This window comes from Hibiscus syriacus, unplaced genomic scaffold, assembly GCF_006381635.1.
Source record: "Hibiscus syriacus cultivar Baekdansim isolate YM2019G1 unplaced genomic scaffold, ASM638163v2 tig00117016_pilon, whole genome shotgun sequence".
In the NCBI taxonomy this organism is placed as follows: domain Eukaryota; kingdom Viridiplantae; phylum Streptophyta; class Magnoliopsida; order Malvales; family Malvaceae; genus Hibiscus; species Hibiscus syriacus.
In genome coordinates, this window is record NW_024063525.1 from 3783713 (window position 1) to 3855801 (window position 72089).

Genomic DNA, 72089 nt, shown 5'->3' on the forward strand with positions numbered 1-72089 from the left:
AGAAGCAATAGACACAAGAAATGCTGTTTACAACCTGCAATGGCCACCTAATGGAGGACGTCTATTGGTGGCAGGCTTTGTTGATCCACTGGAAGTTAAAACTCGGGTTGACGCTCCACCTCAGACTCCAACTGCTCCTGGGACTTATGGGTCTGCTGCACCTCAAGCTCAACCTGCTTCTCAGCCCCAGCCTTCCCCTCGTCAACAGATTTCTAGACCGCAGCTTCCACCACCTTCTGCGCTTCCACTACCACCACCTTCTGCGCTTCCACTACCACCACCTTTGTCTAACCCTCCACCAGTTAGAGAACGGCTCCCACTTCCACCTTCACCTCCTGAGAAAGTAGATCCTCCAATTGTCACTCTGGATGATCTGTTTTGGAAAACCAAAGCAACTCCCAGGATCTACTATTTGCCATTGTCAGATGATCAAGTTGCAGCAAAGCAAGCAGCAGAGGGAAGAAACATGAAGCAGTAGAGATGAGGCTGTAGTTTTCTTATTGGTTGGTTTGTTAGATACTGGTTAGAAAGTGTCACATAATTGCATCTTTGCAGGTCTGCAGGTTTTAATTAATTTGAAATTATTCCAGCAATGCGGAGGAATACTTATCCGGTGATGTGTATCGGTTTTCTGACAGCTACTTTGGGCTTGAGTTTTAAGTTCCATATAGCATTAGAATCTTTCAGACTTAGAGCTCTCTTTTGTAATGGATTGTTTCTCTTTTGTTCGAGTTTAGTTCACCTTCTGAACAATAACCTCTACTTTTATGAACCTGATTTTGTAGAATCTTACTCTGGGTGTCGTTTTGACGGAGAGTCCCCGGTATTATTATCATGTTCTCCATCTCGTTTTATGTATTTGTGTAGTTTCAGTTGGGGTTTTATCATCTACTTTTGTGCAAATGTGCTTCTGAGTTTGTTGATGGAATGACTCGGGATTGACAAAAATCTTCTCTCGCACGACTTTTTCAACTTGATTTGGGGATTTCTTCAAACAAGTTCTTCTAACGTAAAAGTATTATATTTTGAGCTTCAGAGTCAATAATCACTTTTTCAAATATGATTTTTTTATTGAAAATGAATTAAGACTTTTTTTTTTCAAATGTGAGTCAATAAGTCAATAATCACTTTTTTAAATGTGATTTTTTAAAATATGATTTTCTTTTATTAAAAATGAATTATTTGAGAATGATTTTGGTGTTAATAAGAATTAAGTATTTTTATAAACATGCTCAAACGCCTTTAAGTTCATTTTCATACGGCTTATGATTAGTAGTCTCGATTTTAGCAAGTTAAGAAATTGAAATTATTTTCAGAATGTACTCCCTTATAAATAAGTAGGTAAGATCATTTCCAAGGGAACACATTTTAAAATTAAATTTAAATTCTCAACGTCTTAAAATTGAGATTACGATGTTGAATTTAGTTTAAACGTTAAAATATTGAATTTAATTCAGACTAAATTATTTTTAGGGTAAATTACACAAATCATCACTGTACTTTGCTCTATTTTCTATTTCACTCATTGTACTTTAAAACTAGTCAATTTCATCACTGAACATAATATAATTGACAAATTTGGTCACTCAACCGTTTCTCTCATTAATGGCCTTTTCCAGAAACACATTTCCCTTTCGATCCATCGTGTCTGACCAACGGTGGCTTGCACCGCCGCCATCAGTAGTCCCAGTGTCACCTCTCGAGTAAAACCCAACCACCAGTTACTCAAAATCGATCGTCAAAACGTCATAAATTGTGAGAAAGTTGCTTGACGCCGCTGTTGATTTTTTGATTTTCGGTCGATTCCACCGCCGTTGTACCTCATTGCCTAGTTCCGACTGAAACCCATGTGGTATTGTCCCTTCGGCGTCGCTCTATTATTGTGGAAGTGGGATTGAGACGACAATTGTGGGAGCGTGGGAAACGGCTGTTAGTGGGGAAACAACCGAGTGACCAAATTTGTCCATTATATTAAGTTCAGTGATGAAATTGATCAGTTTTAAAGTACAGTGAGTGAAATAGGAAATAGAGCAAAGTACAGTGATGATCCGTGTAATTTACCCTTTCTTTTATAGATCCAAGGAATTTTAAAAATTAAGAATTTGAATTTAATTTTCACATCGCTTAAAATGTACTACTAAATCGATGAAGTGAATTTTATTTAAAAATTAATATTTTTCTTATTTTTTTAAATGTAAACATTGCAGTTCATTTGATTTTATGAATGATATTATTTTTGTTAGAGTTGTGTTGTAGATCAACCCTTGCGGCACATAGCAGTTGAATTCGTTTGTTATTCTAATTCTTTTGCCGCTTTTATGTTGATCAAGAAAGGAAATTCATTTGGAGTACGATTATTCCTATGCCAATTCCTTCTCTGTGTAAATAGAAATTTGAATTTAGGGTTTTGTGTGAATTTTGTAATAGTTGTAACAAATCTTAAACTTCTTCAACATAGTGAAATTTTCTTCTTCTCTGCCTAAGGTTTTTCTTTGAGGTTTTTCACGTAAATCTTGTTATTCTTTATTTTTTTTTTCCTTTTCGATCATTTTGTTTGCCATTAATCATACTGATAATCATGATAAACTCGTATAAGAGCTTCACGTTCAAGATAATAGCATCAATAAAAGTTTTATATTCCGCTGTTCGATCGAAACACTAGGTTCTCATTATGGCAGGTGAAGATTCGAGATGTTATTGTATAATTAGATGTTGAAAACATTTTGATGTTTCGATATAACAAATAAAGTATTATTGAATTTTAAGATTTTATATTCAATTTTAAATTATATATTCGATTAAATTATTCGAATATAAAAAATATTACTCCAAGTTTTCAAATGACAATTTTAATCCTTACTCAAGTGTCAAAATTGTGTTTTAATCTTAAAATATTTTTGAAACAATTTTTACAAAGTATTTCGAACCTTAAACGAGCCAAAAATGATTTTCAAGTAAAGGTGTACCGATACACCCATAGGATGTACCGATACCCCTGAATTTCGAATGTAATAAGGGTACCGATGCCTCTCTGGCTCCGAGAAACATCGAATGTAATTAGTGTAACGATACCCCTTGGGTGTACCGATACACTAGGTCAAATAACGGTTGAAATATTTGAATTTTACACTGAGTGTACCGATACCCTTTGATGGTGTACCGATACACTTACGCTCCCAAGTGATTTTTTAAATGGAAAACACACCATAACGGCTCTATTGACTTTACCAATGATCCCCAACATTCAAAATAATCCAAGGTGTATTTAAACAAGTTCTGAAGCAATTGATCAATAAGAATTGAGAGAGAATCAAAGAGAAAGCATCAAACCTCATGTTTGAGAAATTCAAACCTATTTTCCATTCAATATTCATTTTGCTTTTAAGAACACCATTTGTGCTCAATTGTATTTATTCTTGAGTGTTCTTTCTTTGTTCTAGAATTGTGCAAACAACTTGCCTATTGAGGTTTTTTTGTAAGTTTGCGAAATTTGTAATTTTCTATTTGGGAGAGATTGTTCTCAAGAAATTAGGGTATAATTCTTGAGGGATTTGTAAGGTTACTCTTTGTCCTCAAAAGAAAGACAAATTAGTGAATTTGTGGAAAATCCTTAGTGTGGATAGCTAAGGTAGTGGACGTAGACTTTGGTTGAGAAAGTCGAACCACTCTAAATCGTTGTGCAAATATTTTTCAATTTTTTGCAAAAGCTTATAACTAAATTTCTATTGCCAATTCACCACCTCTTGGCCGATTCATCCGATCGATTAACTCAACAATTGGTATCAGAGCTATACTCATTTGAAGGTTTTACCACCTCTTGAGTTAATTCGGGAAGAGATATATCGATATTCAAGTCATCAATGGCATCTACATCAAACTTCGACTTCGCTCTTGAGTCCTTGCCCATCAACAAGCCTCCTTTCTTCAATGGAGCTAACTATACTTATTGGAAGAATAGGATGAGGTACTTCATTCAAGATAGTAACATGAGAGCATGGAAGATCATGGTGATCTAATACTCTGAACCATCCATAGATCCAAATTTGTTGAGTGAAGAAGAGACGAGAATGTTCCAGCTCAACTTAAAGGCTATCCATATTCTATTTTGTGCTCTTGGACCAGATGAATACGAGAAAATTTCATCTTGTACAACCGCCAAGGAGATATGGGATAAACTACAAGTCACTCATGAAGGCACCAACGAGCTAAAAGAATCCAAAATTAGTCTTCTTACTCATAGCTATGAAAATTTAAGGATGAAATCGGATGAAGACATCAAAGCTATGATGGATAGATTCTCCGTGATTGTCAATGACCTTAAAGCGTTTGGAGAAGTAATCCCCAACGAAAAGCTTGTGAGGAAGATAATTTATTCTCTTCCAAAAGCTTGACAATCAAAGAAGACGATGATTATCGAAGCTAAAAATTTAAAGTCTTTAACTCTCGATGAACTCATCGGTTCTCTCCTCACTCATGAAATGATGATTCAAGATGAGGTAGACCTCGAGAAGAAGGACGAGACAAAGAAGGAGACGGAGAAAAAGAAGAATGTTGGAGTTGGTCTCAAATCCACAAAAGTTGAGAGTGATTCTGATGATGACGACGATGATGAAGAGATGACATTATTTGCCAAATGGTTCAAAAAATTAATGAAGCCCAACTGAGGAAGAAAATTCAAAAGAAATGAAGGCTTCAAAAATGAACCAAAGGAGAAGGACCCAATCATTTGCTACGAATGCAAAAAGCACGGGCATGTCAAATACGATTGCCCGTAATTAATGAAGCCCAACTTGGAGTGATGATGATGAATCATCAAATGAAGAGGAACAAGAAGTAGTAAACTTGTGCTTGATGGCCACCGGGGAAGATTCTCAGGTAACCTCTAACTCATTTGATTTTGAAGATTATTCTTATGATGAGTTATTAGAGGAATATACTGGGTTTAGGGATGGCAAACGGGCGGGTCGGGTGCGGATACCCCCTCCCCCATCCCCATACCCACCTAATATTTTTCAATCACCACCTGCCCACCACCCATGATGGGTACAAATTTTCAAATCCACACCCGCCCACGCGGGTACATTTTCAAATCCATCCCCACACCCACTACCCACTAGCAACATACCCATCTAGACTCGCATGACAGCAAACTAATGGGATGTTGGAGTTGGTTCCCAGACAGTTCGTGATGGGGTAGCAGCGCATGCTTCAATTTGTCAGAGGAGTAACTCTACGAATGTTATGGAGACAGATTGTAGGGAGCATGTAGTCACAGAGCTGGATTGTTGTGTTGCTTTCGATGTTAATGCTCATAGTGCGCCTAATATGGGTTTTGAGGGGCTAAAGAACATGGAAACTGCTGCTTTTGATGTTAATGCTTATAGTACGGCTAATTTGTGTTTGGATGGACAACATGAGCTAAAGAACATGGAAAGTGACGTGGTTAGTGGGATTATGTGTTTAATCAAAGAGCCGAATATTTCCCTAATTAAAATCAGATTAAAGACTAAATATCCTTAATATTTGGATAAATTATATGTTATATATTATACAATATTAAAATTAATAAATTAGTCTCTAAAATTACACCTAAATTCATAATGGTCCAAAATTAAATAGATATTTAGCTAGGTGGGCGGATGCGGGGCGGGTAATGTCTCAAACCCATTACCCGCCCACCACCCACGACGGGTACCACTTTATAAATCCACACCCGCCCACTACCGGCTAAAATTATACCCATCCCCGCTTCAATTGGAGCGGATGCGGTGCGGAATCCACGAAACTGTACCCGTTTGCCATTCCTAACTGGGTTACCTTCGGATTATGAGAAATTATTTTCAAAATACAAGAAAGATATTTCAAAATTAAAAAACAAAAATAATCTCATATCCAAGACCAACAATGATATTGAAAGTAAAATTAATGAATTACAAATCAAAATCAAAGATTTTGAAAAGAAAAATTATGATTTTCATAATTTATTTTCAAGAGTCAACGATGATCATAAAAAAGAAATTGATGATCTTAAAGCTTTTTTCAATAAAGTTGGACCAAAACATTTTGAAAAAGGAGAAAGTTCAAAATCCAACTATATTAGAAAGAATTTTAAATCTTACAATCATAGAGGTCCCCAAAGAACCTCTAATGGAAAAATCGTTAGAAGTATTAGGTTCTTAAAGAACTCATTACTACTAAAGATAAGGATATCCTACACAAATGGATACCCAAGGGGACTAAAATTTTAGGAACTAATGATTATGGACCCAAAAGAATTTGGGTACCAAAAATCAAAAATTAATCTATGTTTGTAGGAAAAGAAGCATGGCTACAAGACACAAAATACAAGTTCAAATTCATAGTTCATTGATAGTGGATTCTCAAGACATATGACCGGAGACAAGAGGCGATTTATAGAGCTTAACAACAAAAATGGAGGAGTGGTAACCCTTGGTGACAACTCAAAAGGTTACATTGAAGGTATAAGTACAATAGGTAATACTTCTTCCATACAAATAGAAAAAGTATTATATGTGAATTATGCGATAAAGGATACAATGTCTTATTTGAAACAAATGGTTGTAAAATTGTTGACATTGCATCTAATCGAATTATGCTTATTGGTCATAGAATAGGAAACATATATATGGTGCATTTAGATTATGCTAATATGACTAACTTGTGCCTAGTTGCTAAGGATGGAGATGACAGTTGGTTATGGCACAGGAGACTAGGTCATACAAGCATGAGTGTTTTACAAAGACTAATTCAAGGAGATTTAGTAAGAGGGTTTCCAAAGCTAAAATTTGACAAAGATAAACTCTATGATGCATGCTCAAAAGGAAAACAAAAGAAAGTTTCCTTTAAATCAATTAATGATGTATCAACTAGTAGAATATTACAATTGATCCATATAGATCTTTTTAGGCCAATTAGGACTACTAGCTTGGGTGGAAAACAATATGCATTTGTCTTGGTAGATGACTATTCTAGATATATTTGGTTTCTATTCTTAAGTACTAAAGATGAAGCATTAGAAAAATTCATCACGCTTTCAAAAGTAATCTAAAACAAAAAATGTTACTCCATTTCTAGTGTTAGGAGTTATCATGGTACTAAATTTGAAAATCTTGGATTTATTGAGTTTTGTAATTCAAATGGGATTATCCATAATTTTTCAGCACCTAGAACCCCTCAACAAAATGGAGTTGTTGAGAGGAAAAATCGAACTTTAGAAGAAATGGCTAGAACCATGCTTTGTGAAAACAATTTGCCAAAACATTTTTGGGCATAAGCCACAAATACCACTTGTTATGTTATAAATCGAGTAATGATTAGGCCTATTTTGAAGAAAACTCCATATGAACTTTTCAAAAATAAAAAGCCTAACATTAGTTATTTTCATCCATTTGGATGTAAATGTTTTGTTTTAAACAACCGTAAAGATAATCTTGGCAAATTTATTGTAAAATTAATGAAGGAATTTTTCTGGGTTATTCCTTAAATTCTAAAGCTTATCGAGTATTTAATAAAAGAACTTTAGTGGTAGAAGAGTTTATACATGTTGTTTTATATGATAATCCCCTTTTGAGGAAGGATTCTTGTGTTGATGATGATGTATGTATTGTAAATGCACATGACGTTGGAGAATCATCATCGAAGGAAGAAGTAAAGCATGAAGAAACTCAAGATGCTCTCGAGAATCCAACCATTGAAGAAAGGGAAGTCTCTTACCCAAGAGAATACAACTATGTCAAGGATGGTGAAATTATAGGTGATCCATCCAAAGGGGTAACTACTCGATCTTCTCTTAGAAATATATGTAATTATGTTGCATTTATCTCATGCATAGAGCCTAAGAATATTCAAGAAGCATTAAATGATGAAAATTAGATTATGGCTATGCAAGAAGAGTTAAATCAATTTGAGAGAAGTAAAGTATGGACATTAGTTGAAAGGCCTAGTAATAAATCTATTGTAGGTACTAAATGGGTGTTTAGGAACAAACTAGATGAGAGTGGTAATATAGTGAGAAACAAAGCTAGACTTGTTGCTCAAGGCTATACTCAAGAAGAGGGCATATACTATGATGAAACATATGCTCTCGTAGCTAGGATGGAAGCAATAAGAATGTTATTAGCATTTGCATGTTTTAATGAATTTAAATTATATCAAGTGGACGTTAAAAGTGCATTTTTAAATGGTTTTATAAAAGAAGTGTATGTGGAAAAACCTCATGGTTTTGAAGATCCAAAATTTCCAAATCATGTTTTTAAGTTGACAAAAGCTTTATATGGTTTAAAACAAGCTCCTAGAGCTTGGTATGAAAGATTGCCAAACTTTGCCAAACTTTTTAATCGAAAAAGGTTTTCAAAAGGGAAAGTTGACACTATATTGTTTTTAAAGAGAAAAGGTAAAGATTTATTAGTAGTTCAAATTTATGTTGATGATATAATATTTGGTTCTACTAATGATGCTCTTTGCCAAGAATTTTCTAAGCTAATGTAGAGTGAATTTAAGATGAGCATGATGGGGGAGCTTTCATTTTTCTTGGGACTCCAAATCAAGCAAAGAAAAGATGGCATCTTCATCAATCAAGCAAAATACATCAAGGATATGCTCAAGAAGTTCAACTTGGAAAATGTCAAACCCCAAGTTGACACTATATTGTTTTTAAAGAGAAAAGGTAAAGATTTATTAGTAGTTCAAATTTATGTTGATGATATAATATTTGGTTCTACTAATGATGCTCTTTGCCAAGAATTTTCTAAGCTAATGTAGAGTGAATTTAAGATGAGCATGATGGGGGAGCTTTCATTTTTCTTGGGACTCCAAATCAAGCAAAGAAAAGATGGCATCTTCATCAATCAAGCAAAATACATCAAGGATATGCTCAAGAAGTTCAACTTGGAAAATGTCAAACCCCAAGCTACTCCAATAAGCCCATCTACAAAGCTTGACAAAGATGAAGGAGGTAAATGTATATATGTTAAACTTTATAGGTTTATGATTGGCTCTTTGCTTTATCTAACCGCAAGTAGACCAGACATTATGTTTAGTGTTTGCTTATGTGCTAGATATCAATCATGCCCTAAGGAATCACATCTAAAAGCCATTAAGAGAATCTTTAGATACCTTAAGAACACTCATAGTTTAGAACTTTGGTATCGTAGAGACTCTAGCTTTAGCTTGCATGCCTTCTCTGATACGGATTATGGAGGATGCAAAATAGATAGGAAAATACCTCCGGTACTTGTCAATTCCTAGGAAATATGTTGATTTCTTGGTTTTCAAAGAAACAAAATAGTGTTGTTATCTACCACTGAAGCGGAATACATTTCAGCGGGTAGTTGTTGCGCACAAGTTTTATGGATGAAACAATAACTTTTTGATTATGGAATTGAAGTTGGTACCATATATATCAAGTATGACAATACTAGTGCTATTTGTCTCACTAAAAATCCCATCTAACACTCTATAACTAAGCACATTGAAATTAGACATCATTTCATTAGAGATCATGTCACAAAAGGAGATATAGTTCTAAAATTTGTTGATACTTTGTATCAAATAGCTGATATTTTTACAAAACATTTAGACAAAGAAAGATTTTGGACACTTAAGAAGAGAATTAGGTTTAACAAACATACCTTGACTTAGTGTTTAAAATAATTTTAGCACTTTTAATTAGAAATGAAAAATGCTTATAAAAATAACATTTTTATTGCATTCTATGCTAATAGTTAGGGGGAGTTTTTGATCTTTAGTGAAAATTAATAATATGTTCAAATAAAATTTAAGAGTAGATTTGATTGATTGAACATAGTTAATTTTCGATTTATGAGTTACCAATACCACTAGAGTTGATTAATTTAGAATTCTAAGTGCTTAAAAACAGATTTTGACATTTCTGTGCAAAGTGTATCGATACCTAGGTATCGATACCTCCTCACTATGTATCTCACTATGTATCGATACACTATGAATGTGTATCGTTACATTCCTTGAATGTGTATCGATACACCCAGAGGTGTACCGGTACACCCGTTGGGTGTTTGACTTTAAATCCCTAAATTATCATTTTTGCCAAACCCCTAAAATAAAAACACCTTACGCCGTTCGTCCCTCTCTCTCACCATACTTTCAAATTTACTCAAAATCAACAATTTAAGTCGGAAATCACTAGTTTTTCAACTCCAAATCTTGCTACGATCATCAAAATTGTGCAAACTACATCATATCTCACTCAATTCAAAATTTCCAAGGTAATTTTTTTTATAAAACCACTATTTTATTGATTTTTGAACATAGGACTAGTTTTAATTTGTTCTAGGTTGAAATAGATATCGGGTATTTGTTAGATTTTGATTTAGAACAAGAATCTACAACAAATTTCATCAAAAACACAAGATTTCTCAATTTTTAAAAAAAAATCGAAAAAATTTGTTTTGTTGTTAAAAATTGTTGTTTTTGATGTTTTAATGAAAACTATACTTATTATGATTTTTCAAACATCGCATTTCAAAATAGTTTTCAAATTTTGCCCATTAGGACATTATGTAGAGAACCTTGAAATATTGCGGACTCATATTGAGTTTTGGGGTTGATATAATTACATACATGTGTTTTCAAATTGCAAGCATTCCTTAATCCCATTCCAATTTAACAATCATGTCTAAATGCCCTAGGTCTTCGTCTAGTCGGTCAAACCAACCACCAAACGACCTCTTATTCCATCTCCTAATCCTAATCCTAATCCAAACCCAAACGAACCGAAAATGACCATCCTAAATTCCTGTTTTAACGAACCCGACTGTCGAAAAAATCTCTACCATAGGTTTGTTAACCTATTCGAGTCCTATAACATCCAGGAATAACGTATCCCTTCTATTCAAGCTATGATTGATATGAATTTTGAATATCTTCCTACCCTCCGATCTTGGAAATTTGATAAACTTTTTCAGCTTAAACGTGTCGTTTATCACCAACTCGTCTGTATTTTCTTTTTTAATGCGGTGTGTCTAAAATGAGTCTCAAACTGCCACTGTCAGTATTTGGTCTTATCTTTTAGGCCAATACATTCATATTGACTCCGACTCAATCGCTAGGACATTTGGTTTAGATAACGTCGGTTTAGGTAATGAGAAAGAAATTGTGGTTTCTTTATTTAATTATCTCTTGGTGGTTTAGACCTTCCAGAGGTAGGTACTCCACCCTTAGAGCTTTAGATTTATGGTGGATACATTGTATCCAACATAATAAGAAAATTAATTTGCCACAAATTATTTTTGCTGAACTAGTTAAAACCGTAAACAATGTCCCGTATAAACACGTAGAAACCTTAGTTTACGGTTGTATTTTTAGTAATTTCTTTATCAAATCCAATCTTAGGGTCTGCCTTGATGTAGCCTCCCTCTTAAGAGCCTAATAAATCTCAAAACTTTGCAAACATCGGGCTGGTCCGGGGATAAAGATCAATGGGTTAGATCAACCCAGAAAACATCGGGTGCTAGTTCTTCACGAGATGCACTGGCACCGGCTGATGATGATCCAGAGCTTGAAGATCTTTTTTGGGATTTCGATGATCCCGTTAACTTATATGAGGACGAGCTGGACCAGCAAGAGAGTCAGATGCCTCCATATTTTCAATCATTTATGGAGACATTTGACATGAGGTTTGCATCCATAGAGTCCCACTTAACCGCTATAGGGGCTCAACAATTGGAAAACCAACGGGAGATGCGAGCTAATCATAAAGCAATGAACGAAAGACTCAATGTCCTCACACTAGAAATGACTGCTCTTCGAGCACATTTTCCTCCTCCCGATCCACCGATGGATGATTAAACCTAATCTTGCTTAGTTTTCATAGGTTGAATTTGAACTTATTGTTAAAACATTTTGATGTTTTTGGATGATTAAACTTGGATGTTTGTGGATGTTTGGATTTTTTTGTTTTTTGTTTGAATGATTATTAGTTATTTGAACTTAAATTGATTTTTCAATAGTTTTTGCATCATTTACATATTAGATATGACTAATTACCATTACACATTATTTATGAATATTGATTATGGACTAATGACTAACAATTCTCTTGATTGTGATCTTAGCAGCAATAGCTATATCTATATAAATCAATTGGCTATTTTTCTTAAAAACTTATTTAAAAATGATTTTTCATAGAGTCTATTTGATTTAACAAAAATGGGGAAAATACAGTAAGGGGGAGTAATTTTTCAAAATTGATTTCAAAAATGATTTTTAACAAAAAAATATTTTGTTATATAAAAAAGGGGAGATTGTTGAAAATATTTTGATGTTTCGATATATTAAATAAAGTATTATTGAATTTTAAGATTTTATATTCAATTTTAAATTATATATTCGATTAAATTATTTGAATATAAAAAATATTACTCCAAGTTTTCAAATGACAATATTAATCCTTACTTAAGTGTAAAATTGTGTTTTAATCTTAAAATAGTTTTGAAACAATTTTTACAAAGTATTTCGAACCTTAATCGAGCTAAAAATGATTTTCAAGTAAGGGTGTACCGATACACCCATAGGATGTACCGATACCCCTGAATTTCGAATGTAATAAGGGTACCAATACACAACCGAGTGTACCGATACCCCTCTGGCTCCGAGAAACATCGAATGTAATTAGTGTACCGATATCCCTTGGGTGTACCGATACACTAGGTCAAATAACGATCGAAATATTTGAATTTTACACTGAGTGCACCGATACCCTTTGATGGTGTACCGATACACTTACGCTCCTAAGTGATTTTTTTAAAATGGAAAACACACCATAACGACTCTATTGACTTCACCAATGATCCCCAACGTTCAGAATCAATCCAAGGTGTATTTAAACAAGTTCTGAAGCCATTGATCAACAAGAATTGAGAGAGAATCAACGAGAAAGCATCAAACCTCAAGTTTGAGAAATTCAAGCCTATTTTCCATTCAATATTCATTTTGCTTTCAAGAACACCATTTGTGCTCAATTGTATTTATTCTTGAGTGTTCTTTCTTTGTTCTAGAATTGTGCAAAAATCTTGCCTTGTGAGGTTTTTCTGTAAGTTTGCGAAATTTGTAATTTTCTCTTTGGGAGAGAGTGTTCTCAAGAAATTGGGGTATAATTCTTGAGGGATTTGTAAGGTTACTCTTTGTCCTCAAAAGAAAGACAAATTAGTGAATTTGTGAAAAATCCTTAGTGTGGATAGCTAAGGTAGTGAACGTAGACTTTGATTGAGAAAGTCGAACCACTCTAAATCGCTGTACAAATATTTTCAATTTTCTGCAAAAGCTTCCACCAAAATTTTTATTGCCAATTCACACCCTCTTGGCCGATTCATCTGATCGATTAACTTAACATTAGATCTACATGATGCAATATAAGATTTGATAAGAAGATGACAACACAATGGACGAATGGGAAAAAAATTTAACGATCATAAAGACCTTTCTCAAATTCGTTTACAGTTATCAAATCAAATTTTCTAAGATGTGTTGAAGGAGTAGACAACTACTTCATTATGGGTAAAGTTAGAGTAACTATGCATACAGAAATCGTTGATCAACAAGTTGCACTTAAAGTAGCATATTTATTCTCTCAAGTTAACGAAAAGTTCATCTCTTGAAGAGCAGCTGACCGCATTAAAACAATTGTATCTGATCTTAAGGCTTTATTAAGATCAAGAGGACTTAGGGTCGATCCTCCTATGTTCACCGCCTCCTTCCTAGTCATCTTTCAAAGACATAATTATGTACAGTCATAAAACACTCACTCTTGAAAAAATTGTACAATGGCTTGCACTCATTTGATAATATAAAACATCTTATATCTAGTTTCGAGCCCCATAGAGGGTTATATGGTCCATGGATTGACTAGCTCATATCGTAGAAGAAAAACAAGCATTCTTCTGATAAAGGAATGAGCATATCAAATTTTTCAACCGAGTTAAAACTTATAACTTTTATAAAAAGAAAGATCATATTAAAGCATAGTGTTATAAGTTACAAAATAAGATAAAGAGAGAGGTTGGAGATCAGTCTGCATATAGATTTGACATTACAGATGTTACAGAAGATGTTGAGTGTTAACTCCTGGTATCTTCTGACGACAATGCAAAAAAAAGTGAGGAGTAGATCATTGACTCTAAGAACCTATCACATTTGTCCTAAATGTGAATGGTTTGTGACTTATAAAGTTGTTTCAATAGGTATTGTACTAATGAGTAATAATGCATCTTGCAAGATTTCATGAATTTATAGTGTCAAAGTCAAGATACATTATGAAATTGTCAAAATCCTGAGTGATGTTCAACATATTCTAGATTTAAAGCGTAATTTGATATTGCTAAGTACACTTGACTCAAAAGGGTATAAGTACTCCGTTGAAGGTGGAGTGTTTAAGGTTAGCAAGGGTTTGCTTGTTATAATAAAGGTGAAAAAGAAACAATGGAGTATTGTATGTTATCCAAGGGTCTATGGTTATTGTTGATGCTACTATTGCATCATTTGCACTATTAGAGGAAGATATAAATAAGCTATAACATTTGTGCCTAAAGCATAAGAGTGAACTTGGCATGACAGAGTTGAGAAGAAGAGGTCTCTTAGATGGTCAAGGAATTTACAAACTAGCATTCTGCAAACACTACGCGTTTGACACAGATGATAGTCCGCTTTACCAAATGAATTCAAAACATAAAGTGTACTCTAGATTACGTTCATTTTGATCTATGGGGACCGTTGAGAGTATTATCTCATGATGACACAAACAATATGATGGCAATCATTGATAACTATTCCAGAAAGATTTGGTCATTCTTTCTGAAGTAGAAGAGTAATGTAATGACCACATTTAAGAACTAGAAGATAATGATTGAGAAATAAACTAGAAGAAAAGTTAAATGGCTTTGTAATGATAATGATTTATAGTTTTATTCTAATGAATTTAATAATCTATGCAAGAAAGAAAGAATTATGATACATTTGATGGGCTGTCATGACCTACAACAAAACGATGTTGCTGATAGGATGAATAGAATGATAATGTAGTGGGTTCACTACAGGCTCTCTAATTTTGTTATACTAAAGTCATTTTGGGTTGAAATGAATTCACTAGCTTGTTTTTTTATTAACATGTCTCCATCAATGGCCATTGACAAAAAGACTTTGCAAGAGGTATGATTTAGTAAGCTTGCGAACTATTCTTATTTAAAATATTTGGTTTTCATGCATATGCTCATATAAAAAATGACAAATTAGAGTCTAATACACAAAATATATTCATATGATATAAATAAAGAGTAAAAGGTTAAAAATTTGGTGCCCCAAAACTAGAAAGCTAGTTATTAGTAGAGATGTGATATTTGATAAATCTGTTATGTTGCAAGGTTCACCCCTCAGTGAAACTACCAAGAATTTTTAGAAACCAAAGTTCACACAAAAGAAGATGAAGTTTCAATATGAAATAGGGTTTGCATCTGACACATCTATAAAGAATATAACATTTATGTAATAATCTGATCCATAATCGTCTATTGTTAAAAATAGACCCAATAGAAAAATCAGACATTTACAGAGGTACGTGGAGTGTGATCTAGTCACGCTCTAAGTGTTGTGGAAGACATTGGTGCGAACTAAGAACCATCATACTCTTTAAAGGCAGTTAGTTGTGAAGACTCAATCAAATAGATGATCATAATGGAAGAGAAAATAGAGTCGTTGCACAAGAATGACACTTGAAAATTAAAGAAATTTACCAGTGGAAAATGAGCTATTCATTGTAAGTAGGTGTAATGTCCCAAAGTCTGGGTCAGCAGTTTGGGTCGATAATCAGGTTAGTTATCCAAATTTTTGATAAAAATGATATTGGGAATTTTATTCAATAAATATTTTCTAAAATGGTCAAAATAATTTTTAAAATATTGAAAATGATTTTTGGGAATTTTAGAAATGATATTTATTGGGAGACTAAATTGAATAATGTGAAAGTTTTAATTTTAATGACTAATTGTAAAGAATCAAAATATCAAAAATATATGAAGCTATTTTACCAAGTTGGAAAATCACTCCATTTCCCTCTATGTTCATCTATGACATTTCTTTTCTTCTTCCCTTAATTTTCGTTTTCAATAAAAAGGCTATATTTAGGGCATTTTCACTTTAGTTATTGATTATCTAAAAGATCATATAGGATCATATAGACGTATTTAGGAGCATATACTTACATATGGTGGATATTTTTTATGTGGCATTTTATTTTGAAAATGGTGATGTGTTATGAGGAAGGTGCTTTTTTTATGATGTGCAGGATTTGGAAACAAGGATGTGCGAGGAGAATTTTCATGACAAATTGGAAATGTTGAGCATAATGCGAATGTCGTGACAATTCAGATGGCATTTATGGGTAGAAAAGTCAAAAAGAAGATATTTTTATTCAGAGCCAGCTATCATTATCTATATGTGTTCTCTACTGCCACCACATAAAAAGGGCCCACTGCCAACTCTGCACCACCTCTCACGTGAAAGGAATGAACTTTAGGGTATAATTGGAATTTTGACACAAAACCCTAGGTATATTCCCCACTATAAATATAATATAAGGTTATTATATTTGGGAGACTTAATGTTTGAAATATTTATGCTGAAACTTTTGAGAGGAGAGGCAACTGGAAGAAAGAGTTTTCCCCTATTTTTCTTTCCCTTCATCTTTTTCGTGGTGTTCCTCCATTAACAAGCTCGAGGGAGTGGCGAGCTAGGCATTCGAGAAGAGCTAGCGAGCTAAGGTAGTTCGTAGTGGCCGAGGAGAGTCCCGATAGTACACATCGAAGGCTTTTCCACCACCCCTTTGCTGTTCTTTCTCACTTATCATATTTGGGTTTTAAGGAACGAATGGATTTTATGATATATTTCATGGATTATTCGAACCCCACCATGAACTAGTTTTATTTAGTGGGAGTTCACTATGGATGTTTAAGTTTTTTCTTTAATGGATGGTTGTTTCTTGTTTATATTTTTTTTGCTTATGATGCTTAATCCCTTTAGGTTGTAGGAGCTATGAGAGTAGCCATTCCTTAGGAGAATACTTAGTGTTCGAGAGAAACTAAGTAGCTCATCTTTAGTGTTCGAGAGAAACTAAGTAGCTCATCTTTAGTGTTCGAGAGAAACTAAGGAGGATCAACATAAGCTGTGGGTTTTAGATAGTAACTAGACCTAACCACCCTTAGACATAAGGTTAGGATTTCAATAGAATAAAAGGAGTAGTGCTCAAAGGAGAGGTTAAATATTAGTGCTGATTCTGAGTGGTATTTTCGTGACATATTCTATTGATCTAAACCAATAGAATCCCTACACCTGCTAACGTCGAGAGGTATTTCCATGGCAGTCTCAACCTGTCGAGTCCCTTGACTAGAGATAGCATAGGACACTTTTAGTAAACTCTGTCGGGCAAGTAAGACATAGAACTAAGACCATCCTAAGAAGATAGACTTAAGCTTCCTAAGTGACTTCTATCATTCATTCCCGTAATAGCTTGTTGTGTGACGATTGTCAAGTCATTTTATTCAAAGTCCAATGTTTACATTTTGTTTTGCCTTTACATTATGAATTGATTTCATTATACACAATTCTGTTTTGCCACAACATCTCCATTTGCTACCACATTTCACTATCATTCCATCACAACATACATTTGACAATTCCTCATCATTCTTATTAGTACATACCATTATACTAACTATACTTAGATTAAATAGTTATTTGCTTTGATTAAACTTATAAATTTCCTTCAATACATGTGGATATGATACTCACTCATCACTTTATTACTTGTTCAATTGTGTATACTTACACATATTTCACGTCCATATTTAGTACTCGCAAATCACAGACAATTTTTTGTTTCTATTGCCAGGAATTGGCAAATGGAAGTTAATTAGTTTTGTCATAGCATTTTTATTTTACTTATTCATTTTTTATAGTTTTACTTATTATTTTCCTTGTCTTTTTCAGGTTTTTCTTGGTGTATGACCAGAAGACACTTTGATGAACCATTAAAACCAACAGAACCTAAGATTGAGAGGCTTTTGAGGCAAAGAAGACGTGTTCAACGTGCTCAAGCAAACATGTATCAAATAGGGAATCAAAGTATTGGTCGAGAGAAAGATCATAATGTCGAGGCAATTCCAAATGCTAGGAAAGAAGCCAAGCTTCATGCTATTCGAAATCACTTAAATCCTATTTTGGACAACTTAAATTCGGGAATTATGACACTCGAGATTCAGGCAGCCCATTTTGAACTTAAACTAGTCATGTTTAATATGCTAAATTCTATAGGGAAGTTTGAGGGCATGCAAAGAAAGATGCTAGGAAGCATATTCGTAACTTCTTGGAGGTGTGTGATTATTTCTGACAACAAGGAGTGTACGAAGATGTACTAAAGTTAAAGTTTTTTGCATATTCTCTGCGTGACTGAGTGAGGGCTTGGCTGAGTGGTGTTCTAGCTGTCTCGATGGAGTCTTGGACTGATATGTGCAAAAGTTTTTTTCTACGGTATAATCTGTCGAACATGAAAGTCCAACTGAAGAATGACATTTCTTCATTTCGTCAAGCTGATAATGAATCAATATATGAATGTTGGGATCGGTATAAAGGATTGCTTCACAAATGCTCTAATCATGGTTTTCAAGATTGGACTCAAGTGGTAATGTTATATAATAGAGTAAATGTACCCACGAGTACGATGCTAGATGCCTCGGCAAATGGGATATTGCTCGATAAATCACCTACAAATGCATTTAACATTATGGATAGGATTACCAATAATGATTATTAATTACCATTTACAAGGCTTAGAACTGGACGAAAAGCGTATGGGGCATTTGATTTGGATACTAAGGATTCTGTGTCCGCCCAACTCCCTGCCATGGCAATCACCATGAGAGCAAGTGTCTGACCAATCAGGAGTCCAATAACTATGTAGGAAACTACAATCGAGGTAACAACAACCCCTTTTCTAACACCTACAATCCTGGATGACGTCAACATAGAAACTCCTCGTAGGGAAATCAATGAACCAACAATGCAAGTGAACCCACTAGGCAACAGAACTTCAATGACTCCTAAGGTTTTTAAACGAATATGCCATGGCATAATTCTAACAATGGAGCACCATCTTCATCTAACATAAGCTCTTTGGATGACACAATTCAAGATTTTATAAAAACCATGAAAACCATGTTGTACGACCCTAGTACTTCCATAAAAAAACAAATGAGCCTTATTACACAATCAATGATCTTTGCTTCAAAGCCACAGCTCATCTCTGAGGGCTTTGGAGGGTCATGTTGGTCAAATTGTCACGACATTACAAGAACATCAACCAGGTTGTCTGTCGAGTGAAACTGAAGTCACTAAAGCTCAGGGTAAGGAGTAATGTAGTGCACTCACTCTACGGAGTGGAATCCAAATCAATGTACAATACAAGTTTGGGGGAAGAAAGATGACGATTTAACCCCAGTAACCATGCAAACTGAGTATGAAATGCCATAAGAGACACAAACGGAAGAGGATAAGGATGAGGGTTCATCAATTGAAGAAACTGAGGGAGTAAACAAAAATGCCATGGAAAATGTTGTTCTCATCCCTTTATTAGAACAAGTCACACCCCCACCACCCTTACCACAATGACTAAAGAAGCATAATGATGACATTCAATTCAAGAAGTTTGTCGACATTCTGGGCCAACTCTACATCAATGTTCCTTTTATTGAAGCTATAGAACAAATGCCGACATATGCTAAATTTCTCAAAGAGATTGTTACCAAGAAAAGAAAAGTTGAGAAGTACCAGACCATTGCCACGAAAAAAACATACTTATCCGAGTTAAGCAAGATGCTGCCAAAGTGAAAAGGTCCAGGCAACTTTTTTATTCCATGTTCGATAGGAGAAAATTATGTTGGGAATGCACTATGTGACCTTGGCTCAAGCGTGAATTTAATGCCTAGTCAATCTACGTGAAGCTTGGAATAGGAAATGCAAGACCCACCTCCATTATTTTACAACTAGCTGATCATTCTCATGTTCGCCATTAGGGGTGAGTCGAAGATGTCATTGTGAGGGTGGAAAAATTTGTGTTCCCAGTAGATTTCCCTATACTTGATTGCAAGGCTGATGCCACGATACCCATAATCTTGGGAAGACCCTTCCTAACTTCTGGGCGTATTCTTATCGACTGTGAAAAAGACGAGCTCACGATGCGAGTTGCCGACCAATGTGTGTCCGTGAATGTTTTTTGTACTCTCAAGTACATGGTTGAGTCTGAAGAATGTCAGAGCATTTTGGAAGTATATTTATTTATAGCATGAGAAGCTGATCAATCTTGCCATAACAATTTCATTCAGTTGGAAAATTATGAGAGGCTTGTTGAAGAAGAAAGAGTCGAGGAGCCTAAGGACTTTTCTTTAGGGGAACACAGGCTAGCTATCTCATAGCTAGCCCAGGTGCACGCTTTGAACCTATTGAATTTGATGAGTTTGTTCCTCCTAAGCCCTTATTACAGCATGCACCTACCCTAGAGCTAAAGAATTTACCACATCATCTTAAATATACTTACCTAGGTAGTAATGAAACTTTACCTGTTATTATGTCCTCTGCCCTTAATCTTAACTAAGAATGTAGTTTGTTAAGTGTTTTGTCACAACACAAAAATGCGATAGGAAGGATTGTGGCGGATCTGAAGGGGATAAGTCCCACTATTTGTATGCACAAGATTCTGCTGGAAGAATGCCATGGAAAATCCATATAGCCACAAAGAAGACTAAACCCAATCATGAAAAAGGTGGTAATGAAAGAAATCCTCAGATGGCTTGATGTTATTGTGATTTACCCCATATCTAATAGTTTATGGGTGAGTCTCATCCAATGCATGCCCAAGAAAGGAGGTATGATCATAGTGACTAGTGAAAACAATGAACAATAGCCAACACGCACTGTCACTGGATGTCGGATATGCATGGACTACCGCAAAGTAAACAAGACTACCAAGAAGGACCACTTTTCTTTTCCCTTCATCGATCAAATGCTTGATCGATTAGCAAGCAAGGTATTTTATTGCTTCTTGGACGGATATTCTGGGTACAATCAACTTGCCATCGTACTAGAGGACTAGGAGAAGACTACATTCATGTGTCCTTATGGCACTTATATTTTCCGAATGATGCCTTTTGGACTATGTAATGCCCTGATAACTTTTCAACGCTGCATGTAAGCTATCTTCTCTGACATGGTTGAAGATTTTCTAGAAATCTTTATGTATGATTTCTCTGTTGCTGGAGATGACTTTGAGAAATGCCTCATAAATTTGGCAAATGTACTCAAGCGATGTGAGGAGGCCGACCTCATGCTAAATTGGGAAAAGTGTCACTTCATGGTGACCGAAGGCATTGTGCTAGGCCATAAGATCTCTCATAAGGGCATTAAAGTGGACAAAGCCAAAATCGAGGTGATTGAGAAACTACCCCCACCAATATCTATCAAGGGCATTAGGAGTTTCCTTGGACATGTTGGGTTTTATAGAAGATTAATTAAAGACTTCTCCACGATATCGAAGCCCTTATGCACCATGCTTCAACAAAATTATCCCTTTGTGTTTGATAAAAATTACAATGAAGCATTCAATAAGCTGAAACAAAGACTTATCTCTGCACCCATTGTGGTTCTCCTTAATTGGATGTCATTATTTGAGCTAATGTGTGATGCGATCGATTTTACCGTGGGAGCTGTGCTTAGGCAACTCTGAGGTAAAATTTTCCATGTTATATATTATGCTAGTCATACCTTGAATGAAGCACAAATTAATTATACTACCACTGAGAAATAATTACTTGTCGTGGTATTTGTATTTGACAAGTTTAGGTCATACTTGATAGGCACCAAAGTTATTGTTCACATCAATCACTCAGCTATAAAGTATTTATTGAACAAGAAAGATGCTAAGCCTAGACTCATTAAGTGGATGTTACTATTGTAAGAATTTAACTTAGAGGTGATATATAGAAAATATATTGAGAACCAGGTTACATATCATTTATCTAGGCTAGAAAATAATTCTGAATGCCATGACATTTTAGATATTCAAGAAGTATTCCCTGATGAGAAAATTGTATATATCACGGTGATTTCGTGGTACGTTGATATAGTCAATTTTCTTGTTAGTGGAATTTTGCCTTATGAATTGAACAGCCAGGGTAGGAGGAAGTTCTAGCATAATGCTAAATTCTACTTTTGGTATGAGCCATATTTATTCAAACAATGCACCGATCATATAATTTGATGTTGCGTCCCTGAGGAGGATCAAAGAGACATTCTACACCATTGCCACACAACCCCCTATGGAGGCCATTTTGGAGGTGTGAGGACTGCTTCTAAGGTCATCCAATCAGGCTTTTATTGGCATCCACTATTCAAATATGCATGATTTTTTCAAAGAGTGTGATAGATGCCAGCGCACTGAGAACATTTTCAGGCGACATGAAATGTCATTCCAAAATTTTCTAGAGATCGAGCTCTTTGATGTGTGGGGCATTGATTTCATGTGACCATTCTGATGTTCTTTTGGAAACTTATATATATTGCTTGCGATGGACTACGTATCTAAGTGGGTTGAAGCAATTGCAACACCAAGGAATGTCTCTAAGATCGTCCTCAAGTTTCTTTACAAGAATATCTTCACGTGATTTGGAGCACCCAGAGCCATCATCAGTGACGAATGAACTCATTTTGATAACAAGCTAATGGCCAAGGCATTGTAAAGATATGGAGTGCGACGTAAAATTGCCATGACATATCACCCACAAACCAATGGGTAAGCTGAAGTGTCCAACCGTGAAATTAAACAAATCTTGGAGAATGTGATGAATCCTAGGAGGAATGATTGGTCCCCTAAGCATGATGAAGCACTCTTTGCTTATCGAACGACATTCAAAATGCCCTTGGGCATGTCACATTTCAATATGGTGTATAGAAAAATGTGTCACCTACCGGTGGAGTTAGAGCATAAGGCATATTGGGCCATCAAGAAGCTTAATTTTGATGCACAACTTGCCGGGGAGAAAAGATTACTAGACCTGAATGAAGTAGAAAAGTTTAGAACACAAGCATATGAAAATGCCAAGTTTTACAAGGAAAAACCAAAAATTGGCATGATCAAATGCTTTTACCAAGGCATTTTCATATTGGCCAATAAGTGTTCCTTTACAACTCGAGGCTGAAGCTCTTTCCCAGCAAACTAAAGTCATATTGGTCTGGATCCTTGAAGTGCACCATGTCTACCCTCATGATGTCATTGACATCAATAATATAGCACGGGACCACCTTCAATGTAAATGGTCAGCGTTTAAAAGTTTACAATGGAGCCCCGCCTCTGCAAGCCAAATTGACACTCTTCTTACAAGATGTATGAGTCTTCCTAAGAAGCATTTTGAAGATGTCATGAGAGTTTGGATTTACTTTTGTGAATAAATAACACGTGCAATTTATTTTTTCAATTATCTTTTAGTTATATGATTTATTTTTTATGGACCCACGCAGATCGCATGTGAGGAAAGTACGATTAAGGGCAGAGGAGTGGGCAGCAACAAGACAAAAATAGGATGGAAATTTCACTTTTGACTTTTTAATGCCGCAACAATTCCTTTTGTGTAGGAGTCGACACCGTTTGAAGAAAGAGTTTGAGAATAGATTTTATGATTTATTTCATGGATTATTCGAACCCCATCATGAACTAGCTTTATTTGGTGGGAGTTCACTATGAATGTTTAAGATTTTTCTTTAATGGGTGGTTATTTATTCTTTATGTTTTTATTTGTTTTTCTTATGATCCTTAATGCCTTAAGGTTGTAGAAGAATACTTAGTGTTCGAGAGAAACTAAGTAGCCCATCTTTAGTGTTTGAGAGAAACTAAAGAGGATCAACATAAGCAATGGGTTTTAGATTGTAACTAGACCTAATCCACCCTTAGGCATAAGGCTAGGATTTTAATCGACTAAAAGGGGTAGTGCTTGATCGAGAGGTTAAATGTTAGTGTTGACACTCGTGACATATTCTGTTGATCTGAACCAATAGAACCCCTACACCCTCTAACATCGAGAGGTATTGCCATAACATTCTCAACCTGTCGAGTCCCCTTGACTAGAGATGGCATAGGGCACTTTTAGTAAACTCTTTCAGGCAAGTAAGACATAGAAGTAAGACCATCCTAAGGATATAAACTTAATCTTCCTATGTGACTCCTATCATTCATTCCCGTAATAGCTTGTTGCGTAAGGATTGTCAAGTCATTTTATTCAAAGTCTAGTGTTTACATTTTGTTTTTCCTTTACATTCTGAATTGATTTCATTATACACAATTCTGTCTTGCCACAACATCTCCATTTGCTACCATATTTCACTATCATTCCATCACAACATACATTTGACATTGCCTCAGCATTCTCATTACTATATACCATCATACTAACTATACTTAGATAAAATAGTTATTCGCTTTGATTGAACTTATAAATTTCCTCCAATCCATGTGGATACGATACTCACTCATCATTGTATTACTTGTTCGATTATGTATACTTGCACATATTTTGCGTCTATATTTAGTACTCACAAATCACGAACATTCATTCTTTTCTTTGCTTAAATTCTCTTTCAAAACCCTTGATTCATTATTTTGCTCATTTCAACTAAATACCATTGAAACCTTTGCCAAATTCTCTTCAATTCTCTTCCATAGTCGATTGTTTCTTCATTAATATTATCATAATTTCCTTTACTAATTTTAATCTATCCTTCATTGATTCCTCCATTCTTGATCATCCTAGCCATCACCTTTTATGGCCACCATTGGTGAAGTTGGTCTTTTTCAACTTTATTTTTTTATTTTCTTCTAACTCCAGTAAGGTAATTCCTAAACCTTGGTTTATTTTAATTCTTCTATGATTAAAGATCCATAAAAAGATGACCTTGATAAATCATGGTTTTTAATTATGAGTTCTCTCAATTAAAGTGATTTTTGGAGTTACTTAATGACCTTCTTTTTTTTGAAAGCTTTTCAAGGATTTCTTGGGTTGATTATGTTTTTTAGAAAATGATTATTATCATACTAAAATATATTTTTAATCGGAATTGGTTTGGATATCGTTTTTTTAAAACAAGCTTGATTTCAATATTTTTTTGAAATTTCGGTGATTGAATTAGTTATTGTTGTTTTTTGGTTTTTATATGTGTTTATTGAGATCATTCTTGATCAACTTTAGGTTAAGGAAGCAAGTGCCAAAAAGTTATACGTGTTAGATTGTTTGTGTGGTAAGAATTTCAGTTCTTAGTTCGATTTCGACTCTATTTTGGTAGCATAATTTTCTGCTCTATTTTGGATGGTTTGGTGGCATGTTAATATGTTTTCTAAGGTTATATTTGAGTCAATGATGAAGTGAAATTAATGCATCAAATATCAAGAACGAGGAGATAATAGTTTGGAGTCATTTTTATGCTTGGATCACCATTGAGGTGAGTGGCTTTCTATTCTTGGATGATTAATGTCATCAATATTAAGTGAAGGTTTAGTTGAGGGTAATGCCTTAGATTAAGACCTTATGGTAAGTATGTTATTGATTTCAATTGAATGTGCATATGTTATCGATATATGAGTTGTGAATTGTTATGCTACATTTAATGTGTAAATATTTTGGAAAACCTATCTTGAGTATGAATATGTATATATATGATGTGGGATAAGTGGAAATACTTTGCTATCCATGGATAAGTGAGCAAATTGCTATCTAATTTAGGTTGATCATGACAACCAACATGATATGTATTATAAAGTATTAAAATGAAACATATATGTAAAATTATGCATCTTGTGTCAGGTACTCTTGGTGAATTTAAATTAATTGAAAATTGTTCTAAACATGGCCTTTGGATATGAAAGTCATACCTAGGAAAGAGTACTCCATGTTTTCTTATGAGTGTGTAATAGGGAATTCAAGTGGTAAGGTTGGAGCGTTTACTTTAGCTCAAAGAAGATTAAGTGGTAAGGTTGGCTCATTGAGCATAGCTTGGAACATTGTAGCTTTGGACCTAAGTGAGTTCATGAATAAAAGGGAGATATATTATGTCCTTTTGTCATTGAGTGAGTTGTATTATGAACAAAGGACATTGATCTAAAATTAGAAAAAAAAAAATGTGTGTTGTGTGTGTGACTCGCTACAAAGGAAATTGTGCATGATTGTACGTGATTTGTAGCAGTGAATATATTGTATTGTATTATGTTTAAAATCTGATGTTTGTATGCCTTTAGAGCATATTATATGTGCATCATGGCATGAAATATTGGTATGATCATCGAGGTAAAAACATGTAAGGTTTGCATAACATTTTAGGAGTGTGCTCCTTTTCCCTTGATACGTGAATTACTTAGGAATATTTACTCATTTACTAAGCTTCTAGCTCACACCCGTCGTTAACAATTTATACAGGATTGATTTCTGGTTGGAGCAAGGAGTGAGGATCTGGTGGTGATCAAATAACACTTGATTTTACTTTAAATGTATGTGGACTTATTTTGTCATCCGATGTAATATGGGATCCTATAATTAGGGTTAGACTGAATATTATGTTGATGAGTATGTTTAGAGTTCATAATGAGATTTTGGATACTTTGAATCATTGAATAAATGCACGAGGTTGTTCTTTAGTGTTGTGTACAACTGTTCAAAATACCTTGGTTTTCTTAAATGCTCAATTATTTATGAGTGCCTGAAATGAGTGTTTGGTATGTTTAGACAAGTGGTAATATGATTACATAATATGTTGGACCTATAAGTTGCATGAAATAACCTGTAATGCAAAATATGACTAGGATATTTCCTTAAAAGTTGACTTTTTATGCAATAATTGACTTTGGATACAATATTCTTGTATGCTATGTTAAATGATGTTGTGAAGCATGCTACATATGTAATATGACATCTTCTAACTAGTTCAAGTATTTTCAAGCATGTTCATAGAACTTAGGATCAATTGTATTATGATTTGATGGATTGTTCTTTCATGTTCATATGACTTTTATGCATATTCCAGAAAAATGATTGATCGTTAACCAAAAGGATTTACCCCTTCTAAAAAGGGATCGATCTCATGGCCTAAGGATCGATCTAATTCTTTCTGGTTGCAAATGATCGATCCCCAATGAAAAATAATCGATCGCTTTATTATTTTCTCAATGAAAAATGGTAAAATTTGCTTCTTTAAAGGCTCTAAGTGTTCCTAACTCTTATTTTGACCCTAAAATGTATATATGAGTGCAAAATGGTCCTTGGAATGAATCATTAATAAACAATTGGTCTTAAATCATAATTTTGATGAAACTTGTTCTTTCACTCTTTAATGTATTGAATTACATAATTGGGATTTTAATTTCATGTTTACTATTTGTATGTAGATGAAAGATTTGGGTCTTGTGAAGAAGATACTCAGAATAGGGATCAGAAAAGGAAAAAAAGTAAGTGAATTGTACCTAAGTAAAATGGGTTCATTAAAAAAGCTATTTGCAACTATAATATATAGAGTGTGAAGCTTGTGCGCACTCTCCTAACACCTTACTTCATACTTTCAGAAGATTTTCACTAAAATCAGATGATGAGGTAAAGTACATGTCACGTGTTCTATATTCTAGTGTAGTGGAATCTATAATGTAAATTATGGTTTATTCATGTCTGAACTTAACGTACGCATTTAGTTTAATAAGTAGATATATGATGAATCCTAGTAAATAACATTGGAAAGTTTTCCAATAATTTTCATGTATCTTTGTGGTACTAGTGACATTTGCTTACAGTTTGGGCGAACTAAAGATAAAGTCGTAGGAAGGTAGATTTTGATGTTGCAGGAGATATTGATAAGTGGAGATCACTTACAAGGTAGTCTTTGCGGTCAGAGAATGTGCCATTAGTTGGAAAGCTACTCTACAAATTAAGGTCACCTTGTCAACTACTGAAGTGGAGTACATGACAATCACTAAATCTTGTAAGAAGGAAATCTGGTTTAAGGGAATATTTGGTGAACTTAGTGAAGACCTTTAAATCAGTATAATATTTTGTGACAGTCAGAATGATATATTCTTAACGAAAGATCAATTATTTCATAAGCATATGAAACATATTGATATTCGCTATGACTTTGTGTGTGATGTAATTGCTCGAGTTGACATTCTTGTGAGCAAAGTTAGCACTCATGATAATCCTACGGACATGATAACCAAACCTGATGTAGGTTTAGGCACGCTTTAATGGACTCTGAAATGGCATCAACTTGATTGTAGGATCTAGGAAGTAAACAAGCACATGCAGCAAGTGAATGGCTTCAAATAGAATGGTTAATGTAACACCCTCAACCCGTATCCGACCCGGATACGAATATGAGATGTCACATTGACTTTTCAAAACATTTATTAAAACAAATATAGTTGAATTTAAAGATATATTTGAAATAACATGGTTGAACCTTTGATCAGAAGTAAATAAACATAATTTAACTCATTTTGAAATTTAAAACTCAATAACTTACATAAATATAGTAATGTATATTCACAAAAAGGATCAGAGCATATGTAATTTAAAACTTTAATTACATACCAACACATTTAGTACAACAAAATGACATACATTGTAAATCACTTATGATATAAGCTTCTTGTGGAGATATGCTGAATTTCCTGATCCTAACTCTGATCTTCCTGCTTCTTTGTACCTACGTGTGAAATACTCACACACTAAGTCATTGACTTAATGAGGCATATAATGTATAAATGAACATAATACATGCAATCACAATATTAACTTTTATAAACATCATAATTACAGAAACTAACATACACTTGAACAAGCAATACATGTAATGTCATGCACTATTCTTTTAGATTATTTCTTTTTATAGCCTATGGTACATTTCTGAGAACTTAAGGTATGTGAGTACATTGAGGTTGTGCACAAATGCTGTCACCACAGCTCATATAAATTGCACTGAAGTGCCACATAGAAATGTCCTAAAGGACCACATAGTATTGTCTTGAATGACCGGATAGAAATGTCCCAAATGACCGCGTAGAAATGTCTCGAAGGGCCACGTAGAATTATCCCGAAGGACCGCGTAGAACCCTCGACTCTTGGCATGCCAATTATACCCTCAGCTCTCATATCACATACTCTGGGCTTTACCATTTATATATTTCACATAACTTGTATCACATAGACATTTAATCACATAGATCACTTTCACATAACTTATATCATATTTTCATGTAATCATATAACTCAATGATGCATAACTTGTCTCACAATTTCACGTAATCACATAGGATGATATGTAACACATAAATCAGTTAGAACAATGTATATAACACATAACATATACTCATAGTCATGTACACATAGAAATCATATTAACAACGTATTAGTATTCATCGTGAAATCAAAACATTGGAAATAGACTCATCGCAAGTCTAATTTCAATATAATCATATACTATAGTAATATGCACTCACCTTAGCCTCATTAGTCAAAGCAACACACTTAAAACTCTTGATTGATCTTATTCTCAGAATTGTCCTCAACTTGCCTTCGATCGATATCTACACAATAATACAATTGGTATAAATATCAAAATTCATATCACTATAATACATTCTTACTAACATAAGCTAAACAAAGCAATTGAATTCACAATTTCCATATGAATAGTATTGGTACCCAAGGTACAGTACTAATACTTCCTTACTGTGGTATCGATACTATACTTCATTATCGATACCCTTTTTACATACTGGAATTTGGCTCTAAAAATGGTACTGATACTTAAACATTGGTATCGATACCCATGGTATCGATGTTACTACTTCGGTATCGATACTCTATGAAGGATTTATCAATGTTTGCCTTATGGTATTGATATTGTTCATCCAATATCGATACCTACACTTAAATATCACATTTTTTTTGTTTTGGAGTATTGACACTGTTCATCCAGTACCGATACCCCATACCCAGAATTTACTCCTAACAACCCGAAAATTTACTAACACTTTGCTAAATTCTTCACTTTACTCTCCTTTTAAACCATTAAACTCAACTATACTCACCCAAACCAACTTATTTCACTTTAGTACTCCTAAACATCCAAATTCTCAATAGCATACATGAAATCAAAAACCATACCAACTTTTTAACTTTGTTATAAATCCTTTCTAACCTCTTGAATCTCTTATTCTAACTAATGACAAGTAAAATTTCATTTCAAAATTCATTTACTAACTCTTTCTCAACAATTCACTCAAAGAACTCTTATTCTTAATCATTCATAAATTCTTCATCTTATAGTTTTAAGCAACCTTAAGTTTTCCTTAAGCTTTCCTAATACTTCAAGATTCAAAACCAACTTAAAAATGAAATGAAACATTAACTTGAGACCAACTCACCTTAACAATGGAGTCACGGGAAGAGAAGGAGATAACTAAACCAGAGTAATCGACCGACCGAACTGCCACTTACCGCCGTCTCACGTGCCACCTTACGTCGTTGCTTGCGCGTGGGGTTTCTTCCCCTACCTTGGAAACCTTCTAGAACCGGTCCAGGAGGACCAAACCAGTCCGACCAGGTCTAAATCGGGTTTGGTCGACTCGATCAAGTCAACTCGAACCGAACTGGTCCAGTCAAACTGGTCTGAACCGTGTCAACTCGTCCGAGTAAACCCGTTGACTTTGACCAAAAAGTTAAATTTTCTAAAAAGTCATATATCATGTTTTTCGACGTCTTGAGTCCGAATTTGAAGTTTGTTTTGCCACATTTGAACCCGGTAAGCTATTTTTTCAGCATTTTACCTTCTGATTCGATCTATTTTTCGCAATTAAGTTTTGTTTTTGATGTACTTCATTTTATATGTATCTGAGATATTTTTGGACGTTGGATTCAAGTTTGAGAGTGATCGAATGAAGTCTAAATGTTTTGAGCATTGTAGCTCAAAAAATGAGATAATACATTACTACCTTATGTGTGCTTAATGGAACATGTTGGTATTGGTAAATGCATGGTTGAATATATATAGTTACTTGTGTGTAGTTAAAATTTCTAAACTCGATCTGAATGTGAAATAAAGTAAATTAAATTGAATAAGGCTCAGACTACATACATAAACACAAGAAGACTGATAAGAAATTATTTCAATTTCGGTGATTATCCGGAAAAGGAAATAACCTCAGAATCTCTAAATTTTATTTGTCCTTGTTAAAAGCTTTAATATCAAAATTATTTGGTTATGAAATTACAAAATTTCCCCATGAGGTAAAAATGGCCTAGACTGACCCTGATAGTGAAAGTACCCTCAGAATTCATAATTAATTCAATAAATTACATATTTACCTGTTAAATTCCTGATCTACTCAGATAATCAATGATAATCAGATCCTAACATTCGACAAGGTACAAGACCTATAACTTTTGATTTATTAGTAAACACCTAAAGACTAAAACATTGGAAGTACTATTCATGTTTGAATTATTCAAAAAATTGAATTAAATGGAAAGATTGGACGAAAAGTAAGGACTGGAATACCCTTAAATTGTAAAATAACCAAAATACCCCTGGAGTGTAAATAACCTAAGATACCCCCAAGTTATGGAATGACTGAATACACGTTCATCTCCTCGATGTTTGTTTGATGATAATTCTGAAAGTGCTCAGCTTAGCTCAACTCAACTCTATGGCGCAATTAGTACTAAGAAGTTAATATTTGTGAGACTACTCTACCCGCAAACTCGGTGAGTACTGCATTATTGGGATCTGATTAGTTCGACTGGATTTGGAGGTTGGATAAGACACTTGAAATTTGAAATATTTTAAATCATTGTCTGCCTTTATTAAACTGAATTATCAAAATTTCTCAAGAATTTAAATGATTATAATGTCCTTACGTGTGTATGATTTACAGAATCACCACGGGAATATATGAATCTTAAATAATTCTGATGTGTAGTTTATGACACAACCTAGGGTTATATCTGAATATTATACATTACTAATGTATCACTTTCCTAATGATTGATCAGTCTGTTAGTAATCCAACTTATTAAAAAGGGATCTCATTTATCAAGTTCGACCAGTTGAAGAAGTTTCATGTTTACCTCGCTGGATAATTACCATGTACCTTCGAGAAATGACTGAATCCTCTAGTGTGTTCCCTATGTGTTATATGATTGTTTTATCTGTTTTAAAATGTGTTTTACTGAGATTTCTGAGTTACTGAAGTTTTAGTCGTGCCTTTCTGATTCATGATCTCTGGAATATTGTTTCTACTGAATTAATATATCTTAACTCTGATTTCTTTGCTACCATAATATATTGCCTAAAAACAAATTTCTTCAGGGGTACTCTGGGATCTGGTATGAAGTCTCTGCAAGTTAAACTCTGATCAAGCTGATAATTCCTTATATAGGTTCAACTCTGATCAAGCTGGTAATTCCTTATACAAGTTCAAAACTGATCGGTTGGTAATTCCTTATATAGGTTTACTACCGATCAACTGGTAACTCCTTATGGATCTAAGGTGACCCTTGGGTAGGCTCCTAGGCCCAATGGGCCTATTGGTAATACCTTATATACCCTAAAGTACTCCCTTAGGGTGACACATCTACTATGTGCTTTGGGCAAGTCCTTATGGACATGAGGGTACATCCTTCAGGTGGGCACCTACGCTTTGTCTAGGGTAAGACCTTATGGAACTAAGGTACTCCCTTAGATTGACACCTATGCCCAATGGGCCTAGGTTAATTCCTTATGGATACAGTTATGTGGAACTGCATATTGGTGTTCGGTTGGAGGGTTTTACTGTAGTCTTGAAAATATGTTTTAAGTTGTTAATGTTTTAAAAAGATATGTACCCTTTCACTGGTTTTGGTTGGAACACACTAGACATTCTATTTCGATCTCCTGAACCTGGTCCTCTCAACTTTTCCTTTGCACTATAAGCTTCATGTCTTTTACTCGAAAAAATATTAGTGGAACCTCAGCTCATCACGAACATCTGTAGACGTCTGAATCAATAAGGAAAAATTTATGTTTTTCCATTTATATGTATGTACTTCAGCATCACTTGGTAGTTCTGTATTACTGAGCTTCCTAAAGCTCTCTCTTTTACTCACCATTTCAAGTTAAAAGAATTGATCCAGCCAGCTATTGACATCTGTGCTGGGAGTTATTTTGGCTTGAGTTAAAGAGTATGGTACAAGTGTAATTAGGGGGCATGTAAGTCACATTTGATTTTTATACTGGGTATGAAATTTGTATGATTTTAATTATGTTTGTAATATAGAGATGGTTTTCTAAACTTGTATTTATTTATAAATTGTTTTATGATTTTACACATTTTAACAAAAATTTTAATTTTTTTCCAGATTTTTATTGTGGGTCGCTCCAATGGCCCTAATGTGACACCTCGGATCGAATCAGTCACCCGCGTCGGTCTAAGGGTGTTACATTGAATGCTTGATTCTGTAAGGTTTGGTAAAGTCGGAAATGTTTGGCAATGTTGGACATCGTATTCCCTTCGGCTTTACCACTAACTGTTGTTTAATGTAGAAATGTTGGTTGTTGCTGCCTGTTGGCTGTTGCTGCCTGTTGGCTGTTGCTACCTGTTGGCTGTTGCTACCTGCTGCCTGTTGTCGGTTCATGCCTTGTAATTTATTTTTTGGTCTAACTTAAATAAATTGTTGTAACTTGTCATTTTTTCTATATTGTTACTCATGTTAAATTATGTTGGTGGCTTTAAAGCTGAAAACTAAAAAGTTGCCCGTAATTTAACAATGTTGGCAACATGTAGATATTTTGATGCAAAATCTTGAAGAAGAAATTTCTGGTAGCAAAGTTAGGCTTTTAGTCTTATAAAACTTTTGTTATAAGATCTGAGAGCTTAAAAAATAATTTGTTTTTGTTCATTTTATTGTGATTTTATAGTATTCAACTGTAATAAATCAAATGTTATTCAAATTTTAGATCAAATGTTATTTACATTATCAATATCAATTAAATTTGTCTTTTATATTATGTTTTATATATGTTATAATTGTTAGATAAATTTTCTTTACATAAATTAAATTATATAATTTACATTTAAAATAATTTTATTAATCATGTTCAATGCCAATAAATTATTCTAACTTGTAATCATTATAATTAATTTAATTAATAATGTTAAATACATAAATTACTTAATAAAATAAAATTAATGATTATATTGAAGATTTATAACATAAGAATCATAATATAAGAATCATAATTAATATAATAATTCTATTCATTAATTTAATTATCATAATTAATATTTTATTATAATATTTAGAAAATAATCATATTAATTAATGTGATTTATTATAAACTCAAAATCTCACAATTTTATTAAAATCTTATAATTTCATCATTGATAATATATAAGTCAGTTAAATGTAAAGTCAGGTAAATATCAGATCAGGTCAATAACAAGTCGGATCATTTACATGTCAGGTTGAAAACAGGTCGGGTAATACCAGTTATTTACCAGGTCAATCTCGGGTTGGTGTTGATATCGATCGGATGCAATTCAGGTTCGGGTATCATATTTTAAGTTCAATTCAGGTTTAGTTTGTTCCCAGGTAGGGTGTAGGTCAGGTTCAGATCCACAATTTCTAGGTCCAACTCGGTTTCAGGTCAACACTGGTTCCGACTCGAGTCGGTTTCAGATCGTCACACTACATGTGAAAAACAATTTTGACTCGAGTTGATTTCAGTTAGTTTTACATGTCGAGCCAGCTTTTTACACCCTTAATATCGTAGAAAAATGATTACACTTTTATGAATATTTAGTTTCATTGTTTTATTAAGAAAAAACCTTAAATGCGACTAAGAGAATAAAAATCGAATGTGGGTCTGAATTATGATGTGAAGCTTGATTTTTAATTAATAAATTAGAAAATAAAGAATAATATATTATGTTATCGTTAGATTGAGATTGGGGAAGACTAAGAGTTAAAAAAATTTGATAAATTGAAAAATAAGATTTGTAAAAAAAAAGACAAATATGATTAGATTTAATTCAAAATTAAATGAATTAACAAGAGAGATGAAGGAAGAGATGAGAATTTGAGAATTTTATGAAATGGAAAAAAAATAGAGGCATTAATTATAAAGTTAGAAATCGAGATTGAAAAAAATAGGGGCCTCAATTATAAATGTATAATTGAGATTGAAAAAGCTTAGGGGCCTCAATTATAAAAGTAAAAATTGAGATTGAAAACACTTAGGGACCTCAATTATAAAGGTAGAAAGTGAGATTGAAAAAACTTAAGGGTCTCAATTATAAAGTTTAAAAAGTGAGATTGAAAAATTAGGAGTCTCAATTATAAGAATAGAAATTGTGATTGAAAAAACTTAGGGCATCAATTGTAAAGATAGAAAAGGTAGAAAGTGAATTTGAAAAAACTTAAGGGCATCAATTATAAAGTTTAAAAGTGGTATTAAAAAAATTAGGGGCATCAATTATAAAGGTAAAAAGTGATACTGAAAAACTTAAGGGTCTCAATTATAAAGTTAAAAAGTGAGATTAAAAAAAATAGAGGCCTCAACTATAAAGGTAAAAAAACGGATTGAAAAAATTAGAGACTTCAATTATAAAAATAAAAAGTGAGATTGAATAAAATTAAGACCTCAATTATAAAGATTAAAAATAAGATTTTAAAAAAATTTAGAGGCCTAATTATAAAGATGAAAAAATGTCTTATAAAATATGAACCTAATGTTTTAAGCATAAATGTGACAAATGGTTAATCTTAATCTCTTCAAACCGGCTATATCTATTCAACCATTGCTTCACTTAAAAATATAATAAAAGGGAAGTGTATGTCCATAAGATTGCGGGAAATGATCACGTGTGACATCCTTAATATAAGACTAAAAAAAAGACACTATTGATTTTGTTATTATTTAAATAACAAAATCAGTAAAAAATTACTAGAAATATTATTATTTCTACTGATTTTGTTATTATTGGACACTTTAGTTATTGTTAGGCACTTTACCGGAAATGTAAAAAAAAATTGATGTTTTAGATAATTTTTTATCGGTTTTATTATTTAAATAATAACAAAACCGGTATCGCTTTTTTTTACTTAAAAATATAATAAAAGGGAAGTGTATGTCCATAAGATTTTCGAAAATGATAACTTACGACAGTCTTAATATACGGCTAAAAAAAATGCTGTCGATTTTGTTATTATTTAAACAACAAAACCGATAAAAAAAATCACCGGAAACATTATTATTTCAACCGATTTTATTAATAAAACCGGTAAAATGCTACCAATTTTATTATTGTTGGACACTTTACCAGAAATGTTAAAAAACATTGATGTTTTAGGTAATTTTTTTTACCGATTTTATTATTTAAATAATAATAAAATCTGTAACATATTTTTTTAACTGTATATTAAGGACGTCGCATTATAAAACTTCCCTAAAATTGCTCTCTCCACAATAAATTAGACTGCAAAAGTCTCGAGTTTATTGTCTAATTCGGAAATGTTTTATTTTATTTTTTGCTTAAATGTCCCATTACCCCTTTAATTATATCATTTGTATCAAGTTGTCCTTTAAATTATTTTTCAGGACATTTTATCCCTTTAATTATAAATTGTTACTATATTTATCCGAAATCGTTAACACCGTTAAAAAAAAATATTCGAACCAATCATAGCACGCCATGTCACATCTTAATTATTATTATTTTTATCTAAATAAATAAAAATCAAATAATAAAACAAAATAAGTAAACTACTGAAATTGTCCGTCTTTTCTATCTCCAGCATCTACCCCACCCTCCTTCAGCTCCAGAAAAACACCGGCCACAGTCATCACCCGCGGCAGCCGCTTGTGTTCATTAGGTTGACCAAGGAAATTACCAAACACTAGATCTAAGAGATTGGTATATGATCTTGATATCATCTTTAACCCTCCTTTTAAGTTATCATCCACAACAAGAATCAATCACAAAGATCTTAAAAACTAAAGAACATTTTCAACAAAAAACATCATCTTTAAACGAGAATCACAGAAAACAAAATAAATCCATGAATAAATTCTATCCAAAATATAGAGCAACCCAACTGAATATTATATTAGAAATCAATCAAAACAAATCTAAAAGGGCAATAGCTTTCTGGAGTCAAATCAATTCAAATTAATGGGAGCAAGTATTCAAATTTAAAATAATAAAATATGAAACTTTGAAACTAACCTCTCTCTTCAAAGCACAAGTTTATGCCTTTAATGAGAACCTTTGGATCCAAAAATGAAAATTTTGAGGGGAAAGTCTGAAACTTTGAAATTGGGTTGGAATTTGGCAAGGGAAATTGAGATTAGGGTTTATAAAATCCGGGGAAATTTCCTTGGTCAACCTAATGAACACAAGCGGTTGCCGCAGGTGATGACTGTGGCCGGTGTTATTTCGGATCTGAAAGAGGGTGGGGGGAAGGAGGAGGATGTTGATGGTGAAGATAGAGAAGAGGGGTAATTTCGGTAGTTTACTTATTTTGTTTTATTATTTAATTTTTATTTATTTAGATAAAGAAAATAAAAATTAAAAAGTAACGTGGTGTGTTCTGATTGATTCGAATATATATTTTTTTAACCGTGTTAATAATTTAGGATAAACAAAATAACGATATATATTTGATGGGGGCAAAACATCTCGAAAATTACTTAGAGAAAACTCGGTACAAATGATTTTGTTGAGGCAATTGAGCATTTAAGCCTTTATTTTTCTCAATAATATATTGAAATTCAAAATGTGGCTGAGTGGAGGCTGCGATAGGTCAAACATTAAAGTTGGGATAAATAATATAATCAATGAATTGTCCAACTCTTTGCTCTATAGAATGAACCATCTAAAATTGTGTTTTAGTCGTAATTAGAATTACGGAATTGATTTTTTTTTGAATTTTTATATTTGTTTATCGTAATTGGAATTACGGATTGGTTTTTTCATGCTTGTTTCAAGTAATTTGTTTTTTGGAAAATGTTTTCCCGTGTTTGTTTCACGTAATTCGTTTTTTGGAAAATATTTTCCCGTGTTTATTTCACGTAATTGTTTTTCCGGAATGTAATTCATTTTCCTACTAACAAAATTTCCTTTGTGTTTTCTGTAAAATGACTTACGGATTCATTTTCCGTAAGTCATTTTCCGAACTTTTCACTTCAAAAAATAAATACTCAAAATAATTTTATTTTATGAATTTAATATTAATAAAATATTTTAATATCATTTTCATCAAAAATATTATTTATTTATTAATATTTATAATAATATAACATAATATTTTAATATTATATAAAATAATCAATTATATTATAATAATATAATATAAGATATTATATTTTTATTTTAATAATATATAATAAAAAAATTTATATATTTAATAATGAATAATATTATTTATATATTTAAATAATATTTTAATAAAGATATTTAAAATATACTAATTAATATTTTTAAAATATAATATAACACTATTACTTTAATAAATAATTAATATAATTTATAATATTTTATTTCACTAAAATATACAAAAAGTATTATTTTTATTAATAAAATTATAAAAATAATATTTAATAATAAATAAATTGTTTTAATATTTTAAAATAACAATATTAAGTTTTATGATAAATAATATTATTTATTATATTTAATATTTGTAATAAATAATTTTTAAAAAAACTCTTCAACTAGTGGAAAAAAAGTTTAAATAACATCTTCCAAATATCATAAAACGTTTTCCAGATGTTTTTCAGAAAAATGTAATTCATTTTACGAAAAATATTTTCCAGAAATGTAATTCATTTTCCAGAATTCAAATTCCAGTAATTCATTTTCCAGTTCCAGTAATTCAAATTCCAATAATTCAAATTCCAGTAATTCATTTTCAAAAAATCAATTACAGCCAAACAAACAGACCATAATTTCACCTCAACCGGTATTATTCGCTGCAGAAGATGTCGCACATATGTGAATCCTTATGTCACTTTTACAGACGCTGGAAGAAAGTGGCGCTGCAATATCTGTGCTTTACTAAATAACGGTAAACTCACCTAACCTAGGAAGCAAAGATATTTCTCCATGGTTGAAACTTGAAAGTGAAATTAGTAATGTGTACAAATACATTCTTTTATATGTTATAAGCATTCTCTTCTCTCTTTGGAATGTCCAATTCTATTGAAGGGCAAAGCAAAGAGCTCTTGCTTCACTTATGCAGACTTGCTTTAATAGTAGATGTCAATTTTCTACAGCCTTGCTTGTTTCGGGAATCTACCTCTACGTTTAGTTTGAACTATCTCAATTCATTGTTAAAGTGCAATGCTTTTTTTTATTATTGTTGGATGTGAATGGAATTCAATATAGCATGCCAATTGCCAACTAGCCATTTTCTTTCCTTATCAGCTATTAGTGCACAATATCAGATCTTCTATATAAAACGCTGGCTTGTTTTATCTAGTGTTTGAGTATCATATATTTATTTCCGTTTGGTAGTGGTAGATTGACCGGCTGTGGTTTCATACATGCCTGTAAATATAAGGCATGAGATTAATTTGCCTTGTTATTGCATCGGATGTGAAATGGTGAAACTGTTGAAAAATTAGAATCCAAAAATCGTACAAATCCAAACCGAATCAAACCGCACTTAATTGGATCGGATCGAATTTTTTTTAAAAACATCCAAACCGCAAACATTTATACTTTCGGATCGGATGAATTTTTAGCCGAAAACCGATCCAATGCGAACATAGCCTTTTTGGGTACTCGAATATCCACAAAAAACCGCGGGTATAGCACGCGAAACAAACTTATCATTCGTTTTGGGTCTAGTGGCACAACATAAACACCCAAAAACATGAAGATGGGAAAAATTCAGAGGTTTATTATATAAAATTTCAAAATGAGACTTCCAGTTTAAAACCGAGGAAGGTAACCTTTTAATAATGTAACAAACAGTGAGAACGCACTCCCCCTAAAATTTTATAGGTACCTTAGAATGGAAAGGTAACGCTCTAGCAACCTCCAAGATATGCCTATGTTTTCTTTCAGCTATCATATTCTTCTGGGGAGTTTTAACACGAGCTTTTGTGGATAACCCCAAGAGAAGAAAAAACAAACACTCAGTATTAAAAAATTTGGTACCAGTATCACTACGAACAATTTTAACCAAGACAGAAAACTGATTTTGAACAAGCTAAAAAATGTTTCAAGACAGAGACAATATCACTTTTATGCTTCAGCAGGTACACCCAAACTTATTCTGGTACAATCATCAACGATAGTAAAGAAAAGATCAACAACCATTATAAGTAGAAATTCGATAAGGGCCCCATAAATCAATGTGAATGATTTAGAATAGAATATCAGACCTAGAAACACTCCTTAGAAACGGTAGTCGAGTTTGCTTAGCCAAAGGGCACACAATACACTTACGCACACAATCTTGATTAAAATTGTAAGACTTTAAAAACTCCACTTTATTCATCTTAGAAAAGGTAGAATGCCCAAGGGGAGCATGCCAAATACAAGTAGGGTTAATAACATCCGGAAAAGAGCAACCAAAAGCAACACCGGAATCAATGGAACAAGAAGAAACAGAACCAGTGCAAGAAGTTAAAGACAAAGCATTGCGAGACAAACCATGATAAATATCAAACCCAAGGATATACAACCCATTCGCTTCCCTACCAATCCCTTTCATCCTTTCAGTGGATAGATCCTGAAAAAGACAAAAATCAAGATAAATTATACAAAGCAGTGTAGTTGTTTGTGGTAAATTTGGAAACTGAAAGCACGTTATGATGAAAATTATGAACAAAAAGGACATCATGAAGAACTTGATTCACATCAAGACGAAAAGAACCATGGTGTGTAACAGGGACAGTTCTACCATTGGGCAAGTGTACCGAACGAAAAGCAGCACATGAAACAGGAGACTCGGGCTCTGGAAATCAGATAAAATATGGCCCGTAGCTCATGTGTCAACAATCCAAGAAAGCAAAGAATCAGTAGCAGATAAACGACGATCAACAATACCCGCAAAATTCACATCTGTTTCTGTCTAATGAGTCTTGTTCAATAGAAGAAGAATCTACTCATACTACTCCCGAATGAAAGTAGAAGCAGCTGGAGCAGTAGCAACAACTGGACTAGCCACACCTTCCACACCAATAGCAGCGTCATCACTAGAAGTAATAACAGCAACATTCACACCCTTCTTTTTGATGAACATATAACCGGGAGGAAAATCATTAAGCCTATAACACTGGTCCTTCTTGTGCCCCTTAACCTATCAATAATCACACGTTCCAGAAAAACGACGTCGACCACTGCTACCAGTCGTGTTAGAAAAGAACATAGTGGATTCAGAAACCAAATTAAAGATGATCGACAAATGCGATCGTTGAAACTCTTCATAAACGAGCACCGAATAAGCTTTCTTAATCGAGGGAAGGGGCTGCATGAGCAATATTTGACTCCGAACCGCAACATAGCTCTCATTTAATCCCATCAAGAATTGAAATAACTTTTGTTGAACCAAATGCCTGGAATTCTGTTGTGAAACCTCACACTCACAGACAGTGAAAAGGGTGAGGGCTTCATACTCATCCCAAAGAAAACACAGGCGAGTGAAGTAACCGAATACAGTAAACTCACCTTGACAGAGAGTAGCAATTTCCCGGTGCAAGAAGAAGATTCGAGACCCATCTACCTTGTCAAAACGATCCTTGAGATCTCTCCAAACCACCGTCACACTCAACGCAAACACAATCCCAACCGATAATTCTTTGCTGACCGAATTCAAGATCCAAGAGAGCACCACCGTATTGTAGCGATCCCATTGTGGATGCAACGCCGCCGCATAATCATTCCTCTGACAGGAACCATCCACAAACCCTAGCTTAATTTTTGCAAGCAGGGTAATCATCAACGAGCGACTCCAAACGCAATAGTTCTCCAGGCCAACCAACAGTTGAGAAACTAGCATCATTCCCGGCATATCAGACGGATGAAGGTAGAGTGGGTAAGTAATCTCAATGGCTTTAGAGTCGACGAGATCGTCAAAGAAGAAAAAGGGAAAAACCAATCAAAGAAGTACAAAGCGGGGAACGCGAACCAATAAAACAAAACGGATGCCAAAGCCTAAAAAAACAAAGTGGACCAATAAAGTAGCCCAAAAAAGAAAGCCTAGCTAACTGATACCATGTTAAAACTAAGCAAACAAGGAATATCTAGAATAATGTTTCTTATTAGATTAATTCATATGTATAGAACTTATATATGTATATATATATATTCACAACTAACCTACAGTTACAACAGTAAACAACTGCCTAACCTCCTAGTTAACAACCTACTAACCTCCCAACACTTTCCTTCAAAGTACTATTCTTTTCGATATAGTTGGCGTTGAAGACGAGGGTATTGTGTTGGAGCCTAAGTTTCCAGCAGTCAATAGGAAATATCAAAACCGCCTCATCGTTGTACATCTCCAAAGAACATGATCATTGTCTTCATCGCGAATTTTGCAGAACATATATCAACCATCTTCACTTAATGGTGTATTCTATGTTCATTATTAGTAACTTTCCATGAAAGAAAGACCCGAATTCTTTGATGGACTTGCATGCGCCATATATTCTTCCACTCGACTGTGAGATTAACACTATTAGAAGATGTGATATGGGCGTAAGCTGATTTGGTTGACAAAGCTCTATTGTTTTCCAACTTCCATCATATTCCATCTTCGCCTAATGTCATCCGAGGGGGTGGAATCGCAGCAATTTTCAAGGTTACTTCATTTGGCAGAACTTTATTTAAAGCTTCCCAATTCCAATCATGTGCGTTTGAGCATCAGCTTGCCACTGAGGAATGGTCAGATACGTTGAGTGCTTCCTCCTCGTGCATAGAAGGGACTTCATTATCAAGCCAAGAATCGTGCCGGTATAGTGACCATCATATTTCATTCGACCGATTGACTAGGTTTCTAATCTTTGCTCCTTCGTATTCTCTTATAGGTTCTAGACTCACTAAGAGCACTACTCGTCCTTCCCCTCGAGTCTCATTTCCCCTCCCCTCTATGTAAGATTAGTATTAGATTTAAAATTTGTGAAAAAATATTAAATAAACAAATAAGTGAACTATCTAGATAAAATATGATCTTAAAAAATATATATGATAAATATGAGCCTAAATTATCTAAAATACATAATAGAGTTATAAACTGAATTTAATTATAAATAAATAATAAAATATTAAATTTCAAACAATTTTTTAAATGTGTTATCTACTTATATTAGATAAAACAAACGTAGTATAAATTACTACATTCGATTAATATGTTTCAAGGTTTGTATGCTCCAAATCTAATGTCCATTCTTGGCAATTAAACTACACACTAGCGTATGCCCTAACAAAATGCAGTTAATTAGTAATTTATACTTAATCTGAATGTTTTTTAAATTATTTAGATTAATATTTATGTTTATTAGAAACAGGTTTACATCTATAATAGTTAAAGATAATTTTTCAGATCAAACATTGATGTTTAACTGGAATTAAAGAAACGCAATGATTTACCGGTAAATTATACTTGTGATTACTAAAGTTTGAGTTTTATTATTTTAGTCATTAAAATTTTAAAAATTTTATATTAATATTTTTATTGATAAATTATAGTATATGAGTTTTAGTCCTAGCTTTCATTCTTTTTCTTGTGTTGTCACTTGTTTCTTTTTTCTTCTTCATCTTTGTGATCAGCGGCGACACCAGTCTTAATATTAATCATCGATCGTTGAAATTCATTATTTTTTATTTTATTTTATTGTATCTTTATTTTTCTTATTTTTTAAAAAAATTAATAACTCTACATTTATGACACATTTTCTATCTTTTAACATGTTTTCAATCATTTGGCCATTATTTTTGTTTATCATTTTTTTCAAGGTTGGATTTGACACTACCACGACTGATTATGATGGTTGAAGGTCTTTCAATAGTTTGATATCCTTTTATAGTTCTTTTCTCAATACAGTTAAACCATGAAATTTTATATCTTTTACTGATAATATGTATTTGCCTCTTAAAATTTATAAATTTATTTCTTGACATAAAATGTAAAGTATCAATGGACAATCTTCTTAATTTTCCCAAACCTTTGTCTTCCTAGCATTTGTCTCAGGCAACTCCTGACGTTAGTTTGATTAAGTAGTAAACAGAACGAAATTGAGCAAATAAATAACAAGTACAGACGCTATTTTGGTTAAGTAATTGAAGTATTATCAGAACATAAGAAATCAAGACCCAAACACCTGAGAAAAGCTAGTTTAGCAAGCCTGAAATAGTAGCATGGATGATGTAAACTCTCCTCATCTTCTTCCTTCTTCTTCAAACATCCCTCCATTTCCACACTCTCTTCTCCTCCCCCATTTACTATCCTTGTGCTTGTTGCGCCTCTCTCTCCCTTTAGGCTCTGCTTTTCTCCAACCTGAAATCACCCACCACTATTAAAGCCCACACTTACTTTCCCATTATTCGTTAATAATTCTAGTAATATTTTTTTAATATTAAAATATTACCTATAATATTTTATTTTTCAGAAGTGACACCCATTTAGTCACATAATACAAAGGACGCTTATATTAAAGAGTCTTCCTCAAAGAAAAATCTTTACTTATGTATTGAATCGTCTAAAATATGAACATAATTTATATTTTGCATATAATATATCGCATAAATAAAGGAGCTTTCTTAAGTAAAAGAATCTTTAAAAGGGTGTTGCCATGTTCACTTGTCTTCTTCTTGTGTGGCAGAAAAATGTCATTCTGAGAAATAATTTCTTTTTGGATGTTATCTTGATAAATAAAGATTAAAAAATTATTATTTTAATAATTTAACCTCATTACGTAAAGTGAAAATGTATTTTGGAACACATTTTCTCCACTCGGTTAAGGACATTTTTGAATTTTTGGATTGGCAAATAGAAATTACAAAGCAAGTTTGAATTAAGTTAGGACCACAAGATGTTGAAAAAGGATACCGCAGACACCAACCACAACAGTTTAAAACATTATAATGTTAATCGGAGATTATACTAAATTAATACTAACAAACAAGAAAACTAATATTCAATGAAAATAAATGAATTCCAAATCATACTAGGAAAAAGGAATTGCTTCTTAGAAATTCTCAACCTCGTTGTTTAGTTAACAAAAAAAGGGCCGTTTTGACCCTAAAATCACCCTAAAAATAAAATATTATCGATCAATCATCATTTCTCAAGTATTTCCTGATCTAACCACTCTTTTAAAAGATAGAGAAGATTTTCCCTTAAAAGCGCATCATTTTAGGAGAGTTTTATCATGGTTTTGAATTCCATGAAAGACGAATCCATGGGGCGCACCTTCTCCATTTTTATTATTTTATTAATTAATTTTAATATTCAATAATTTTTTATTATTTAATTATAAGTTTGTTTAGTTTATATTTATTATTTATAATTAAAAAATGGCATGTGGAATGTTATGATTATATGTTAATCATATTTCGAGTTATTTTGTTAATATTATAAAAATATGATATTATATTCTTTTTAAATTTTTAAATATTAGAAAATCGATTATATATTATTTAAATTGTTATAGAAGAACATACGCTTTTGAATTTTAATTTTTTATTTAATTATTTTTATATAATTAAATAAAAATAATAAAAATTATTAAATAAAAAATTAATTAATAAAAAAAATAGAGAAGACGTATCTTTAAAGATACGCCTTTTAGAGAATCTAAAATCGGATAAAGCTTAGGATGCGCTTTCAAGAAAAAATCTAGTAATTTTATTCTCTTTTCTGTTAAGACGTTTTTAATCAAACGTGCCTCTCTCTCTTCTCCTTAAATGTTAGATTAAAAACTATTTAAGAAAAGATGATTGATGAAGAATATTTTATTTTTAAGGTGATTTTTTTTTATAAAAAAGTCTAAAAAGGGCCCAATACTGTTTTCCAAATTCCATTCTGTACTATACAATAATATAAAAGTTAAAAAAGGGAAAAAGAATGATCCAAACTTGAAAAAAATTAGCAAGAAACTCCACTTTATGCATCGTTTTCAAACTCTACCCGATTCTTCTTGGAATTAACTCAAAACAACAGAATGGGTGAGACCCATTTGAATAACGAAATGAGTAAGGAAGAAAGAAGTGGATACCTGGCAAGCAAGTGCTGTAGTTTGGGGTATTATGCCCAACTGGAAATCAGGGAAAGATGAAGACGACGAAGAGACTTGGGGGGGAGATCCAAAACAAAGAGAGTGAAGCCATAAAGAAGAATGATGAGAAGTAGAAGGACAAGTATTTGGATCCATATCAGCCATCCAATTCTGTAGCTTTCAATTGTTACTTCATCCCCAAAATCAATCATCTTCTTCTTCTTCTTCTTCTTCTTCTTCTTCTTCTTCTAATGCAACAACTATTCACAAAATTGATATTTCTCGAGGGGAGAAAACAACAGGGAAGGGATGGGGAAAACAAGTCTTTGAAGGGAGTCAGGGGTGGGTTGAAATTTGATTTGTAATATAAAAATTTAATATTTTATTATGTGAGTCAAAACTTACTAATAAAGAGAAGAATTTCAGAATTTAAATAGAAATTTGGAAAAGGAAATATATATTATTCTGGTGTAATATCCAAAGAAAGAAAAGAAATATATTTCCGGTGCAGAGGAACACGAGCGCGAGGACAGGCCACGGCGGCGACACTAAACTCACGTGTAGATTAGGGTGAATATTCAGTATAATTTAATAAATTCTAAAACATAAACACTAAATACTAAAAATTAAACTTTAAACACTAAATCTTAAACCCTAACTTGTAAATTCTAAAATTTAAATTATAAACTCTAAATATAAAACTAAAATTGAGCAACGAAATTGGAAAAATTAAAAAACTTATCCAAACCGAATCATTTGATTCGTTCAATTTGAGTTTTTTCAATTTGTGATTTAATTTAAAAATATAATTATACAATTCAATTCGATTTCGATTTTTTCATAGGAGAACCATTTGTTCAAAAGGAAATAATTATTTGTTAGGATTTTGAGGCTCTATCGACAATTGAAAATTTAGTTAAGAAGGGTGAATTGACTTTTTGAAATTTTGGGAAATGAGGAGAAAGTATAGGAAAAGTAAGACATAATGATTTATAGTGATTCGACTTCTAAATCAAGTCTACATCCACTACATTAGCTCCACACTAAAGATTTTCTAACAAATTTACTAATTTGTTCTTTCTTTTTCTATGATCAAGAGTAACCTTTACAAAATTTCCTAGTTTTCAATAGCTAAACTATAACCACTTCCTTTTTACAAAAAGGACAAAGAAGTAAACAAGAATACCTCATAAAGGTAGGTGTTTACACAACTAAGCTCACAAAAACACTCTATGTACAAGAGAAGAAAAAATAAAGAATGAAAAGCTTTTCTCTTGATCTTGATTGCTTGGATAGGTGTTGTAACCTTCTTCAAGTGTCATAAACTTATTTTTATATGTTAGAATGAATTTGTATCCATTTCTAACCGTTAGGGATGTTTTGGAGTCGTTGGTAATTAATTTTCTACAAAATAAAATTGACTAGAACTTGGAGTATCGGTACTCGGGCAAGGAGTATCGATACTGCCTTTGTAATTTTTAAATAAACTAGTCGTTATCGAACATTGGGCTAACTAGCATTAGTAATAGGGTTTCATGGTATAAATTCTATTATGTAAAGTAATACCAGTTCTCCTTGAGTATCAATACCAATTTTGCTTACTGAAATTTGAACACTTTAGAAAACAGTAGGTAGCATCGATACTACTCTTACCTTTGACATTAATACTACAAGAACATTATCGGTACTGTTCATGAAGTATCGATATTGTAAGGACAATATCGGTACTATTTACCCAGAAAATCTATTTTGTGTTCAAATTCAAGTTTTATGGACTTTGAATTATTTTTGAAAACTTTAAATAAGTTCAATCAAGTAATACAAACATTTTGACCTAAAAAGTGTTATATCAAAATTGGTTTAACAATCTCCCCTTTTTATAACATAACATTTGACAAATGGTTTTTAGTAAAAAAACTTTCTCTTACTAAAACATTTAATGAAAGAGAGAAATATTTTAAAATATATTTAAGCTCTCCTTTTTCATTTGTTGTGTAACAACCTGGAAAATTTAGAATAATATTAAATTGAAATTGGAGGTTAATTGTGAAAATTGGTAAATTTTGTTGGGACTAAATTGAAATATTTTAAAACTTGGAGCTTGTTTTAGAGTTAAAGGAAATTCAGGGACCAAGCCCTAAATTTATCCTAAAAGTGTCGGCAGCTTTGGTGATTTAAGCGTGTTTCTGGTTTCAAATCAGAAACCACAAATGTTAAATTGCTTAAGTTTTTCTCCTCCCGTACCCTTACTTCCAAGCCCGATTCCGACGCCGTTCGACGTCCAATCGTAAAATTGAAACCACCGTTGTGTTCATCATCAAGCGAGGAACAAACCCTTCAAATTAATTGAAGTGAAACGCTGCCAAACGTCGGGAATTTTCAGTCAAAGCATCGTCGTTTTTTTAGCTCTATAGCCGGGAAAAACTTAAATTCACCGCCGATCGTTGTTCCGTTTACGACACCTCCTGCATCATCGTGTTCCTTGTGTCGTTGCGAGCCCGCCGGTGTCAACCTTGTTCGCCGTCGACGGCGGCGCGTGAGGAGGTGGAGCAGTCAAAGATTCGGCCGAGTTGAAATACGAGCTCTCCGCCGTTCAAAAATTTGAACCGATCGTTGTAAGTATCTCGAAATCGCTCAAAATAATTTTTAGAAATTTTTCCGGGAATTTTCCGACACCGTGGCACTGTTCATGCGCCGCACGCGCCGCCGCAGGGAGAGTGAGCTGCTGGAAAACCGGTTTGACCAGTTTTGAACCGGTTTGACCGGTTCGAACCGGTTTGACCGGTCTGAACCGGTTTGACCGGTCTGAACCGGGTTGACCCGACCCGACCGTTGACCGCGACCGTTGACCGTTGACTTTCTTTGACTAAAACTTAAAATGGCTTTGACCGACCCTTAAACGACCGTAAATCTTTTCCGAGTATACCTATCTTGATAGTTTTCGACGTGCCAAATCCATTTCCGCAGTTCGTTTCGCTAAATTCAAACCTGAAGGTCTCCAAATCAACGATCAAAGTGGTTGACTTTGACTTTGACCAAGAATCTGAATTTCCGAAAAGTCATACTTTATATTTTTCGACGTCCTGATTCCGTTTCCGCAATCCGTTTGGCCAAATTCAGACTCGAAATACCCCAAATTGATAGTCAAACTCGAAAAATGCTTATATACTTAAGAAGACTAGTTTTGAACAATTAAATAGGATTTGAGACTGATAAATATTATTTTTTGAAGGTACAAGAGACTCTCCGGATCGTTCGACAGCTCGACCCAGCTCTTCTAGATCAGTTAAACCACGTGTGCCAGTATTCACCCGTTCGAAAATTGTAGCAGAGCGTGGTGAAACCAACAATCAGTAAATTTGCTATTTGAACCTATTGTCGAGGTGTGTTCCCTACTTATTATTGAATTGTTTTATTGGTTTTAATATGTGGTACACCGAATTCATTGGCTATTGTTTTATGGATGCACCAATTTAATGTGACAATTTATGGAATATGGCTGCTATCTAATTTTTGTTTTGAAATGGTATATGATTACCATGTTTTTGGATTTATGGAATTTATGTCACGGTGCAATTGAATTTTGGAATTGAAATACGATGGAATAGCTCTGATCAAGCTAATTGGGCCTAATGTGACTCTTGAGGGCCCCAAGATGTTTCATTAGGTCGGCTTTCCTTTGCTGTGTGCTTAGGGTAAGCTATATGGACTTATTGACTTGGGCTTAAGGATACAAGCTTCATAGCCTATCCTTAAGTCGGCTTTCTTTTTACTATGTGCATAAAGTAAGCTATATGGAAAATACTTTTGGGAACTACTGATGGTGTACCAGAAAAAGGGTTTAAACTATGATTTTCAAAAAGTTAAACTCTTTTACGAATTTGTGAGATTACTGGACTATGATTTGTACCTATGGTGATTTTATGGAAATGTTGGGACACACTGAGCCTAGCTCACCTTTTGAAAATGTTTTCCCCTTTCAGATACTGTTGGTTAGATACCTTGGTTCGAGCACTTGGAGGATCAACATATCTCTTGAAGTAAATCAAATTGTAATGTTTTTATCTGGCAAGTTGACTTTATTTTGGTGACATGGACCTTATTTTAAAATATCGGATTTTATAATGATAACTCTTTTACTAATACTGCTCGGTTTATTGTGATATTGAATTTGAAGACGTGTTTTAAATTAAATTATTATTTATTGGTACTATATTTACGAGTTGGATTTTGATAGTATAATTTGTTTATAATTTTATGTTATTTATAATGTGATTTTATATTGATGGAATAACGGTTTCGAAAAATGTCTTTAATAATCATAATGTGATCCACTAGACTTAGTCGAAACGCATAGGCCGGGTCTAGGGGGTTACATTTATTGGTATCAGAGCTTTTGGTTTTTAACCCTCGGACTGTGTATGAGTCCACATTGAAAATATGGTTTTGAAATATTTTACAAAACGGGTTACTAAGGCCATGTCACAAAATTATTAAGATTTTTAACTGTGTTCGAAACTTCAAGTGCTGATCTAACCTTAAGTTTCATCTTCTGGAGTAAACTTGAGATCAATCGAAATTAGTGCTAGACGTGGTCGTCAAACTAGCCGTGGACGAGATCGAGTGGCTAGATTTACAGACCCGATCGATGGGATACGAGTAGATTCCCCACCTCCGTTAGGTGATCCTGCTCCTACGACCCCAATGAATATGCCTTCTGCCACAGGTATTGGCATGACTACATCGATCATAGTAGCGACTAATATTGAGTCATCAGCACAGTCCGGGAAGAGGACTCGTACTTTGGCCCCTCGGAGAAGCAATACACGTTTTAGGCCTGCAGCATCCTCACCGTTAATTGGCAGTCGAGACGGTTTCTCGTCGTATTATCATGGACTTCTTTGTGAGTATTGTGGTAAACAACACACAGGAGAGTGTCGTAAGAAGATGGGTCTTTGATATCAGTGTGGATCTAGTGGTCATTATCGGAGGGATTGTCCTCAGCTAACTTTGTTTGAGTATACCACTACTCAGACTCTTGTGCGTTCTCAGATTACAGTACAGACCCCAATTAGAGATCGTAGTCAAGGAAAGACTCGAGAATCAGCGTCCAGGACAGAAAGTAGAGCCCGACCTCATCAAAATAAAGGGCCAACAGCTTCTGAGGCTAGACAGCCAACTTTGGGTTATGCCACTAGATGTCGGGAGAACATAGATAAACCGGAGGTTATTGAATGTACATTTACTAGTTATTCTATCCCATACTTTGCATTATCGTACAATGGCTCCACTCACTCCTATGTATCGAGCTCGGTATCACGAAACCTTCAGATTTCAATTGAGAACACTGAAAATACTATTACAGTTACGAGTCCAGTAGGACAAGCGGTATTAGTAAATAAAGTATTTCGGCATTGTCCTCTTGAGGTACATGGAGAAATTCTTTAGAGGAGTTCGATATAATTCTTGGGATGGATTGGTTGACTAAACACAAAGTAAATCTAGATTGCGAGCACAAGAGAGCTACTTTGAAAACTTTTGATGGCCGGACCGTTGTGTTAATTGGTGAACGTCACGGCTATCTCTCCAATATAGTTTCAGCGATGGAAATTGATCGTATGATCCGGAAGGGATATGAGACCTTCATTGCTTGTATTTTGAACACCAAGGGTGCATTGTCCACGATCGAGGAGATTCGTACAGTTAGCGAGTTTCCTGATGTTTTTCCGGAGGAGTTGCCTGGGTTACCACCTGATAGAGAGGTAGAGTTTGAGATTGAGACTTATCCGAGATCGTCACCTATTTCTATGGCACCTTATCGTATGGCTCCAAGGGAACTTAAAGAGTTGAAAGTCCAATTGCAAGAATTATTCGATCGAGGATTTATCCGACATAGTACTTCACCATGGGGAGCCCCAGTTCTGTTCGTGAAAAAGAAGGATGGGTCGCTAAGATTATGTATTGACTATCGGAAATTGAACAAGATGACGGTCAAGAATAAATACCCACTACCCAGGATTGATGATTTATTTGATCAATTGCGAGGAGCTACTGTATTCTCTAAGATTGTTCTTCGTTCGGGGTATTATCAATTGAAAGTTAAAGGATCAGATATTGCAAAAATGGCTATTCGCACTAGATATGGTCATTATGAATTCTTAGTGATGCCTTTTGGTTTGACGAACGCTCCTGCAGCTTTCATGGATTTGATGAATCGGGTGTTCCGACCATATTTGGATCAATTTGTGGTGGTCTTCATTGACGATATTCTGATCTATTCTCGTACTGAGGCAGAGCATGACGAGAATTTGAAGATCGTTCTGCGGACTTTGAGAGAGCATCGTCTATATGCCAAACTAAGCAAGTGTGAATTTTGGCTTCAAGACGTTTCTGGGGCATATTATTTCTGCGCGAGGTGTTCAGGTCGATCCCAGCAAGATAGAGGCTATTATGAATTGGAAACGACCTAAGAACGTATCTGAGATTCGTAGTTTCTTGGGCTTGGCTGGTTATTATCGACGTTTTGTTGAGGGCTTCTCGATCATTGCTTCTCCTTTGACAAGGTTGTTAAGGAAGAATGTGCCGTTTGACTGGGGCGAGGCACAACAGGAGAGCTTTGAGAAATTAAAGGCGGTTTTGACTCAAGCACCGGTGTTGATTCAACCAGAGTCCGAGAAGGATTTTACAGTGTATAGTGATGCTTCACACTCAGGACTTGGCTGTGTTTTAATGTAGGAAGGTAAAGTGGTGGCTTATGCATCCCGTCAGCTGCGACCTCATGAGTGTAATTATCCTACTCACGATTTGGAGTTAGCAGCAGTGATTTTTGCCTTGAAGATTTGGAGACACTATCTTTATGGAGAGAAGTGTTATATTTTCACGGATCATAAGAGCTTAAAGTATCTCCTGACCCAGAAGGAGCTTAATTTGAGACAACGGCGCTGGCTAGAGCTTCTGAAGGATTATGATTGTGTGATTGATTATCACCCTGGTAAAGCTAACATTGTAGCGGATGCTTCGAGTCGAAAGACGGTATCGGAGTTGAGATCTTTAATGGCCAGGATGAATTTATATGATGATGGCACTTTGTTAGCAGAATTGCAAGTTAAGCCGACCTTGGTTGATGAGATCAAGGCTAAGCAGCCCTTTGATAGCTCCTTGCTTCCCATCTTTGAGCAAGTAGAGCAGGGGACAAGCTCAGATTACGCCCTTGACCGGGATGAAGTTCTATGCTTCAAAGGTCGGTATTGTGTTCCTGATGATGCTGAGTTGAGACAGACTATCCTTACTGAGGCTCATAGTAGTCCATATGCTATGCACCCCGGTGGAGATAAGATATATCGGAATTTGAGAGAGAGGTATCATTGGATCGGCATGAAGAAGGACATCTCAAATTTTGTAGCGAAGTGTTTGACTTGTCAACAAGTTAAGGCAGAACATCAACATCCATCAGGTTTGTTACAGCCTATTAAGATTCCTGAATGGAAATGGAAGCGTATTACTATGGATTTTGTTACTAGCTTGCCTATGACTCCTTCGAAAAAAAGATTCAGTTTGGGTGATTGTTGACAGACTTACAAAGTCAGCTCACTTCATTCTTGTGCGAGTAAATTATACTTTGGACAAGCTGGCAAGATTGTATATTTCAGAGATTGTTAGATTGCATGGTGTTCCATTGTCTATTATTTCTGATCGAGATCCGAGATTTACTTCGAGATTTTGGAAGGCGCTACATACGGCTTTGGGAACAAGATTGGATTATAGCACATCCTTTCACCCACAAACTGATGGTCAATCTGAGAGAGTGATTCAGATACTTGAGGATATGTTGCGGGGTTGTGTAATCGATTTTCATGGTAGCTGGGAGAAATTTTTGCCTTTGGCTGAATTTGCTTACAATAACAGTTATCAGACCAGCATTCGTATGGCCCCCTATGAAGCACTCTATGGGCGTAAATGTCGCACTCCGATCTGTTGGACTGAGTTGCGTGATAGGAAAACGTTGGGACTTGAGTTAGTGCGAGAGACGGAGGACACAGTCAGATTGATACGTGACCGTTTGAAAGAGGCATTTGATAGGCAGAAGTCTTATGCAGATCAGAGAAGGAAAGATATACAATTTGAGGTTGGAGATCAGGTCTTTTTGAAAGTTTCACCCTGGAAGAAAGTATTGAGATTTGGGCGTAAGGGTAAATTGAGTCCAAGATTTATTGGACCATTTCGTATCTTGAAGAGGGTAGGACCTGTTGCATATCAGCTTGAGTTGCCTTCTGAGCTAAGTCGTATTCATGATGTCTTTCATGTATCAATGTTGAGGAGATACTATCCAGATCCAAGTCACATTATTCAGGTTGAAGAAGTAGAGCTGAGACCTGATTTGTCATATGAAGAGGAGCCCATTCAGATCTTAGAAAGAGATGAGCGAGTTCTTTGGAATAGGCGTATTCCAATGGTCAAAGTTCAATGGAGACTCAATTTCCTCATCTATTTTCATAAGGTAAATTTCGAGGACGAAATTTCTTGTAGAGGGGGAGAATTGTAACAATCCGGAAAAATTTAGAATAATATTAAATTGAAATTGGAGGTTAATTGTGAAAATTGGTAAATTTTGTTGGGACTAAATTGAAATATTTTAAAACTTGGAGCTTATTTTAAAGTTAAAGGAAATTCAGGGACCAAGCCCTAAATTTATCCTAAAAGTGTCGGCAGCTTTGGTGATTTAAGTGTGTTTCTGGTTTCAAATCAGAAACCACAAATGTTAAATTGCTTAAGTTTTTCTCCTCCCGTACCCTTACTTCCAAGCCCGATTCCAACGCCGTTCGACGTCCAATCGTAAAATTGAAACCACCGTTGTGTTCATCATCAAGCGAGGAACAAACCCTTCAAATTAATTGAAGTGAAACGCTGCCAAACGTCGGGAATTTTCAGTCAAAGCATCGTCGTTTTTTTTAGCTCTATCGCCGGGAAAAACTTAAATTCACCGCCGATCGTTGTTCCGTTTACGACACCTCCTGCATCATCGTGTTCCTTGTGTCGTTGCGAGTCCGCCGGTGTCAACCTTGTTCGCCATCGACGGCGGCGATTGAGGAGGTGGAGCAGTCAAAGATTCGGCCGAGTTGAAATACGAGCTCTCCGCCGTTCAAAAATTTGAACCGATCGTTGTAAGTATCTCGAAATCGCTCAAAATAATTTTTAGAAATTTTTCCGGGAATTTTCCGACACCGTGGCACTGTTCACGCGCCGCACGCGCCGCCGCAGGGAGAGTGAGCTGCTGGAAAACCGGTTTGACCAGTTTTGAACCGGTTTGACCGGTTCGAACCGGTTTGACCGGTCTGAACCGGTTTGACCGGTCTGAACCGACCCGACCGTTGACCGCGACCGTTGACCGTTGACTTTCTTTGACTAAAACTTAAAATGGCTTTGACCGACCCTTAAACGACCGTAAATCTTTTCCGAGTATACCTATCTTGATAGTTTTCGACGTGCCAAATCCATTTCCGCAGTTCGTTTCGCTAAATTCAAACCTGAAGGTCTCCAAATCGACGGTCAAAGTGGTTGACTTTGACTTTGACCAAGAATCTGAATTTTCGAAAAGTCATACTTTATATTTTTCGACGTCCTGATTCCGTTTCCGTAATCCGTTTGGCCAAATTCAGACTCGAAATACCCCAAATTGATAGTCAAACTCGAAAAATGCTTATATACTTAAGAAGACTAGCTTTGAACAATTAAATAGGATTTGAGACTGATAAATATTATTTTTTGAATGTACAAGAGACTCTCCGGATCGTTCGACAGCTCGACCCAGCTCTTCTAGATCAGTTAAACCACGTGTGCCAGTATTCACCCGTTCGAAAATTGTAGCAGAGCGTGGTGAAACCAGCAATCAGTAAATTTGCTATTTGAACCTATTGTCGAGGTGTGTTCCCTACTTATTATTGAACTGTTTTATTGGTTTTAATATGTGGTACACCGAATTCATTGGCTATTGTTTTATGGATGCACCAATTTAATGTGACAATTTATGGAATATGGCTGCTATCTAATTTTTGTTTTGAAATGGTATGATTACCATGTTTTTGGATTTATGGAATTTATGTCACGGTGCAATTGAATTTTGGAATTGAAATACGATGGAATAGCTCTGATCAAGCTAACTGGGCCTAATGTGACTCTTGAGGGCCCCAAGATGTTTCATTAGGTCGGCTTTCCTTTGCTGTGTGCTTAGGGTAAGCTATATGGACTTATTGACTTGGGCTTAAGGATACAAGCTTCATAGCCTATCCTTAAGTCGGCTTTCTTTTTGCTATGTGCATAAAGTAAGCTATATGGAAAATACTTTTGGGAACTACTGATGGTGTACCAGAAAAAGGGTTTAAACTATGATTTTCAAAAAGTTAAACTCTTTTACGAATTTGTGAGATTACTGGACTATGATTTGTACCTATGGTGATTTTATGGAAATGTTGGGACACACTGAGCCTAGCTCACCTTTTGAAAATGTTTTCCCCTTTCAGATATTGTTGGTTAGATACCTTGGTTCGAGCACTTGGAGGATCAACATATCTCTTGAAGTAAATCAAATTGTAATGTTTTTATCTGGCAAGTTGACTTTATTTTGGTGACATGGACCTTATTTTAAAATATCGGATTTTATAATGATAACTCTTTTGCTAATACTGCTCGGTTTATTGTGATATTGAATTTGAAGACGTGTTTTAAATTAAATTATTATTTATTGGTACTATATTTACGAGTTGGATTTTGATAGTATAATTTGTTTATAATTTCATGTTATTTATAATGTGATTTTATATTGATGGAATAACGGTTTCGAAAAATGTCTTTAATAATCATAATGTGATCCACTAGACTTAGTCGAAACGCATAGGCCGGGTCTAGGGGGTTACATGTTGAAATTGAATTTTTTCAAACATATACTTCTCCCTTTTTGTTATATAAAAAATAATTTAAAATTTTATGTTCAAAATAACAACGGAGAGTAAGTTGAAATTAAAACCATTTTAAAAAATAAAGTTCCCCTTCAACAAAAGCATTCCAAAAAAATTGACACAAAAACTTTAACACTTAATGATTATTGAATTTCAAAATAGATGAACAAACATGCTAGTAACACATGAAATTCAATAAACCTATGTCTATCACTTTAGTAATAATTAGAAATAAGTCATTAAAACTCACATGCATAAAGCACTACAAAAATGTTATCTATTTGAAAATTGAAATCAATTGTTAGAGAGAAATCATTTAAATGAAAATACATGCATAAACATTCAAATTAAGGTCAAGGTTAAAAAAAAATCATTTAAAAACATAACCAAAAATCAGTATAATGAACTAAAACCAAAAAATGAACTTTTAAAAAAATGTTCATCATAACATATTTTTAGCATACATGAGTAACACATAACAAATAATTATTTATGTTCAATACTCATGCATGCATAAAAATCAATAGGCAACCAATATATAAAATCAAAAAGTTATAAGTTTAGAGGTTATTCATACTTTTTATTGTGTGACTAGAGCATTTAAGATTTTTTACCTTTATCATCATTGCTCAAACACACACCTATAAGAGGCATTCATTTGGATTTTAGTACCCAACTTGCTTTGGGTCTTTGAGGTTAGTGTCAATGTCTCTAGTTCCCTTAGGAACTCATACTTGTTAAACTTTAAAAATGTTATCTTTTCTTTATAAGACAAGTATGTATACCATGACCATGAAAATGGAAATGCGAGTATTTTGCCATTTTTTTTAAAAAGATGAATTATTTTTAGAACTATTTTCTTTTTTCTTTTCTTTTGTTAAGCATTCTAGCTTAACTTTCAAACTATTGTTTTTCTAAATTTTCATTTTTGATTTTTAAAAGTTTTTAAAAATCCAATTTTTGCTATCAAAACCACATCATTTTCATTTTTAAATTTAAAAATCAATTTCTTATATTTGGATTTCATGGTCTCAAATTTCAAATACAATTTATCATAGGCTTCTTGTAACTTTTTAAATGAATATGAATTTAAATCATAAGAGTTAGAAGTTACCCTTGAATCTTCTTCGATTGCTATGAAACATAGGTTGGCTACTTATTCTCCATAATTGGAGTTGTCTTCGTCACTTCAAGCAGCACAAATGCCTTTTTTTTGCTTGATCCATTATTCTTTAGGAGGGGACATTCATTCTCTACATGCCTCGTTCTTTGGCATTCAAAGTACATTAGGGGACTTTTCTTCTTGCTTGATTCACGCTTTACTACTTGTGAATATTTTAAAGAGCTTGGTCATCTCTTCATCTTCATCCACCTCTTCACTTGAGTCTTAATTACTCTTATTAATAGACTTGAAGACGATTTCTACCTCATCCTTCTTGTTTTTCTCTATTTCTTCTTTGTTCTTCTTTTGGAGTCTCATCTCATGAGTGTGTAGAGAACCAATGAGCTCATCAAGAGTGAGCCACTTCAAATCCTTGGCTTCTTTGATGGCAGTAACCTTTCATTTCCAAGACATTAGTAAGTGTCGAGACGATATTTCTCCCTGGCGAAAATAAGTGTCGTTGCTTTCTAAATCTCGTCTCGAAAAAGTAAGTGTTTTTCTTCTGGTATAAGATAAAACACAATTTGTGGAGTCGCCACCAATATTTAATAAGGGTGTGATTGGGCACCTAAAAATATATTTTCCATTTTAATAAAATTAATTAAAAAGACAAACTTGGGGTCTGCATTACCAAAATTTGAGTTCGGGAGTCGGTTATGTGTGGGAAAGGATTAGCACCCCCACAACGCCCTAAATCAGTACCTAGTCGATTAATTAATTGTCTTTGCAATAAAATTTACAAGTTCGAGTCTGATTTAATTTATGATCCCCTAAAATAATATTTTTTTGAAATTTTGTATGAAAGATAATAATATTTAATTATTTCTTATCGAGAAGAACCGATCTATCATACCTTGAAGCAATCGATTCTTCTACAATTGAAATAAGAAATATTAAATTTCATTCTAAATTTCAAAATAATAATACCCAAAATAATTTTTAGGGAGAAATAATAATATTTAATTATTTCTGATCGAACCTTATTAAAAACCTTTGAAAACACATGCAAAAGTCAAACAATTGATTAATATTTATTTCCCAATATTTAATGAGAATAGGGATATTCAATTAATTAAATATCTCAAGATGAGACCATAGATTCGATCTAACTATCTTTTCTCGATGAATTTAATTAGAAGAATATGATCTTTTCCTCAATCCCGAATTTTAAAAATATTCAATTTAATGGTGTTACTTGATGGGATATAACTTTCATTTAAAATTATCGAAAGTAACTTTCTTATACGTTAAGACAGTCACTTTATGACAATATTAAAATGCTCGAATATTACCCTTAATCAATTTGTTTTGAATCGAGTCCAGTGATGCTAATTGAGGATATCATATAAGATTTATTATGACTAAAATGCTTAATAGCAAAGTACTATAGTTGTAAATAATCCTAATAATATGAAATATTAAAAATATTAAAATTAAGAGAATAAAATTCATATTTTAAGAAAACAAATAAAAAAAATGAAGCATTATAATTAATTAAAATAAAAAAACGTGGGATTTATTTAAATATAACAAAATTTGTGGACAAAACTTAGTGGACATGTAAATACATTTTAAAATGAAGCATCCATAATTATAGTGCTCCACCTTTCTAATTTTTTATTATTACTTTTAATAATGGTATTACTTTGTTATTATTTTAATTATTCCATATTTTATTTTATTTAAAACACTAGTATATATTATTAGGATACATATGTGACTAAAATAAAAAGTAATAGATAAATACTAGATTTAAATATTTAAACATAAAAGGTAATAATAAAAATAAAATAAAGTTGCAATTAAATAATAACCAAAATAATAATATAGGATTAAATTAAAAAAAATTATAAATTATTGGTAAATATTCGAAATATCACCAAAATATAGGTATTGGTCGTCTAATTTATCCTTAATTATTAATCAGTTATTAATATATAAAATATTATAATTAAAAGGACTAAATACGATATTTACCCTAAATATATGTAAATATGCGAGTAAGTGACTAAAATAAAAATAAATAAAATGCGAAGACAAAATTAAAAGATATAGAAACATGATTTTGGTGACTATAATAGAAGATTACATTATATAGGGACTATGGACGTGATTTATCAATCTTGAAATTGCACACACACTCCCTCCCTAAAACGACGTAGTTTTGATAAGTGTATAAATAGGTCTTAAATAACATTTTTCTCTCATTTTTTCTCATTTTTCTGTTTTGTTTCTCTCTCCTTAGAGAGAGAAGCTCTCACTTCTCTCTAAACTCTTTCTCAGGAAGGAGCTCCGGTCACCGGCCGACTATCGGCCGGTCATCGGTCGACTATCAGCCGGTCACCGGTCGACTATCGGTCGGTCACTATTTCAGCCACCGTCGGTCACTATTCTGGCCACCGTCGATCATTATTCACTACTGGCGATTACTATTCTAATCACTATTCACGGTCGAAAAAAATTAAAATAGCTCAAATCATAGATCAAAAAACCCTAAACCCTAAACCTGAAACACCCGAAACCACCCTCATTTTTTCCTAAAAAAACTTCAAAACGGCTAGATCTAAGATTTTACCTTCGGTAAGACAACTTTTCCGACGATGTTTAGGCTTCGACGAAGGTAAGATCTCCTCTCCTTTATTCTCTTTTCGGTTTGTTTGCTGCTCGTTGGTGTTGCTTGCTCTCTTCTTGTTCTTGCCGTTGTGTCCATCTTTTTCTTTTTTGTAGGGAAATCAAGGCTTTTTATAGCCCTCAAAACACTGTTCGTTCGATGAGTCACCGAATCTACGATGGTGACTCACTATATAGATGATGAAGTGTGTGACTATCCTCGCTTCTTATGGATCATTCTGTTGGAGGCGGCGATATCGTGGCAACATCGGAGTAGACCACCTGGAGGCGGCGACCAAAATATCTCTAGGGTTGGTGAACCCTAGAGTTTCTTCTAGATTGGATCTGGACCGTTAGATCCCTCCAGATCCAACGATTATAGATGACAGTTGAGATGAGATGTGAAAACTCTAATCGGGTTTTGGTCATCTGGGCTTGAACCGGGTCTAGGCCTGAAGCGGGTTGATTTTGTAAAATGGGCCTTCGGGGTGTATTATTTGTAATAATAAATATATTAAAATATAATAATAATAGTAATTGTAATATAATAATAATAATAATAATAATAATAATAATATATAGTCTCAGACAAAAATGACTGTCGATAGCTGCCCCTCTTTGCTTATTTTTGTGTTAACAAGAATAGAGCAAAGATAAAAAGACAAGAAATTTTCGTCCAACTGACTTATTTTTATTATGAAAAAGTAAAAACATCCTACTCGGAGGTTTTACAGACGACCCGGAGGATTTAATTTTTTAGAACATTAAATGAGAAACTTTGGTAATCGCTTTCTCATTTTCATGCGAAAACATTCTACCCTGAGGTTTTATAGATGACCCGGAGGTTTTATAGAGGACCCGGAGGTTTTATAAATCACTCGGAGGTTTTAATTTTCTTGAACATTAAATGAGAAACTTTGGTAATCGCTTTCTCATTTTCATTCAAAAACATCATACCCTGAGGTTTTATAAATGACCCAGAGGATTTACAAATTACCCGGAGGATTTAATTTTCTGGAACATTAAATGAGAAACTTTGAAAATTGCTTTCTCATTTTCATGTGAAAACATCATACCCTGAGGTTTTATAGATGACCTGGAGGATTTACAAATCACCCGGAGGATTTAATTTTCATGAGAAAGCATCATACCCTGAGGTTTGACAGATGACCCAGAGGTTTTACAAATCACCCGAAGGATTTAATTTTCTTGAACATTAAATGAGAAACTTTGAAAATCGCTATATCATTTTCATGCGAAAACATCTTACCCTGGGGTTTTATAGATGACCCGGCGGTTTTACAAATGTGTGGCAAATAATTTACTGAGTAAGAAACTTCTTACTTTTCAATAATTTCATTTTTAGCAAAGATTAAATGAGAAAATTTGAAAATCATTTTCTCATTTTCAAAAAAACTTGTTGGTTGGGCATGCCCCAATAATACTTCTGTGAATTGCATCCATCTATTCTTCAGATGTTTGCCTTTCCTAACATGATTCCTTCATTTGGTTTGAATTCTACCTTATACTTGTAAGGTATTTTGTCACTGCATAAAAATATATTCATGCAAATGCAATCAAATGTAATGCATGATCTTTTATGCAAATAATGTTCTTATGAATGCAAAATGTCGATTCAATCTTTGTTTGACTTCAGGATGATGAATTCAATCTTCTTCCACTTAATAATTCCTTTCCAGGGTTCACTTCAATCATCAGTATAGCAACTTATGCTATCAATCTTGCATTTCTGAAGAACCATCTGATCAACTTGTATCTTTGTGTATTCATTGTCTTAATTTGCATTAAAGTCTCATAAGAAATGTTTCATTTATGGAACTCTTGCTGCATTCAAAATTTTGACCTTGTTGCTTCTTTTTGTCTGTGATAAAACCGACTTTCTTTGCCTGAACTTGTTTAGAAATCCAATGAAGATTTTCATCTTTGAAAAGAAAATTTATCATCTTGAAGAATGTAGATATAACTATGCCAAACTCAATAGAGATTAATTAAGAAAGTGACGTCTGTTCTAATTTGTCTCTTGAAACACATCACAATGAAGATTTATCCTAATTCCTTCTCCACTTTTAATCAGATCTTGAACAAGCCATTCAAACCATATCATGTCGAGATGTTTAACAACAACCTATCGTTCAACCTTAGTTGGCTCCATTTGTTTCTAGTTGTTAAAATTTTAGCGTACCTTCGTGGAAAGAAATGTTCATCATTCCTCACTTTTAACCTTGGGAGTTGTAGCAAACAACCTTCATCTCAGATCAAAAAAATGAAAATACCATATAATCGCAACATTGGTTCATCCCCATAATCACTGGTTCGTAACATTTGACAACACATTTATTCTTTCCTTGACTTCTGCTCAGATTTTTTCAGTGAAGCTCTTTGCATAGAATTCAGAGCTTTTGTAGGATATCACTTAAGAAAAAAAAAGCTCATTGGGAATACAAGTGGGATGCCTTAACTTGTCAGCATCAATGTAGGTGAAATTACCAGTATAATGCAACCGTATGATGAACAAAATGATCATATATGATCATCTCCATTGTAACTATTTCACCATTTTCATTCTTCATACCTTTCTGTATCATTGGAAATATTTGTTCAAATCAATGATCTCTCTAAAGGATGATATGGGCTTTTAGCATGCCCCAGTGTTTGCTTCTTGTTGATATGAGCCTTCAAAAATGCCCCTCATGAATCATTTCTGATTGATTGGAATGGGCCTTCAAAATGTCCCAACATTCTATTTCTGGTTGAAATGGACTTTCAAAATATCCCAACCTTTTTATGCTGGTGTGAGCCTTCAAGATGCCTCAAATGGATTACTTTTGTCTTTTTCATGCTAATGTGAGCCTTTAAGACACCCACATGGATAACTTATGTCTTTTTTATGCTGATGTGAGCTTAAGATGCCCCAGATGGATTACTTCTATCTTTTCATGCTGATGTGAGCCTTCAAGATACCCACATGGATAACTTCTGACTCTTTTTTTATGCTGATGTGAGCCTTCAAGATGCCCCAGATGGATAATATGGACCTTCAAAAATGCATCCAACCTTCAAGTCAAAAGGTTTACTCTCAATGTCCATTGAATTTGAATCTCTTAATCCCCACGAGGTCCAACTTTGATAATACCCCACTGTGGGTACTCTTGGCTCTATTTGTACCCAAATTTGTTTATCTTGAATGCTCTTATTCTAAGGTTACTAAACAACAGTGTTGTTAAAGTAACTTGAGGGATTCTTTTCATGTTACTACAAACTTAAGAAATGATCAATCTTTCTGACAGATATGTCTGAGATATGTGCCTCTTCCGAATGAGATGATCATCTTCGTCTTGATTGGTCATATTCTTACCTTTTCATAATGCATTGGGATATGTGCCCCATTTGAATAGGGTAATCCTCTTTGATGAGTTGCTGATAATGTCACAAGAGAGTGTTATAAACTCAATCCTCCAGACTTTCTGGTTTCTCGGACCACTTGCTTTAAAAAATGTGAAATGTTTCATCATTCTAGCATCGCTTATTCTTTTTCTTCAATAGAGGTAGAATATACATCAATTTGTTTCAAAGACCCTTCTCATTTGAGGTTGTCTTGTTTGAAAATATTTTCCCCCTTTCTTTATGAAAGAATGATTTTTTTTTGTAAAATATTACTCCTTACAGGTTCACAATTCAATCAAATCATAAAACATGAGTTTAATGAATATCAAATAAATCAACTATACTTTTAAATCAAAAAATCATAGTCCTATGGAAAATGTCAAAATTATTGACTGATTTAGTGTAGGTTGATTCTGGTAAAGTAAGTGTTTCTCAGGTTGGTCCAGCACATATGTCTCTTTGAACTTCCTCTAATTTGAAGAAATAGTTGTTGTATTCATCTCATAGAGATACTTCTTGATTTTAGAATTTCAAGAACATCTTTGGGATGTGTGGTGCTTCATCAAGAGCTTAAGATAGTCTCTTATGTTATTGTTACACCATTCAATATTCGAGCCGCCTTTTCAGGTTTTCAACTCGAATCCTCCTTTGGTTTCAAGATGTTATTTAGAAATTTTACATCTTGAACCCCCCTTTTATCATTTTTCATATCATGCATTAAAGATTTTAAAAAACCAATTTTAGTAAATAAAAATCAATCATGAGAAGCAGAATGAAATATGAAGATAATCTCTTTCATATAGAAATCTATGTATGATTAAAATGGACTTTTCAAGTACGTAACATAGGCCAGGGCTCATGGTTATGAAATAAAGGGATAAAAGGGCCCAAACAAGTGTTTAAGGGTAATTGAACCAAGGATCAATTCATTCTGATGCCTTCAATCTTGCCTTGCTTCACTTGGATCTGGTTCGCTACTTGTATTTCATCATTTCTTTTTCTGGATCCCTCTTATATCTCGAACATTTCTTGCATTTCTTGTTGAATATGAATCTTTGAATTAATTTCACTTGATCAACCTTATAACTTGAGGCTCAAAGAATCACCCATCTTGATTCAATTTCTTTTTTTCTTTTATTTTTCTCTTTTCTTTTATTTTTCTCTTTTTTTTTCTTTTTTCTCTTTCATTTCAGAAATTCTTTCTTTATTGGATTTGATCTTCAAGCACTTTGTATTTGTCCTACCTTGTAGTTCAAATCTCTCTTTACTTCATGGAGATTTGCCTTCGTAATAAAACTGGATTGACGATCTTTATTCATGTGAGCATATATCCTTCATCATGCCCCCAGTGTTGAGGGTGATCATTGGTTAGGTTTGAATCATAAGAAAAATCATTCAGGCTTAAATAGGGATAACAAAGGATATAATTTCTTCTTTTGTGAAGGGATAAATGAAAGAAGGTCGTTCATCATTTCATACACAGAAATCTTTGTGAAAAGAGATATCCCAGGGGAATGAATATTCAAGATTAACTTTTATTTACATGAAAACAATGTAATTAATGCATGATATATTTATCTAAATTAATCCCTCTACTTCTTCTTCTTCTTGTTTTGAAAATGCCCCAATTACTTCGAGATTCTCTTTGACAAGTTGATTCAATGATGCATCATCTCATTTCTTCTTGCATGAATGTTAACGGATAAATGAAGTTTTGGTACTTTTGAGGTTTTTTACCAGTATGGCGGTTTTGTATTTGGAAGGAAAAAGTGTGACTTTTGAAGCCATGTATATAGTAGAAGGTAGTATCAATCAACTTTACCCGAGAAGGTAAACATATGAATTTGGTGTCTCAAAAATAGGTAGAGACATTACTTCAGAGTCTCAGATAAATGTAATGTCAGGATTTAGTTTTGGTAAGGACCAAGAAGAGATTAGGTAATTGTATGAAATATGCGAGGTCTAATTTTACCACTTGCCAAAGATCTATAATTCTTGAAAAATTAATAGAATATTTAATTTACTTGATACTCAAAAAATTTCAAGATTAAAATTTGATTCTTTGCTCATAACCTTAAAATTAACATAAATTTATTTATTAAAAAAACGGAGAAAGAAAAAAACATATTCAAACAAGATACTACAAAATAAAATAAAGCTCCATGACTGATGAAATGATCTCTTCTTTGATCAGGATGCCCCATTACTCATCTAATGTGGTGACAATTGACTTAATCATGGTTTGATGCCCCACTTGAGTTTCTCATCCATTGTTCCACTAATTCTCGTGTCAATGTCCCATTATCAACAAGCATCTCTATCTCCTTTAATAGTGACCTATAATTCCCCATAGAATGTCCAAGTACCCCTAAGTGGAAATCACAAACACTATCTTGATCATAGTTATGAGTAGAAGGGTTTGGTGACACTTTTATTGACCTCAATGTGATGTATTGATTCTCAATCAAATGAGGGTACAAATCTGAGATAGAAATTTGGAACACCTCGAAAGTATTTCTTGATTGTGGGATTTTCTTTGGTCGGTTTGAACCACTAATTGCTCCTTTTCTTTTATGGTTGCCAGGGTTCTGGATGTGACATTCATTCACATCATCAACTTTAACTTTTTGATCAGGTGGGCTTTTGGATGTGACTTTTGAATTTCCTTCTCTGATTGTATTTTCAATCAATTCTCCACTTGTCACAAGATACTTAAATCCATCCCTCAAACTTGCCAGCATTAACTCATAGAAAGGAACTGGAAGGGAATCATGAAACATATATGATATCTCTTCTTCTATGGGAGGTGAACTTGTGATGCCACTCTCCATCTTCAGGAATATTCTTTAAATCTTTCATTGGCTTTCATCCTTATTTCTTGAAAATCCTTACATTTAGGAGCTAAGCCTTTAACATATCAATATTACCCCAAAAATGCATCAACCAAATCAACCCATCTCTTGATTTGTTCTTGGTTCAAATGATTATACCATACTACTGTTGTCCCAACGAGACTATCATGCAATGAGTGAATTAATAAATCATCAAAAATTAGATACCCTTCCATTTTTCTACAAAACATTCTCAAGTGGATTATGGGACAACTGGTGCCAATCATATTTCTCAAAATTAGGCATCTTGAATTTATGAGGGATAACTAAATTTGGAACCAAAATGAGTTCTCTTGTTTCTAGTTCTTTGAGGGAGGCAATAACAACTTTCATATTTCTGATTGCTTCCTCAACGTTTTTGAATCCCTCCTCATGTTGTACATAGTTAATGAGCTTATTATTTAGGTTCGAGTGGGATGCCCCAAGGTATGTTATCATCCTTGACGTATTGACTTGATAGCACTGTTTCTCTTTAACGGTCATCTCTTCTTTATCAACAGTCTTAGTTTTCATTACTTAGACCATATGATTTGGTCCATCTTGTAGAGATCTCAATGTTTCGTTATTCGTCTCTTGATGTAACCCGTCAAATTGTTCTTGTAGCTGATCTTGTGATCCCTCATGAGATTGCTCCATGATGATACAATAATATGAATAAATGATCTCGATTTTACTGTTACAAAACCTTTCATGAATTATTTTCATATTTTCATAACTAGTGCATGTAAAATGCTTAAATAAACAAATGCGATGCAAATGCATATATACAAAAGGTGTCATTCCAGAGTGATCATCTTAAAATAACTTTCATTTGAACACAAAGTTTTTGATACATCAAACAACTTTACACATAATGAATAGCTTTAACTCCTAACTTCTCTATCTCTCTCAAAAGCCAAGTTAGCTTCCACTCACGTTCGGGTGTTGAGTTGTCCATCTTCCCCAATTCTCTTGCAAAGCCAGCTAGATCGATCAACTTGTGAGCCAAATGGCTTGCTTGGATCATAGCTTCTTTCATGACGTTATCTTTTTCCTCCATCTTACGTGTCAATTCTTGGAGCTGTAAACAAAGTTGTTCATTTTTCCTCGTAATAAAATCTTCGTTGTTATAAAATATTTGGGCAATATTTTCAAAATTATCTACCATCCTTATCAATTTCTTGTTCCTGGATCTAGTGGCTTCTAGCTCAGCATCAATCTCACGCTTGTGGCGCTGATATGAAGCTTCCATATTGGCTATGGATAAATTAAACATCTGAATTTTTGCTTGACATCTTCCCAAATCATTAACAGTTGTATCATGCCTTTTTTCTGCAATATGCAAATCATAAGAGAACTTCTTGGCTCGTCCTTCATGCACCTTGCAATTCTTTTTCCAGTTTTTAGTATTTTTCTTCAGTTTAGTGATTCCTGTTGTCCACTCTTCTGGGGTATTTCCTATACCAACAATTTTAAAGGCTATACTAATCCTTTGAAAACCATAATGCATGGCTTTCATCTCTCTATTCAGTTTCTTGTTTTCATTCCTCAAACGAAGAACTTGAATTTCAGCCTTTAGCAAATCTTCTACCTCCTGGATGCCCCCACTGATATCCTTACCTTTGAACACTTTTGGCTCCGCCTTAATAGGACAATCAGTCACCAAACCCAGTCGACCTTTCATTTCAAACTCCAAAACTTCATGATCCAAAATATGTTGGACTCGATGTTTGAAGGTGGTACAATTCTCAATGGAATATCTTTGAGCCCCAACATGATACTCACAACGAACATTGATGTCATACCAATTTGGATACGGAGGCTGCAAAGGCTTCAGATAATGCGGGGCCACTTCTATGGCCTCTAAAAGTTTATCAAACAATTCCTTATATGATATAGGGATATAATCAAAACGAGAGCCACCTCTAGGCTTGGATTGAACTGGAGTTTTCAGGTTTATTTCTCTTGGCACTGTAAGTATACTCTCAAATGCCCACGAACTCTGATTGCATGGTTTCTTTTCATCTTTCTGGACTTCTATAGTTGTCACCATTTCCTTGGGGGTGTCAGACAACTTGTTGATACTAATGATGATTGTGTGTGATTTCTCATATTGGTTAGGGTCAACGGTCCCTTGTGTATTTGAGATTGCAAGATTAGGATCATTGAGCTCTCTCTCTTTTTGTGTAGGAGTTTCTTTTCCTTTGGTCAAAACAGATATTCTATCCATCATCTTGGACATTTGCTCTCTTATCTCATTTTTCTCTTCAACGGACATGCGATCTTTAGGAAAATAACTCTCTTCTATCCTCAGAGTTTCCTCAGGATGCAATTCCCTAGCTGTGCTATAGTTTACTTGATCATGAAACCCTTTATCCATAATGAAAATATTTTATTTTGATGATCACTCTTAAATAAACACCTTCTAATCATGTCATGATCATGCCATGCAAACAAAAGAAATCAATATAAATAAGTTAGAGTAAAACAAAATATATCTAAAATAGATAAGGATAATAAAAATAAAATGGTTAGTACCAATTAATGGAAAGAAAATATCCTATATATAATGGTATCCTAACTTAATGCTTTCTAGTTCCATGCTTTGTTTGGAAAAATAAACCTAACTGCATGATTTCTAGTTCGCATACATTTATTCAAAAAATAAAATAATATTAAGTAAATTAAAAGACGCAACATGCTTTTCCTTGTGTGCTAACCTTACGAGACTTATTTGGGTAAGGCTCTGACTAGACTCAAGTTCTAGGTTTATTATATGTTGAGTTATGGCTCTAAGGTAAAAAGAGTCAATGAATTGTCCTTTGTTGGTGCCCCATTGGATTGTAAAGCCCTCAATCCTGGTCCATTACAGACTTTCAGATTGAGTTCAATTCGAAGTAACACACTTCCTTATGTCATTGCGGAGGTGAAAACCTCACGAGGATCATAAGGTGTGAGCCCAAGGAGCGTTTGACTATCTCGCACGGTGGTGAAAACCACACGAGGGAGTAGTTACTTACTCCTACTTAAATAGGATAGAGAGGGGTTTTAGCTCATGTTATGCAAATGTTGTTGTGCAATGTGTGAGGAAAAGTGAAAACAAAGAAAACAACACTGAACAGAAAACTCAAGACCCTGAACAATTATTTAATCTAAAAACATTAGCAAACAGGTCAGTACAACTATTTAGTGGTTAAGCAAATTAAGAGTCAAAATGCAAACAAAACTTATTTAAAACCAAAGAAGGGTTCAAAAACCAAATTAAAATGAATTTATAATTTTATTTGCAAAGACAATTTATTAATCGACTAATGGTCTGACTCTCTAAAAAAATTCCCCAGCGGAGTCGCCAAGCTGTCGAGACGGTATTTCGCCCGACGAAAACAAGTGTCATTGCTTTCTAAATATCGTCTCGAAAAAGTAAGTGTTTTTCTTATGGTATAAGATAAAACACAATTTGTGGAGTCGCCACCAATCTTTGATTAGGGTGTGACTGGGCACCTAAAAATATATTTGCCATTTTAATAAAATATTAATTTTAATTAAAAAGACAAACTTGGGGTTTGCATTACCAAAATTTGAGTTCGGGAGTCGGTTACGTGTGGGGAAGGATTAGCACCCCCACAACGCCCTAAATCGGTACATAGTCGATTAATTAATTATCTTTGCAATAAAATATACAAGCTCGAGTCTGATTTAATTTGGATGAAAGATAATAATATTTAATTATTTCTTATCGAGAAGAATCGATCTGTCATACCTTAAAGCAATCGATTCTTACTACAATTGAAATAAGAAATATTAAAATTTCATTCTAAATTTCAAAATAATAATACCCAAAATAATTTTTAGGGAGAAAATAATAATATTTAATTATTTCTGATCGAACATTATTATTTTTAAAACCCTTTGAAAACACATGCAAAAGTCAAACAAATTAAAAAGCCTATCAAACAATTGATTAATTAATTATTTTACCAATATTTAATGAGAATAAGGATATTCAATTAATTAAATATCTCAAGATGAGACCATAGATTCGATCTAACTATCTTTTCTCGATGAATTTAATTAGAAGAATATGATCTTTTCCTCAATCCCCGAATTTTAAAAATGGATTCGATTTAATTGGTGTTACTTGATGGGATATACTTTCATTTTAAAATTATCGAAAGTAACTTTCTTATACGTTAAGACAGTCACTTTATGACAATATTAAAATGCTCGAATATTACCCTTAATCAATTTGTTTTGAATCGAGTCGAGTGATGCTAATGAGGATATCATATAAGATTTATTATGACTAAAATGACTTAATATGCAAAGTACTATAGTTGTAAATAATCCTCTAATAATATGAAAATATTAAAAATATTAAAATTAAGGGAATAAAATTCATATTTCAAGAAAACAAATAAAAAAATGAAGCATTATAATTAATTAAAATAAAAAACGTGGGATTTATTTAAATATAACAAAATTTGTGGACAAAACTTAGTGGACATGTAAATACATTTTAAAATGAAGCATCCATAATTATAGTGCTCCACCTTTCTAATTTTTTATTAATACTTTTAATAATGGTATTACTTTGTTATTATTTTAATTATTCAATATTTTATTTTATTTAAAACACTAGTATATATTATTAGGATACATATGTGACTAAAATAAAAAGTAATAGATAAATACTAGATTTAA

The 72089-nt window shown here is 33.7% G+C and overlaps 3 protein-coding genes across 6 annotated transcripts in view; 1 reads left to right on the plus strand and 2 right to left on the minus strand.

Moving 5' to 3' along the window:
- LOC120195625 (apoptotic chromatin condensation inducer in the nucleus-like) overlaps window positions 1-14073 on the plus strand; it is a 17324-nt gene extending 3251 nt beyond the window's left edge. The window contains exons 5-6 of one of the 2 annotated variants that reach the window (XM_039197593.1): window positions 1-488; window positions 14063-14073. The exon at window positions 1-488 is cut by the window's left edge and continues 14 nt beyond it. In XM_039197593.1, coding sequence (XP_039053524.1) covers window positions 1-478 — 478 coding nt within the window. In that variant the 3' untranslated portion in view covers window positions 479-488; window positions 14063-14073. Of the gene's footprint in view, window positions 811-14062 lie in introns of those variants that run through there. The other variant, XM_039197592.1, reaches the window with a different exon arrangement.
- Window positions 14074-40638: 26565 nt separating this feature from the next.
- LOC120195535 lies at window positions 40639-42269 on the minus strand. Of its 3 annotated transcripts, none has more exons than XR_005523067.1 (2): window positions 41219-42269; window positions 40639-40901 (listed from the first exon to the last, which is right to left on the minus strand). XR_005523067.1 is itself a non-coding variant. In XM_039197534.1 (2 exons), exons 1-2 carry the CDS (start codon window positions 42180-42182, stop codon window positions 40888-40890), a joined length of 357 nt encoding a protein of 118 aa, XP_039053465.1. In that variant the 5' UTR covers window positions 42183-42269; the 3' UTR covers window positions 40639-40887. The 3 variants fall into 3 exon arrangements, 1 of the variants encoding a protein (XP_039053465.1); XR_005523066.1 differs by having other exon boundaries at window positions 41073-42269; XM_039197534.1 differs by having other exon boundaries at window positions 41840-42269.
- Window positions 42270-44444: 2175 nt separating this feature from the next.
- Window positions 44445-46621, minus strand: LOC120195615. Its single transcript, XM_039197584.1, has 2 exons — window positions 46390-46621; window positions 44445-44669 (listed from the first exon to the last, which is right to left on the minus strand). Exons 1-2 carry the CDS (start codon window positions 46552-46554, stop codon window positions 44445-44447), a joined length of 390 nt encoding a protein of 129 aa, XP_039053515.1. The 5' UTR covers window positions 46555-46621.
- Between the last annotated feature and the right edge of the window lie 25468 nt (window positions 46622-72089).

What these genes read in the sequence shown, in the direction of transcription:
- LOC120195535 (XM_039197534.1), bottom strand. Translation starts at nt 42,182, where the DNA reads ATGCCGGGAATGATGCTAGTTTCTCAACTGTTGGTTGGCCTGGAGAAC.
- LOC120195615 (XM_039197584.1), bottom strand. Translation starts at nt 46,554, where the DNA reads ATGGCTGATATGGATCCAAATACTTGTCCTTCTACTTCTCATCATTCT. An exon ending in CTACAGCACTTGCTTGCCAG is followed by an intron (nt 44,670 to 46,389) that starts GTATCCACTTCT and finishes GGGTGATTTCAG; the next exon opens with GTTGGAGAAAAGCAGAGCCT.